The following is a 72,089-nucleotide window of genomic DNA, read 5'->3' on the forward strand; positions in this document are numbered from 1 at the left end:
AACATAGTGAATTTAGCCTTGAGGCACTCACGGGTTATTTATAATCCGTGAAAAAAGTATTCCTGTGTGTTTTTACTTTCCGCTGCATGTTGGTTATAATATTATTAACATTCTGTTGATAACATTGCATCCAACATTACTCTTTTCTTTACACGTTTTTACTTTGTTGGTAATTTGGGGCACTAAACTCTTTCATGTTGAATTGGAGATTTTTAAGTGTAGGTGGCAGCGTCTCCGCTTAATTGATGGCGGCGGTAGCTGAGATTAAAAAAGAGACGAGAGGGAGGAGCGAGACAGTTGGGCGACATCGTCGGAGGTCGAAAACTTGGAAGGGAGGAGCCTGTAGCAGTGTTGTCATTGGGATTCAGAGAAGAGGGTTGAGGGCGGCGAGCCTGACGAGCAATTACGGCGGCGTTTGCTGCTGCTCGATCGAGAATGAGAGAAAGAGAGGGTCCTTAGGTAAAAGCGACGGTCGTGGCTGCGATTTGCGGCTGTCGTCGGAATACCGTTGTTGATTGGTGAGGTGAGAGAGACGAGTTGGGAGAGTATTCATATTTGAGGAACATGACTGCATAGCCTTAGATCTTCAAGCCCATTGGCTTTCTGCCGAAAACTTTAGAGGCGGCGGCAGAGGCCCCATTAGGTGGGTTCGTTGAATTCCTAATGATGTGTTTGCATTGAACCCACGCCGGTGTTGAGAACTGTCTGGGTTTTATCGTTGGATTGAATTAATACAACTATATGCGGTTCGAAATTTTTTATATTTGTTCGATTGAAATCCATTCCAGCTTGTCGACGCTGCCGCATCTCCTACGGTGTTCTCGAAACTGAGTAGAGTAATTGTTTAAAATTTGAATTGTGTTGTCGATGGCATACTTGACAATTGTGTAGCAGCTGAAATTGTTTATTTCTAAATGAGTAGAATTGCAGCTATTTTTTCCTCTTTTGCTGGTGATGAAGTACGATTCTTTATGTAGAGAAATGAAGTGGACTAGTAGAATAGTCTGTTTTGAGTCTCTGCAGTTTGAGAGTCTGCTTAAACTTAGTAAATATGCAATCTTTTCATATCTCCACTTTTTTAGGCTGCTGGTGGTTGAGTGCCTTTGCTGGTATTATATTTCAGGAGGTCATTTGATTTTGTCTTGTGTGAGTGGCAATAAGAGTAGTAATAGCCTCTACTTCGTTCTTCATTTCTTAATTTTTCATTTCAGTTAGTAGGCTGTGAGAAAGGGAGCTCTGCAGCAGGAGAAGAGCCTAGAAGGGAGGAAGCAAGAATAAGATCTTTTCATTGGTTAGTGGCTTTTTTTTGTATATGAAGGTGGAGGGGATAGTTCACCGTTTGGCATTTTATTGACTGTTTTTTCTTGTTTGTTTTTGGAGGTCTTGAGCTTCTCTACGGGAGGGATTGGCTTAGGGACGGAGGACCGTGACGGAACGAGATCTTGAGAGAAGGCTATAGGCTCTTTTTTTTTGCACATATATACGTATATATAACTTGACTTGCCAACCTGGAATGTATTGCACATATAGATGGTGTGAACTGGTTTAGAATTAAGTGACAATCCGTATATGTGAGTCGGACGGGATCTATTTGTCAACATAGATTTTGAAGTTTTACAAACTTGAAAATTTTCAAAGAAAGAGTATGGCTCATAGCCGTTTTGCCAACATGGGTCATGGTGTTTTATCAGCTTGGTACTTTTTAAAGAAATAATACAGCTTGTATAGTTGTTTGCCAACATGGATCGTGGTATTTTACCAACTTGGAGTTGTTCCAAAGAAAAATAACAGGTTGTAGGAATTTTATTTCCACAAGTTTGAAATTTTCTCCCACTCCCTTTTCGATTCCCTTTTTTTGGCATTGTGCTTAGCACATATATGCATATATATATATATATATATATATATATATATATATATATATGAATTGGCTTGCCAGCCTGGAGATTATCGCGAAGGAAGATGGCGTGGACCAATTTAGAATTAAACATCAGCCTGTAAATATGTGAGCCACACTGAACCCGTTTGTCAACATGGAAAAATGTCAGCTTATAAATAAGTAAGTCAGGCTGGACCTGTCTGTCAGCTTAGGATCAAAGTATCAGCTTATACATAAGTGAGTCAGGCTGGACCTGTTTGCCAATATGAAATTTGATGTTTTTTCAGCTTGGAACTATTCAAAAAAAGAGTATAGCATGTAGCCATTTGCCAATATGAATAGTGGTGTTTTACCAGCTTGGAATTATTCAAATAAGAAATACAACTTGTATCTGTCTTCACAAGTTGGTGCCACCGATATATAGTATTATTTGTAGATGTGTGAACCAAGAATTAAATACTAGCCTGTAGTTAAGTGAGTCGAGCTGAGTCTATTTAATTGTACGAAATTTGCGCCGTATACCAACGTGGAATTATCGAAATAGGGACACCAACTTGTTGCACTTTTATGTTTGCTGTAAAGTATGCAGAAAGCTGCTTTCCTTAAGGAAAGAACTCTTGCGATGGTGGCGGAGCTAATGAGTTAAGGGCTGAACGAGCAAGTTGGCAAGACAAGATGGTAGCCGTCAAGAAGGCGTGTGATAAGGCCAATAAGATTGTCAAGAAATTGGAGTCTGCCAAGTTGTAAGACGCTCGTCGGCTGGAACGAGCTGCAACGGACTACAAGGATCTCAAAGATAAGGTTGTTGCATTGAAGCAACAAATCCTTTATGCAAGCTGTGAGACGGAGATTCGAGTTCGGGGTGAGATGGCCTTGGCGTATCTCGAGAATCAGCCCCCTAGGACTTGGGATGTCCATCAATATATAGATGAATTTAATGAGTGGAAGGCTAACAAGGAGGAGCAGGAGCAGCTTGCTAGCAACTTTGCCGGGATGACCACCTGAGATGGCCGACCTCAGACGGGGGAGTGACTTTCCTAGATTGGCATGTGCTTGTTTTATCTCCATCTTGAGCTTTAGACCATTGGGTCAGTTTGAGCTATTTATCTTATTAGGATGTTTCATTTGTGAATTTTTGGAAAGTCGACATTGCTAGATATTTGAGAGATTTGCCTTATTTTATAGATTGATGTGGTTTGTTGATATCTTGTATCACCATTTTACATATGAATTTGTTTAGACCATAAATGTACACATGTTTGAATATCCCATTTGATGAAGTAAATACCTTGATTATCATGGTTTCGATAACGTATGGATTGGTGCAATATATTGCAGCTTGTATATCGAAAGAACAACAATATATGTTAAAGAGATGCATAGACACAACTTGTCATTTTATTTTCATTTCGAATTTTCCATCCTGGAATTGATGTTGGAGAATTTTATTGCATCTAGACAGGACCAGGCTGAATTCATATGTGTCGTCTTGTATGTGATTTTGATATGTATACTTGTATTTATTTTGCCGAGCCGGGATGAGTTATTGTTGCGTTTGACTTTGGCGGCTTGTGCCCCACTTTGGCGTGCGGGCTAATCAGATAATTTCATGCAACATGCCGGCTTGGAACTATTTTTTTAATCAAATTTTGAAATTGTAGAGTTGTCGACTCTGAATCGCCTAAGTCAAATACTTGAAATTAAAGCAAGCTGGTTTTCATTAGATGAGATCGTACTGACTTCGACCAATGGTGGCTAGTACAATATGACGAACATGTGGCATATTCAAATTTATAAAAGATAAATGTGTACAAACTTCTTGACTATAACCGTCGATTGCTCCAAGCTGGGTAGTCCATCCAATTTAATGATTAAAGATGATTTTATTGACATAGGTTAATATTGTCGTCGCAGACGGATCATCATTGGCGACTTGTATTTCGCAACGGGTTAACATCGTAGGGCAGGTTGAGACATTGTTATTTGAGGTTGGTGGCTGCACTCCGGAGAGTTTCCTATAGACCTCTCGCAGGGATCAAGACAAATATAGTTCTTAGGCCGCTTGTGGTTGGTTGGGTGAATTTATTGGCAAACAGTTGGTACTGGGTGAACCCAATCGGATCGTGTCCGTCCGCCTGTTGGTTAACTTAGGTTTGTGTGATCGTTTGATTGGGCCTCTAAGTATGAGGGGGGTGTATGCCTTCTACGACGGCATTGCTCATTGCTACGCCCATGGTGGTAAAGTTGGTTCGGGCAGGTTGTCCCCTAATGATGGTTGTTCTATCTTGTCGAAGTATTCCAGTCGGTCTGGCCTCTAAGTTGAATTGGCCAAGTTCATGTGCTTGCTCCAATGCGGGCGTTGTGAAAGTGCGTTGATTTCGCTTGATTGCTAGGGCCCCACGGTGGGAGCCAAATTGTAGAGGCTAAAATCTACAATTGAGGTTGACGTCTGCACGTCTGAATGAATTGGGCACTAGCAACCTATCAACACAAGAACACGTAAGAACCCTAGGTTGAGCACCGGGAGGGGGTGTCGACCGTAGAGCCTCCGACGCTCAAGTCAGTAACGGAATAGCAAGATAGAATGAAAAATAGAATGGACTAAGAGAGAAAGACAGGTTGGAATGCGTGGTTATTCCAAGGTGTCGGCGGCGTCGGAGGGTGGAAATGGTGACAGCCAGTTGTGATGGTAGAAGATGGGAGGCAGAGATAGGCCAAGTTGGCTATTTCCGACTTGACAGAGCCAATCAGCATGGTGACGGAATAGAGAGAATTCAAGAAGTAGAGAGAGCAAGTAAGATTTTTCGTCCTTCTTTGATGACCTAGTCGGGCTATTTATATAGTGGACATCCAGCCGCTAGGGTTTCTGCAGTTTGGCCTCGTCAAGGCCCTTATCTCTCGGGTTGTTGCGATTTGGACGGGATCACAAAGATTTACCCGTCTGATCGTGTCAGCTTGGTGGGAAACGTGTTTTAGGGTTTGACGATTGGGCCTTGTAACTTTGTCTTTCTAGGTTGTCAATAACCATTGGGCCGCATGCAAATATATCCAGCTTGGTTGTGGACTCAAGTCGGTCTATAGCTTTCCGGGCTAGATGGACCAATCTGTTGGGCCAATATGACTTTTTAGGGTCATGCCAGGTTGGCGAACTAACTTGATGGGTTTGGGCTAAGTGTGAATTATTCAGCCGGACTGTTGAGACAAGTTGGACTTGAAGTGGGATAGTCATCCTGGGTCGGTCTAGGTTGATCTCGAGATAAGTATAACTTGACTTATTAGGCTGGGCGAACAAGTTTTTTTAAGTAATTGAGTCAGCCTCGTTATTGATCCAAGTTGGTTCGAAGTTTGTTGGGCTGGACTGACCGGGTTGTTTAGCTCATTGGTCCAACTTGGAAGGTTAATTGGGCTTGAGCCAAGTTGACGAATTTTGCCCACTACAATTATTATTTTAAATAAGAGGTTATATTGAGTAAAACAGGGGCTTTGAATAGAATTAACCTAACAATAATTAATGTTAATCTTGTTATACAATTGCTACTAACAAGAATTGATCATTGGTCAAGTGAACTCGGGACCCTTCACCGTTACACTACAATAAACAATAGAATAATTATTTAGATTTTAATTATTATATATGTATATCTATTTATTATATGAAAATACAGTTGATAGCTAATTTGTGGCAAAATAGTAATAAATGAATCAACTAAGGATATACATTAAGTTATACAACTCAGCAAGTTGGCAGTTTCATAGCATACGGCAGTTTTCAATTTAATTACACAGATGTTTTCAAAATATACTACCCACTATCTAAATACATATAAATATATACTAATAAATGAAATATAATTAATATTATATTCGATTATATTGCACCACTATCTATTCTATACATATCCACTAACTTCGTAACTATCCACTATCAAAAACTGTAACAATTCACAAGATATAGAAACGCAAGTATGCAAAAAATATAAATACACAATTGTCTCTTCTTTCTTAATGATTCTGGCTCTGTATTTTTTTGTCTTATGCATTTATAAAAAATGGCTTCTCTTTTCAGTGTTCTCAAGGAATTGCAACTAGGAAAGGGCAAAATTGCATTGTAGCTATATCTCATTATCGGTTCTATCTTCTGCACACTACTGCATTTATCAAATATGGCTTCTCTTTGCGATGTTCTCAAGGTCGTGATGCCTCGGACCCGTTTTGAGAAAATTGGACATTGATTCGCTTCCAGCCATCGTTGGTTGGCTGTCGAATGGGGAGAAAGAAATTCTCAAGTATGGTATATCTGTAAAAGACCTGAAATCTTCAATTCAAAAGCTCAGTGGCTTGCTTGAAAATTTCGAGAAAAAGAATAAGAATGTTTCTGTCCGAAAGATCCTAGCGAATCAGGCATACCGTTGCTTACCACTTCAAATTTTGATAACATCTATGGCGAGAAAGTTCCCGTCTGCTTGATCGGTGTTTTTAAGTCATCAACAACTCGAGACAAGTTGCTAAGAGTCTTGCAATCTGTGAGTTACTTTGTTTCCTGTTACATTCATACATAGATTTACTTTTTGTAGATTTAACTTCAATTGTTAGTAGTCTTAACTTCCATTAGAACAAAATTCCCTTTCATTTCTCTTGCCCTTTACCAAACCTACTATGCTTGCTTCTTCTTCTACGTGCCCTTGCAGCAACGTAGAACTTACACGTACGTTTATGAATTCCGTCTTCTTGGGGTATGACTGAACATTTGATTTCTTGTACAGATATCCCAAAAAATCATTTTCCAGATGACAAAGATCAACATGTGACCCGAGGGACTCGGTCTCATACGCTCTATTGGATGCATCAAAGCAGCAATTGTTCTTAACTGCCCTCGACAAGTCAGGGTTCAAGTCATCAGATGAGCTCCTGTTGGCGTACAAACCCAAGCGAGGCCGCCACGTCTCTGGGCGAAATAACTGAAGAAGCAGCCGAGAGTTTCGTAAGCTCGGTATTGAATGGAGATGTACAATTCTCCAAGGCAAGACCCTACTCTAAAATGATCTGAGGTGACAAGCAAAATTGGTTAGAGTACTAAAACCTTGCATATTATACCTTAGCCCTCAATTGATAGAATAGTGAATTATGGCCCTCAAGTGTAAGTAGAACTTTTGCTTAGGTTTAGATAGAATGGGAGAACATTACTTACGTATGCGGTACATTTGTATATAGTAGAACGTTGAGTTAATTTCTTTACAATTTCGAGTTTACTTCCTCTCTCCTGCTATCCTTTATTTTCTAAATTAATGTTTAATTAGTCTGTTTAGCTTTTTTGGAAACTATGTAATTTATGGTTTCACTAGGAATCAAGTGTATCCCAAAGGCCCCAAACATCAGTAATAATTCCTTCAAATCTATTATATAATAGGATTAAGCCTTAACCTATGTGGCATATCTAAAATCTCACCATTTCAAAATTTACCATATATAATCTTCATCATTTATTAATTAATTAACTATTACATTCTATATAAAGATTCATTAATCATAATAAATATAATTAATAATAAATGTATATATATAATAATATTAACATTACATATAATCTAAATTAATAAATTTTACAAATTCTATAAACTAAATACTTTAAAACAAAATCTTATTTTATGTCTATCAAAATAATTAAAATTTTATTTGTATTTTTTATAAAATAAATCCATACATGTTACTTATATAGGGAAGAAAAATATATTTTTCATTTCTGCAAACTTTATTTGTTTCTGTTCGTCCATTACTATAATAATAATAATAATAATAATAATAATAATAATAATAATAATAATAATAATAATAATAACCATTACTATAATAATAATAATAATAATAATAATAATAATAATAATAATAATAATAATAATAATAATAATAATAATAAGCTCTTGCTCTCCAAATTAAAAATCTACATTTAATTGGCAGAATGATTGAGACTAATACAATTTGAATTGTTTTGTCAATTTAATTTGACCAAATTTATTTAATTAAATACATGGTCTAATTAATTTAATTTGAAAAAATAAATTGGTTTGATTAAGTAAATTATTTCTTCAATTTAATTTGATTATAAAATAATATATTTTGTATAAAATTTTTAAAATAAAATTTGGATTCAACATAGATTTTTTATGAAAATTTATCAATTAAATTACTAAATAAATTAATACAATTTGAATCTCGTGTCAACTTTCTTAAGCTACACACGAGATGATTTTCAAAACTTAGTTATGGTATTTCAAACTTCAAACGAGATAATGTTCACGAGTCAATTTTATTCTTTCAATTTTCAGACGGAATGATGCTCGAAATTCAAGATTTGAAGATAATTAATGTTCACGAGTCCATTTTATTCTTTCAAATTTCAAACGAAATGATGCTCAAAACTCAATTATGATATTTCAAGCTCCACATGAAATAATGCACACAAAATTCTCAAGATTTTTCAAGCTGCATACAAGATGATGTTTAGAAGTTAGTTATGATCTTACAAGCTAAAGATGATAATGATCTTTAAAGCTACACACAAGATAATTCTTGTAACTTAATTGTGGTCATTCAAAGTTCAAATGAGATCATACTCACAAGTTAAATTTGTTTTTTTTAAACTCCAAACGAGATTATTCTTGGAACCCAATTATAATATTTAGAACTAATAATGCATAAAAGTTTGTCAAGATTTTTTCAAGTTCCATACAAAATGATGTTTACAAGTTAGTTATGATGTTAGAAGCTCCAAATCATACAATCTCACAAGTCAACTTTGATTTTTAAAGCTCCAGATAGTGATGTTAAAAAAACTTGACGCATAAAAGTTTATTTTTTGTATTTTAAGGCCTAGACGAGATGATACTCAAAAGTCTGATGTTCAAACGTTAGTTGTCATCTTCCGAAATTTAGATTATGATATGATCCTACAAGGTTCAGACGAGATGATGCTCAGATAAAATAAAATTTTCAATATCGATACATTTTTCAAAATATTATTAAATAAAAATCTACATAAAAAGAATATTTATTATTCTAACAAAAGGTTAACATTTAATTGAGAAATATGATTCAAATTAATATAATTTCAACTATATTACCTTAAATTAAATAAATTTAAAAATAATTTATATAATAAGTTAAAATAATTTCCCGTCGAATTTCGACGGGTTGCGCACTAGTAAACTTAATAAGTTGTAATTAGTTAGTGAAGTGACAAGAAAAAAAATATTCATCTACAAGTGCTCTCCCATAATCACCTACACTAATACACACACAGAGGTCCATATACGCGTAAAAAGTCATTTTTATATGTAAACATGTTTTAATAATATTTATTATACAATATTTTAAATCAAAAATTAATATTTACACTCATATTTTGTCATTGTTACCAATTAATCTAATTCATAAATAATGATATTTTGACACTTTTATATAATTTAAAATTTTAAAAATAATAAAATATATCGTGACCCGTGCATCGCACTGGACAACATACTAGCTAGTTATCTATATGAATCCGTATATTTTTGGAGCCCCTATTTTTTCAGGGACCTGTGCAGTTGACCATTGTATGCAACCTTGCTTTATAAAATGTGAGTGACTTATCTATAACAAAAAAGAATATATCTTCCCAACAAAGGGAAAACAGAAATGAATGAATTCGTTAATGAAACTAATTTTGTATAAGCGTTTACTTTGGTGGATAAATTTATCCATGGAAAATGATGGATAACAAAAATTTATGTCTTTAAATGTCTTTTTTTCTAATATTTAAGGTATAAATTTTTGTTATCCTTCCTTGTCCATGGATAAATTTACCAACGTGGCCTAACGAGTATAAAATAATGAATAAAGAAAAGGAAAAACAAAAAATAAAATGGATTTGTAGAAACACGCATTTTCGAATTGTTAGAGGCGATGCTCTGCTCGGCTGCTCCCATCTCCACCCGCCTCTATATAAACTCCCAAAATCACTGCCGCAGATACTTATTCAAAAAATTTGTCACTGCAAAATCCCCTAAATTCAATTTATCTTCACTCTCAATCTCTCTCTCGTCGCGTCCGCGAGCAATGGCGGTCGGAAGCTGCGTTCTCTCCTCCGACGACGTCATCGTGAAGTCCCCAACTGACCGGCGCCTCTACAGATTCATACAGCTGCCAAACGGTCTCTGCGCGCTGCTCGTCCACGACCCGGAGATTTACTCAGGTGAGCCTTCTGGAGACGGAAAAACGGAAGATGAAGATGAAGAGGAGGACGAAGATGAAGATGAAGATGAGGAGGACTCCGAAGAAGGAGAAGGCAGCGAAGAGGATGATGACGAGGACGATGAAACTGAGGAAGTGAATGAGATGAAAGGCTCAGCGCAGAAAAAGGTCAGTTGTGTTATGTATGGTTTCGAATTGGAATCTGAAATGTTGCAGTTTTACTTATCCTACTTCTGCTGAGTTATCGAACAGTTCCGTTTCTGGTGTCAATGGCGGTTTAATTGTCTTTTGATTGTTTATTTGCAGGCAGCGGCGGCAATGTGTGTAGGAATTGGGAGTTTTGCGGATCCTTATGAAGCACAGGGGCTGGCGCACTTTCTAGGTTTCTAGATTACTTTCCGCAACTGTTCCGTGCATTTTAATAGATACTTAGGAGCGATATTTAAGCGAAGAATAAATTGGTTTTGACATGATAAATAATTGTGAGATTCGCAGCTTAGCCTTTTAAACCTTTAACTTATTCAGAAGATGCTATGAAGTAGCTGTAGGGAAAGCGGTAGTAACTGAAAAGATAATTTGGTAGTAACTAAGTTAGGAAAATGCTTGATAATACAGCAATAACTATCTGTATTGATCTGGTCACCTCCCTTACTGTAATTGAATTGAATGGTTTGTTAGTTGATTATGGGCTGATCTAAGTATGGATCTCTTTGTTTATATATTCTGTCCTAATTTAGATAGGTAATTTCGTATTCATTCGTTCTTTCTAACTGTTTTTTTTTTTTTTTTTACTGATAATGGAATACCTAATAAATTGTACTTTTTAGCCCACGTTTGGTTGGGTGTTTTTAGAGGTTGGAAAGGGAATGAAGTAATTGAATCCATTACTTATTGTTTGGTTTTGGTAATGAGATAATCATTACCCTTACTTGAGGGTAATCCAATCACCCAATTTGTTACCCCTTAAAAAAGACGGGAATCAAAAGAAAGGGAATCCCTTACTAATGATTCCTTTCCATTGTTAAATCAAACACTCAATAAAAGCAATGATTATTGTTACCATTCCACTCCTTTATTTGATTCCATTCCCTTTCCATTCCTCTACTTGAACCAAACGAGCACTTAATCTAATTGCATGGAGTAACATTGGTTGTTTAAACGGTGCTTTTTGAGCGCAAAGAAGAACAAATTCTTGTCTCGGCATAACTAGAGCGGAAAATAGCAGAAAACTTATTTCTCATATTTTATTGCAGAGCACATGCTTTTCATGGGGAGTGCCGATTTTCCAGATGAAAATGAGGTTTGTGAGTTGATTTTACCCTTCAAGTGACTTCACCTACACGATTAAAAGTTTTTCGCTTTGTAGTTCTTGAACCTCCCACATACCTCTCAATTAGGCAAAGAAATCCTAAAACCTTATGCATGCATTTTGAGGACCATTTTCCAGTAATTTGTTATGCCTTTTAACAGAGCATTTGGGATCCAGGTCTTCCTCATTTGCTAATTCATTTGGTTAGGTAACTTATTAAAACTGGTCATGCTATTGCCAACTGGGGTTGTGCTTGACCCTAGCCACATCATATTCTGTATCCTAAAACAAAATCTGTTCCGCATGCCCTTCTCACTTCCGTTTAAATTACTGCCCTTTTCTTTGTGAAAATATCCTCTTGAAATGCTGTATATGGATCGACCTTCCTCTTGAGAATAGGAATAAGTGTTGGTTGGTTACTAGTTAAAAACATAGGTAAACTTGATAATGGTACACAGAAGACTGGTTTCTCCTTATAGTTTGGTTCACCAAATAGTACAATGTAACTGTTATTAGCAAAAACTGAAGTGACTGCATTTCGTAATGAATTTTAAAGACATGATATGGTACTATACCAACTTAGGGGCCTACCACTAAATCACTATACTAAACTATTTTAAATCATCATGAACATACAAATTAATGATGTAACCAAAGAACTAAGTGAAAATGAGCTGAAGATAATGATTCATTGAATAGCATGGCACATTTTGTTTTGTGATTTTTTCTGCTTAGTACACATACCTTTTTACTATCAAATCGGATCTGAGGTATCTTTTTATGTGCTCAAGACAACACATTGGATTCTGGATTGACTCTTCTCTTGTCTAGTATGATAGTTACTTGTCTAAGCACGGAGGCTCATCAAATGCATACACAGAAACTGAGCATACCTGCTATCATTTTGAGGTTAAGAGGGAGTACCTTAAGGGTGCTTTGACAAGGTAAAATCCAAGGGCTCTTGCACTATTACTAGTTTCTTGGTTTGCCTTTGAACTAGACACATTAGGCTTCTTTTATGTAGTAGATTGGATGAATCATCAATTGTTTCCCATTGTTTTGGTTATCTCTCCAGGTTTACATTCATTGTAGCACTAGATATTTCTAAAACAGTGCAATTTATTTGCTTAAAGTTTCTCTTTTATGCTGCAATCTACTGCACATTTAATAGCCTATTAGAGGGTTTGTGTAGCCCACATCTATGAGGTACAGTTGAGTTTCTCCTGTGGTGTGTTGGTTAATGAAAGAGTAAGATTGCAAGTGTTCTTGTTTTGTTGGTTTTTCAGGTTTGCTCAATTCTTTTCTTCTCCTCTGGTAAAAGCTGAAGCTATGGAAAGAGAAGTATTAGCTGTAGATTCAGGTTGTTCCATATTTTGTATCCTGAAAATAATTTTTACTCCCCATTCCATTGATTTCTTCCTCTTCCTTTTTGAAGCTCATTTTTTTTTGTTCTAATCAGTTAATTTGTTGCAGAATTTAATCAAGTTTTACAAAATGATTCTTGCCGCCTGCAACAACTGCAATGCCATACATCAGCCCCTGGTCATCCTTTCAACCGGTTCTTTTGGGGTATGTTCACATGCTATCAGTTGGCATTCTAAATCTGCACTAAGTTTTTTTGTGGCTTATACATTGGTTACTAGAATTTCCAGTTCAATCTTTTCAGGGAGTAAGAAGAGCTTGGCTGATGCTGTGGAGAAAGGTGTTGATTTAAGAGATCATATTCTGAAACTATACCATGATAGTTACTATGGTGGATCGATGAAACTAGTAGTCATTGGTGGAGGTAAGTTTTTTTGTTTCTCATTAACTATAATTTTTATGGCTTATATATTGTTTCTCATGGTGTTGACAATATACTGTTGCAATGTTGACATGCACTTTCCTTTTACTTGAATGGTTTTGTATTTTCTTTGTGAAAATAATCTCATGTAACATTTTTTCAAATGGTTAAAACTTGGTATATCTAAGAATAAGTTGAGAAATGCTAACTAACAGTACGGGAGGCCTGAATCCTCAGTTTGAACCAAATACGATCAGCACATGATCTTTGCTTTATTCTGATGAGAATGATGTGATAGTGAAAATTGTTAAAGATTTTTAAATCATTGAGGCTTTATTTTGAGTGCTTACTAGCATGACTGAATTTACGGGGGTCCTTGAGTATGTCGGCACTTGGCTATGGAATACAAATACAATAATTGACGATGTATTTTCTATATGGCAACAAAAAAGCAGTTTCATTTGCTATTATGGAAACAGAATCTGGAGTGGAAATTAATAGTGTCTATTATCTTCTTTTAACGTTGAATTTATTTCCTGCAGAGCCCCTTGAAGTACTTGAAAGTTGGGTTGTTGAATTATTTAGCAATGTCAGGAAAGGCCTTCAGGTTAAGCCAGAGATTGGGTTGGACATTCCTATATGGAGAACTGGCAAACTTTACTGGTTGGAGGCAGTTAAAGATGTTCATGTCCTTGATTTGTCCTGGACATTGCCTTCATTGAGGAAAGATTACATGAAGAAAGCTGAAGATTACCTAGCTCATCTTCTTGGCCACGGTAAGATGGTCTTCTGCAGTTTACCTTATTATGGTCGATTTTGCTCTTTAAGAGTAAGAAATGGTGACTTTGCCATGTTTCCACGTCTCCCCTAAGTTCATGACCTTTGTTTTGTTTATTCCAGTTTGTGCCCCTTGAATTCTTGATATGTATAAATTATAAAATGTTTGTAATTGCAGGCTCTTCAAAATTTTGATTATGCATATTGCTCTTTCCAACATTAGTTACTTTTTGTCACTGATTCTTTCCTTTTTCAGTTGCACCATGCCTGTCAAGTTTGAATTAACCAATCTGTCTCAAACTCATTCATTGCTTGACCTTGAAATTTTATTTAAATGCTGGATAAAATTGATGAGATTGACATATTAGAGCTTCAAATAGGCCACTACATGAGTAGTAATTGAATTGACAACTGAATTTACTACCTTGTCATTAAAAGAAAGTAGAGATGTTGGTTAGGATTGGACTTAATGAAACAGAATAACCTGAAGATGTGAGAAGAGATGGGGAGAAAAGTTTGTGCACGACACATGGAGTCTCAAGGAATCTCCAGCATGGCTTGCATAAGTTTAGTCGACGTAAATCATGATTGGAATAGTAATTTGCTCTCTATTGAAGATGTCTTTCCCTGATCTTTCTAACTACATGGATCACCTTATCTAGCCCCATGAAATCCTAAGTATTGGTTTGACTGCCTTGACATGTGTTGAATTGTCATCTTCTCCTCTCTCATTGACCTTATCTTCTGCCTCTCAGCCAATAGGATGGTCTTACCTTTGGATGGACTTAAGTAGATCGGGTGGTAGATAAGTTGTTAGCTTTTTATTATTACAGATTTTTCTTGATATGCAAAGATCAAGAGACCGTGATCTGCTGAGGCTTGTTATTTTGTGCTCATAGATTTGTTCTTAACCTAGTTTGTGAGTGCACCTTATTGCTTATGAATGCATGGATGTGCTTATGATTGGGCATTATGTTCTGACATGTTGCAGAGGGCAGAGGAAGCATACATTTTTTCTTGAAAGCTAGAGGGTGGGTAACTTCTATATCTGCCGGTGTTAGTGATGAAGGGATGAGTCGCTCCTCCATAGCCTACATCTTTGGCATGTCTATACACCTCACAGACGATGGCCTAGAAAAGGTACATTTATCTTTTTCCTACTTTTTAACAATTGAAAATGATTCAGAAAAATACAAGTTAACAATTATGTTTTCATGAAACATGAAATGGCATAGTTTTGAATTATATCCATGACTTTATTTGTTTCTTCTTTTGAGAATTGCAATAAGAAAGGATAAAAGTAAGAAAGAACCTCCTTTAAAATGTAGTCATGTTTTCTTTCACAAAAGTGCCCTTTTTAAGTGCAGCACACGCTTGCAACACTTCCTCACTGTCAGTTTCTGGTTAAAAGTAGTAAGTGACACTAATAACCACTCTTGCATCTCCATTTTAAATATTGACTCAGTTCAAATTTAACATTCTAATGTAAAATAGAATAGGTATTCTATGAAAATTTAGTTGTAATTGGAACTTTAATTGGAACTTTTTATCACATATTTCAACTGGGACACCTCCCGTAGAGACTACGGACCACACTTCTTTGTACATACAATAATGATTCTTTAATGTCAATGCTTCTTTGTACATACAAAAATGCTTCTTTTATGTTAATGCTTTTTATATATTACAATGCTTCTTTTTATGACAACTTTAGGTAACACAAAGACAATGGTCCAAATTGGGTTTAAGTACAGAGAAAAGTTTTTATTTGCTTATTTCCCTATATGTATATATTTATATATTAACAAAGAACTTATTTATTTCTAGTTATTAACCTGTAGCATCTCATGGTGTTCTTATGCTTTTTGGTTTTTCGTCATCTGTTTTAATCTTGGAAACTGCCTGTCCTTAGTATTTTCTTTTAATGTTTATGATGTAGATCTTTGAAATCATTGGGTTTATCCATCAATATATCAAACTTTTGCGTCAAGATTCTCCTCAAGAATGGATTTTTAAAGAACTCCAGGATATTGGACATATGGAGTTTAGATTTGCAGAGGAGCAACCTCAAGATGATTATGCTGCAGAACTTGCGGGTATTTCTAATCTGTGTTGTTATTAGAGTTCTAAGTTCACATTATCCATCTATCTGCTATTTGATGGTATACTCATGAAACTCTCAGCAATCAGCTGCTAATCAGTAATCACAAAATAATTCTCATAGGCTACCATCAATCAACGAGGACTATGAATACTATGCTTTATTCTTAAGGTTGGCCCACGAGCCAAGGCACAACCAAGCCTAGCTAACAATAATGACAACGATAAAACTGAAATGGCAGCCTTCTTTGCCTTCCTCTAGGTACACGCATAAGAGTCGTTGGGTATCAAGTACACTTTAGTATATAATACTGAATAATAAAGTTTATTTTATTAGGAAAAAGTGTCGTTTATATTATGTCCTCCATAGAAGCTGATGCTGAATACTTAAGTTATTAGTTTATTTGTTTTGTTCATTTGAGTTGAAATGCTTGTAATTTGTCAACTGGATACTTGAGTGGGAGTTGAATTTCGGAAACGATGTCATGCCAAGAGAACATGAGTGGTATCAGTTCTCATTGAAATTGTTTATTTATTTCTTCAGGTTTTCCAAAAAAATTATTTTTGGCTTCTTTGATTGTTTAAAACAAAGTATGTTAAATTAATAGCATCTACTATTGCAGAGAATTTGCTTGTCTTTCCTCCTGAGCATGTTATCTATGGTGACTATGCATATGAAGTCTGGGATGCCGAGATGATAAAATATCTTTTGGAATTCTTCAATCCTGGAAACATGAGAGTTGATATTCTGACAAAGTCTTTTAAGAAGTCACACGGTAATCCCATACCCATTATTGTTACTGTATAAATTTGATATTTGATTATGTGCTCCATTGCCTGCAAATTAGTTGTGTATATAAACACACACGCATAGTAGAAAAGTTTATGGCTATTCTATGAAGTTGATGGATAAGGCATGGATGGGGTGGAGTAAGGTGGTTGATTGACCATGTGAAATTGAATTCATCACTCTAAATCTCCAGTGGTTTGATATCAGAGCCTTATCGGGCTCAAAAGCTCCTTGATTGTTGATTTAAGTAGATTTTATCAAAATAGATGAATATGGAAGCTGCTTCTGTCATGATTAAAACTGATTGGTTTCAAATTGTGGATGCCTTTAAAATTTCCAGTAAGTGACCAACTTGTATTTTTCATGAGAAAGAAATGTTTACAACTAAGCCATGATATAGGAGAGAATGGATGGATTACTTCTGTAAATCATGCAATATCAGATCTTTCTGTGATGGTGATGCTGGATAGGTGAAGATCAATGTTGTTAGTTAACCTTATGCATGAGTACTACAATATCATGGATATCCCTGAAAGAAAAGTGAAATGCTGGTCTAGTTCACATCAATTATCTTGTCATAAGCTTTACGAATGAGATGTGCTTCTTCATATCTTTGTAATAGATCCTCATCAGTTAATTGACCTAGGGGTTAGACTTTTGCATGTGACTTTATGTGTTTGAGATTATGATCAAAATTGGATCATCTATTTCTACGTTCTGCTTCTATTTTTCGTCCACACTATAAATATCATGGCATCCATGTCAATTCAAAAATTGCTAAAAGGGTATATCTTTGATAAATCGTATATGTTTTCTTCATGACACGTATGGATCAAGTATCAGTTTGTCAATGTCAATGGTTGACTGATATAGGTGTCCTCAATTTTTTGCTGGATTTCAGATATCCAACAAGAGCCGTGGTTTGGATCCCAATATCTCGAGGAAGATATTCCACTTCATCTGATGGAGCTATGGAAGGATCCTCCAAAAATAGATTCCTCCTTGCATCTACCCTCGAAGAATGACTTCATTCCATGTGATTTTTCCCTACGTGTTGAGAAGGCATCTTGCCAATTAACAGATGCAACATCTCCAAGATGTATACTTGACGAACCTTATATGAAGTTGTGGTATAAGCTTGACAAGACTTTTAAACTTCCTCGTGCTAATACATATTTCCGCATTACCTTAAAAGGAGGATACAGTAATATGAGGAACGCTTTATTGACAGAGTTATTTATATTGCTCCTTAAAGATGAGCTTAATGAGATTATATACCAGGTCCGTTCTTTTGCTCTTTATGATGATATGTTCTAGTTGTTTTGGTTTCTCTGCTGTTTGTTGTTTTAATAAATAATTAGAACGCTTAATAATTACTTTATTTCAGGCCAGTGTTGCAAAATTAGAGAGCTCTGTTTCTCTTTATGGCGATAAGCTAGAGCTGAAGCTTTATGGTTTTAATGACAAGCTTTCAGTTCTCTTGTCGAAAGTTCTGGCAACAGCTAAGTCATTCTTGCCAAAGGATGATCGCTTCAGGGTACGTACTATATTTACTTTTTGAAGAAAGGTCAACCAGTAAGAAAGAAACACCCTACTCTTGTACTTGAATTGCTGAGTTAAAACTTAGACTTTTTACTTTTCTTTAATTGAAAAGAAGTATGATCTTGGCTAAAAAGAATGGACATTTTTGGTGAATATGTACTCTCTCATGTTTCTCATTCTTCTTCTTTTGAAAACCATGAAAAGTGGATGTTGTTATAATACGTCCTTTATGAACAACATCCATCCTCTTTTGATTTTGAATTTTTAAATTAAAGTTTTGGGGAGTGGAGGGCGGTGGAGACTGAATGTGAGACCTCTCTCCCTTTTACAAAGGAAGGTCCATTGCTTGGATATCCAAAAGGGACATAATTTCATCCTCGTTACATAAGTGATATATATTCACTCTTTAGAACACTGATTTTAGTTTGTAAATTTTCTATATCACCTTAAGATTTATGCAAGCTTACATCAGCTTTGTAACAGGTTGTCAAAGAAGATATGGAGAGAACTTTGAGAAACACCAACATGAAGCCTCTAAATCATGCTTCCTATTTAAGATTGCAAGTTTTATGTCAAAGTTTCTGGGATGCAGAGGAAAAGTTATGCTTGTTAAATGACTTGTCTATAGCAGATTTGAGGGCTTTTGTTCCTGAACTTCTTTCCCAGGTTGGAAACTGGTTATGATAGTTGCATCATTCTATCTGAGTAAATGACTTGGGTTTGGTCCCATGGATGTATATGAAGCTTTTATTATCCAGAAGGATCTAAATGATAAAAATTGGGGGGAAATTTGGGACCTTATGCAACCCTACTGAGGTTTAGAAGCATTTTGAATGACTTAGGTTTTTATATTTTCCACACTATAGGAAGACTACAATTAATAATTTGAGCATTTCATTGAGAATCATCATTTCATAACAACATTGGACATGTATATCACAACAATAATGAGGGCGGTGTTAAGAGTGTCATAGTTTAAATCCTCATGAAGCTTGATCCTTTTGTATGCTTCTCTAGAAACCCATCGGTGTTAACATGAGGCGGGGGGGCGGGGGGGGGGGAGGGGAGGTTCACTTAATGCAAATCCAACAGCTGAAATGTTTACTTCAAATTTGTATAGTTTGTGATTTTTCAGAGGGCGAACCAGGGAAGAAGGAACATAATCCTAATAAACAAGTATGAAAAATTCAAGTCCAGAATTCTTGGATCTGATTGTTAAAGATATGATAATCAAATTTATACATATATATATGTGTGTGTGTGTGTGTGTGAGTTTCAAATGTATGTCTAGCACACTGATAATGGTAAAAAGTAATTTACTCCTGGTGCTCGGACATTTTGGCTTGACAGTGCTTGTTAAGTTGACTGTTTTTATGCAAATCATGCCTCATCATACCCTTTCCCCAGTTTTACTCAACGATATTCTAGCATTATGATAACTCTGCGAGGTGAAGAGAATATCACCAATTATCTCGAAGCACAAAGTGCATTCTGCTTGCATTCTAAAGCCACTTAGATTTGATCTATCACTTATATCTGCAAAAACGTTAGTGAGCTGACTCGGAGTGTATGTTAAGTCGAAAAAGCACATGTTATAGGTGCTGTCTTTAAAGCAACTGTTGGCCTGTAATTAGATATTTGGAGAGAAAATCTGTATTATATAAGTGTAGTAGAAAGGAAATAAGGCTTTTAATTTAGCAGGCAGTTGAAAAACATGTTGCTCCATTCACTTGTGACTACCAGCATCACAAGGAACCTAAATTACCCTCACTGAAAATTAAAACTTGGTGGGTGTGGCAATTATATTTCTCTTTATTGTTAATAGAAATTAGAATATCTCGTACGAGTTCAGCTTGCCTCTCGGGTTACATGGAACAAATGCACTGATTTAAAAGCTATAAACTTCTTCCTTCTTCCTCCAAGATATAGATGATTAAATGTTACGACCGTGATTGGCATTCTGACCGGATTAAACTGGAATTGGAGTACTGACACAATGAGAAACAAAAGTGTGAAGTATTATGAGTCAATGTAACTCCTTAGATACTTATGAAGCATACCAAAAACTTGAGGGCTGAGAATTTAGGAGAATTTTGAGATTGAGAACACTGTAGCATTTCATGTAATTTGTGTATGCAATTGTTTTTTTCTTAGAGTGGTTATCCCCTAAAGTAGTCCATGCTCACTTCTATAATTCTGTTTACTTTTTTGCAGCTATATATCGAGGGTCTTTGCCACGGGAATATGCTCGAAGAGGAAGCTATTCGAATATCAGAGATATTCAAAAGTAATTTCTTTGTGCAGCCACTTCCATCTGATTTGAGGCATAAGGAGATTGTGATGTGCCTTCCTTCAAGTGCCGACCTTGTTAGAGACGTCAAAGTGAAAAATAAGCTTGAAACAAACTCTGTGGTCGAGGTAACATAAAAGCAACTTGAGTAAGCTTTGGTATATCTTGTTACTGTCTGCTTAATTTTACTTATGGGTATGGGTTCTCTCTTTCTTTCCTTCCTTTCTTTTGTATTTTCCAGCTGTATTTTCAGATTGAGCCAGAAGAAGGAACAACATTGACTAAATTAAAAGCACTGACAGACCTTTTTGATGAAATAGTTGAAGAACCACTTTTTAATCAACTCAGGTATGTAATGTAAAGTTTGATTGAAGATATCACAAGTAGGAATGTGATCATTGCTTCACCGTTATTGGTAATTTTTTAAAGTAAGATACCACTGCCCCACCCCCAACTCCAGCACCTGCACACACCAACAGTTCTTGCACTTGTCAATCACGAAGAAATACGCTTGCAAAAGAATTCACTAGCACCGTGCTGACAGTCTCAGCTGCCTCAGGCAATAACTCAATTTATTATTGTTCATACAGGACGAAGGAACAACTTGGTTATGTTGTTGACTGTAGCCCTCGAGTAACATACCGCATACTAGGGTTTTGTTTTCGTGTTCAGTCTTCAGAGTATGATCCTGTCCACTTGCAAGGGAGGATCGAGAATTTCATAAACGGCTTAGAAGAGATGTTGGTAAGTAACCAGCCATAGATTCTCAGTGTAACACTGATTTAGCTTTTAGGTGTGCAGTCAACAAAACACTTGACTTCAATTACGTTCTTGAGAGGAGCATCTTTTCTATTCAACTATCATTTCCACGTCTCCTAAAGAAATTAAAATAAGCATCTAATATCTTTTACTCTAAGGGTGCGTTCTCTTTGGTTGTAAATTTATCATGGAAAAATGAGGGATAGACAAAATTTCACCCTTTAAATCCTTCCTTTTCTTTTCCCTCATTTCCTATAAAATAGAATTTGACCATTACTCATTCCTCATTTTCACTACAAAGGAGGGATAATACGATCACACCAAAAATGGTGTGATGGTGTGATCGTATTATCCCTCCTTTGTAGTAAAAAGGAGGAATGAGTAAGGGTCAACAAATTCTATTTTGCAGGAAATGAGGGAAAAGAAAGGAAAAATTTTAAGGGTGATACTTTGTTTATCCCTCCTTTTCCCATAATAAATTTATCATAAGGGTGCGTTCTCTTTGATTGATAAATTTATTATGGGAAAATGAGGGATAACAAAACATTTCCCCTTTAAATGCCTCCTTTCTTTTCCCTCATTTCCTACAAAAAGAGAATTTCATCATTTCTCATTCACTCTTTTCACTTCAAGGAGGGATAATATTATTTTGGTGTGATAATATTATCCCTCCTTGGAGTGAAATGATGAAATTCTCTTTTTGTAGGAAATGAGCTATCTCTCATTTTTCCATGATAAATTTATCAATCAAAGAGAACACACCCTAAAGGCTTACTTATTGAAAATATGTTTCCTTTAATGTTGCTTATATTGCAGAATGGACTTGACCACGGATCCTTCGAGAATTACAGAAATGGTTTAATGGGGAAGCTTCTTGAGAAGGATCCATCTCTTTCATATGAAACAAACCGTTATTGGGGTCAAATAGTCGATAAAAGGTAATCCATTACATCCTGCATAAATTTATTTGCATCTTGTTAACCACCCTTTCTGTCCCACATCGACTTGGTAATGATCCTATCTCCAATATATAAGTTTAGAGTACCCTCTCCCCTTACGAGGCCCTTTAAGAGGATGATGAGCCCAATTCTAATTTGGTATCAGAGCAGGTCCAAGTTTGATGTGGTTTGTGTATTTTGCACGTTGCGTTTCTGTCCCACATCGACTTGGTAATGATCCCGTCTCCAAGTCCAGTATATAAATTTGGAGTACCCTCTCCCCTGGCCTTTTAAGGGGATGATGGGTCCAATTCTAATACATCTCATGATAGTGAAAATGCTTGTGGGTGACTAGTTGAATCTTGAACATAGTGTAGCACTGTTTTTAGTATAACACCCAGTCCCCAATTTGAACGTACCTTTAAAGCCTATAGACTAGAGATGTCTAATGTTACCTATATTTTCGTTATTCGCATCGGAGACAGGTTGAAATTGGCCAGAAAAGCCACATACAAATGTGTGCATCAGTGCGTGACATTTACCGCCAGTGAGGATATCAAGAAATATGGTACAATTGGAAAACCCTCGCCATGGGGGGCCTTCGATTGATACCTTGGCCTTGACGATTGATTGTTGGAGGAAAAAGTTGGTGTCAGGGTTTTTGTGGCGTTTGCCCTTGCGTGATTTGAAGTTAGGATTTCGACATTGTGTAATTGACCTAGGGTTTTGAAAGCACAAAATGTGGCTATCCGACCAAGAGGTCTTTTTAACCTATTGACGTGCATCTGCGGCCTGAATGTGGTAATAGAAATCCTAGATACTTCAGACGGATTAAGTGTCAGGTTGAGATGTAGGTTTAATTGCGAAGTCAATTTGTGCTTATTTTGCACCAAACTTTTAGAGGGCGTGGATAGATTGATAAAAATAATTCAAACTAAGCTAACAATTATGAATTGATTAATTCTGCACTTGTTTGACCATCTGATCCTTCAAATACTCAATCCTATGTTTTATCAATCTATCCTATCACTCAGTAAATGGTAGGTGTTTCACATATTCTGTTCATACTTGAGTTTATATACCGAATACCCATTTCTGCATGTCATATTTGATAATATCAAAATTTCGATCAAGACACAAGCTGGAGCATCACTGGTAGCTTCATTACTAGGATGCATGAACATCATACATGCTATCAACTGAATACATGAGCAAAAGTCATCTGCTTTAACATCCTCTGACATTGGTTCTCAGGTATATGTTTGACTTGTCCGAAAAGGAAGCTGAGGAACTGAAAGATATCAAAAAGGAAGATATCATCGAGTGGTATCGCACTTATTTAAGGCAGCCCTCGCCAAAGTGTCGGAGGCTTGCGATCCACGTGTGGGGTTGCAACACTGACCGGAAGGATGCAGTTGCACAAGATGGACCTCAGTTGATTAAAAACCTCGCAGAGTTTAAGAAGTTGTCTCAATTCTATCCGAGCCTCTGCTGAAGAATACATCATTGTTGAACATTTGACAATTTTTGTCTCAACCAGTAGGGATTACTAATTTCACACCATAAATATCCAAAACCAATAAAAAAGATTACTATATGTGGTGATTGTTGATCATTAAACAAAGGTGAGTTACATGTAGTTTTACCATACAGAGTTTGTCTTGTTTATATTGGGGAAGTTAGGTGTATACCAAACTAAGTAGAAGATTGAAATTTTGTGGTATGATGACTGGATTTTGTCATTGTTAGGTTATGATTACAGTTCCATGTTTAGAATTTGTTGCCAAAAAGAAGAGACTATTTATATGCTATACTTCTTATTGTGTTCAAAGACTAACTTGTTGATGTCCATTGCCGGGGATCTGTTCAATGCCATGGTGCCATATATTATTAATATAATATTGACATTTTTATTTACGCAAAAATTTGGGTGAGACCAACCTCACCCAAGAGATGGGTCGAATCAGGGCTGAAGCGTGGATCTGGGCACAGGCTGGGCCTGACCCGGCACCCCTCCCCAACATGAACTCTAATCTCCTTTTTTCTCTCTCACAAAAATCCTTAAATTTCTTCTCTCCCTCTCTCCCTACACACCAGCTACCTTCCCTCCTATTCGTCGTGAACGATCACAACGATCGCCTCCCGCCCAAGTGCCGTCTCCTCCGGCAAGCTTTCCCTCTCATGCCCCTTGTGTTCTCTCTCTCTTTTCCTTAGTCGAAGTCGAATGGTCGACGGCGAAGAGCTGCCGCAGCTGCTCCTTCCTACAAGTGCAAATATAATGAAAAATTGAGTGTTGGTTGGCATTTAGGTAGAGTTGAGTGCTTACAATTCGAACAAACTGGATGAATAGATTCCGTGAACGGAGACTAAGGACTTAGATGATGTGTATCACGCGATTAGGATGGTAAGTAACATTAAGCTAAACGCGGATGCCTTCGACGGTGATAAGAACCATGGATGCCTCGTGGCTTTGTTAACCAAAACAAAATTTGGGAACTGTTACCCCCCTCCCCACTCTAGAGAGAGAATTGACATTGGTGATTGAGTGTCTTGGCAATTCGTCTACTGCAATTGTTTAGGAATTTGCTTGAAGGAAATTAATTGTTAGGCTGAGTTTACTTTTATGGATAAATTTATTCACAATATGTTGGTGAAGTAATTATAATCGTAATAAAAATTAATTATTGATATGAAAAAATGTAATGTTTCAATAAAATTTGTTTACAATAATTGTTATTTTTATTTATGATAACTTGTACTTTTATTTACTTGGTCAAGTAATTATTGTCGCAAAAAAAAAACTATTCATATGAAGAAAAGTAAGTTAATTACGAGAATTTGTACTTTTAGTTATTTAGTCAAATATATATAAAAAAATAACTATTGATATAAAGAATGTAATGTTTCAAAAATATTATATTTCTTCATGTTGATTATTGCTTTTCATCATAACAATAATTACTTTGAAATAATGCAGAAATAAATAAAATACAGAAAAGAACACTGAAACAAAGCAGAACGCTAAAAAAAACTCGAAAATAGAAACAAAATAGAAATAAACATATTACAAAAAAAATGCTAAAAAAAATATCGATTACTACTTTTCATCATAACAATAATTACTTTGAAATAATGCAAAACTAAATAAAATACAATTTTTTTTAAAATATTGAAAAAGAGGAGAACGCTAAAACCCAAAGAAATAGAAAAGAAGAAGAAAAAACAAGAAAAAAAAAACTCTTATTCAGAAACAACATAAATAAATAAGGGTCAAAATTTAAAATACCCACCTCTATAACTTATCTATCAAAAATACACACTTTCATAATACATATATCAAACCTACTCAACTCACAATTAATGACAAAACTACCCTTTAATAAATCCTCTAGTAATTCATCATAATACAATTACATGTTCAAATCGGAAATAGTCGGTGAAGACTTATCAGACCCAACATGCTTCTGTAACAATTCAAAATTATTCTAAACATAAACCAACAATTATACCTTTAGTCGAATGGTCTTCTTCAAGAGTTAGTACTTGTTGCGTTTTACGGACCGTCTGCCCCCAAGGCTCCGTCCAACCACGCGCTCGCAAGGGATGGTTGCAACCTTCCTCCTTCACTATATTCCGACGTATAATATTTTGTTGGAAAATGAAAGAAAATTTTTACTAAACCGGAAAGTTGAGCAAAACAAAGCATTTAAAGAGGAATTATAAAATATTTAATTTATTTCATAAAATCTCCCTAAGGGAGGAGACAAACTTGTTTAGCTACTCATTAGTAGCTTAACACTTGTGTACATAAAATAAAAGAACTAAAACTTTAAAACTAAAATTTTGAAAACTAAAATTTAAATATTACAAAGATAGAATTCTAGAGAGAGAATGTGTTGTGTGAAGTTGTGTTGATTTTTCGATGATCTTCTTCCTCTCCAGAGCTTGGTTTATATAGAGGTCTGATACCCTCTATTTTCCCTGGTGATTGGCTTTGGATTCTTTTTCCGAGTGGCCAGCTTGTGTTAAATGTGATAGCCATTTTCTTTTGTCGGCCATGATTGCCGACACTTGTTAGTGCCCTCACATGAGGCTGGACCCTTTCTATGTTATCTTGTGATAATGCTGGTAGGGGCCGGCTACTTCTATCCTCTACTCACTTCTATCGTCTGCTTTTGGTGAGTTGTCCGCCTGTATGATGACCCACTCACTTTTGTCGTTTTCTTTTTGGTGAGTGGGATTCCTGTTGTGAGTCACATGACTCCATTTTCTCTGTCGGGCATCCTACTTTTTTGGTGCCCGAGGTGCTCGTCCACGTGGATTTTTATGCTCCTCGTGTTCATCAGATCGGAATCTTCTTTGGTCCGATTTTGGGAGGAAACCCTTTCCGAACTCTGGTTCCTTCTGCGTTGACATTCCGCGCAGATATGCTCGATCCAATGACCCAAGTGAGCCATGTTACAGAATTTGCGACGAGTCTCCTTGCTCCCCTCGATCTTATTTTGCCAAAGTGTTAGCCTTTTTTCTTCAAAGGCCTTTTCGGCAAATTTGGTGGTGGTTCCGGTCATAGTGTTTAACAGGAACGATCCCAGACTTGAATTCTGGAAGAACTTAAATCTGGACTTGACCTTGTCCATCTGTGTGAGACAAACCCATAATCCCCATGCTCGTCTGGTGGAGATTTGATCCTCCTTGTATGTAGCGACGATTGATGACTGATAATTAAGGGCCTTGATTCAGTTCAAGGCCTGGTTGTCGGGCCTTCGAAGCTTTATGAAATGGAAAGCTTCATGGTTCCCCTTCCCTGCAGGTTCTGGCGCTGCACTGATAAAGTATAGCTCCAAAACATCCCCTCGTTTGAGGGACTCGTTATTTGCCCAGGTGTCATACACCGTTTCTTGGATCCATCTTGGTAGACCCTTAATTTCGGTGAATGCTGGGAATATGGTATAAACCGAAGCCAGAGCTCCAAACTCATACCATTCTTTAACATCCTGTGGATGGGCGCCGGTAGTCATCCACACCCGAGGATATTTTCCTCCGACATCAACCTGGCAATTTCTCGGATTAATGCCCTTCCTTGTGTTGAGTTTCTCCCATGTGCTCTGGTATAACTGCCAAGAAGGAGACATTTCAATAAAATCAGTATCAACCTTAGATTTTCCAGTCACCGGCCTAAGGCTGATCTCTTCCTCTTTTTCCCCAGAGGTGGAGGGTTGACATGTTGGTTTAGGAAGTGATTCCTTAGCAACATCTTTTCCTTGAGGATCCGGTTTTGAAACCTTAGCCTCAGGACTTGTGCTAGGGGTACTTGAATCCCCTGCTACTGGTAATCTGGCTGGTACGGTAATGCCTGCTTTAATCAAGGGTTCCATGATTCCGCGCAGGAGCGGTCCTTGGGTTGCTTTATGAAGATTTGTCATCTTCTTAAGGCATTCTCGTATACGGTCAGACACTTTGGCTTCATCAGCCGACTGTATCCTTCCAACTTGTTTGGCATGGAGTACACACTCTTGCCATTCCTGTTGTAGCATCTCCATGTTATTCTGGAGTTATAATGATGGCGTCAACCTCAGTTGGCTTCCATCCCTTGTTAGGAAATCTGTAAGAACATTATCATCAGATTTCAAAATGACAATATCGAAATCATAATAATGACATTCAGCTTGCCATCTTAGTAATCTAGGCTTTTTAGGTTTAGATTCAATTTTTTTGGTTAAAAAATCCTTAACGTTAGTGTTATGGACTTTCAAGACAAATTTCTTAGCAAGTAGAAATAACGGCCATTTTTTAAACACCTTTCTAACTGCATAAAATTCTTTCTCGTTGATGTTGCAACGCACTGCTTCATTGTCGGAGAAGAGGCCACTACAGTTTCTGCATGGTTCCTCTCCATAGGGGGTGATTTTGGTAAGTACGGATGCCCACCAGAAATCACTCGCATCTGTGTAAAGAACCGGATCGTCCTTATCTTGTGGTATTGAAAGCTTTGGGAGATTCTTACAAATCTCTTTCAGCTTCTTAATACCCTCACGATGTTCCTCCTTCCATATGAATGGAACATCTTCTTTAGTAAATGACTAAAGATTTTCCTGTGTTCTGCAAGGTTTTTAATGAACATCCATGCAAAGTTGACAACTCCAAGAAAGCTTTGAAGCTGTTTCTTCTCCTTGAGATCTTCTGGAATTTTTTGGACTTTTTCCACAATATGATATTGCAGAATTATTCCAGTTTCATCGATCTCGATTCCCAGAAACTCCATCTTCTGGGTAGCAATGACTGCCTTTTTTTCAGACAACACTAATCCTTCTTGTTGACAAACATCCGCAAAGATCTCCAGATGCCTGACATGTTCATGAATATTTTTTGATGCAATAAGAATATTATCAATATAAACAAACATGAATGAAGAATAATCTTTAAAAAGATTATTCATCTTCCTTTGGAATATCTGAGGCGCATTGGCTAGCCCCATTGGCATGACATTCCAGACATAATGTCCTTGTGGAGTTGAGAAGGCTGTGAACTTCTTACTCCCTTCCTCCATGCGAATCTGGTAAAACCCTGATTTACAATCAAACTTTGAGAATACCTTTGCACTTCTGTGATGCAGTTGATAAGGTGTTCTCTGCTCGAGATGAAATATCCATCGAACTCAAGAATGCCATTAATCCCTTTGTAATTAATGACCAATCTCGGTTTTCCTCGTTTGATCTCCCCATGATTTCTCACCAGAAATCCAGGACTGCTGTAAGGCGAATTTCCTGGTTCGATCAACTTTAAATCAAGGTGTTCTTTGATTATGTTCCTCATATCCTGCTGATCTTAAGTATTCATCAGGATAGGTCTAAACCTCACGAGCTCATGCTCCTTTCCAGTTTTAACCTTTAAAGTAGCTTTGAGCCGGTTCTTGTCCCACCATGCCAAAGGATCATCGTGATAACACTTCTGGATTCCCTCCTTGACGTCGGCTATGGACACATGTTCTTCTTCCTTAATATCTTTGTTTGATATCAAAGAAACTTTGAGGATTTATGTTTCTTCCTCGGAGAGATCTGGAAATCCCTCGGCTCTGCATTTGAGCAGAACATCTCTGAATCTCCGTTGATCCTTCATTTGTGGTCTCCGGAGCCTGCCATCATCACCACGCTTGCTGCGGAAATTGACTGGCATCGAGCAATTAAAAGCTCATTCGAGCCTTTGCACAATGATTTTGTGGTCACAATTGGTTGTGAACACAAGCCTCCTGGCTTCATTGTCCCGTATATACCTTTTGAAGGTTTGTAGAAAATTGTTTCCGAACAAAATATCTGCTCCTGTATCATGGAAATAGATGGGTGGAGTCTTAACCTTGTACCAAGGTGTTTGTCCTGCTCCGCCGATCAATATTTCTGTCTATTTTACTCCTCTTGATAAGAGCAAAATCTTCTTTGAGAAGTCCCTTTCCGCAATTCGAGGCAGTTCTTCTTCAACTTCTGTTGGAAAGACTCCTCGTTTTGCTGTACAGATTCCTGCTCCTGAATCAATATAAGCAGCAAAATATTATGCCTTGAACTTCTCATATAACATCCCCACAGAGATGTAGATCGAGAATGGACTCTTCATTTGATCAGCAACCTCTTTTCGCTGATTGTGATCTCCACCCCACTTGCTTTCCTTGACCATGGTTGATAATTGTCAAGGAAATCTCGTCCTAAGATCAGGACGTCAGCTTCTTGTCCGACTTTGCCCTCGATCTGGATCTCAAAGCCTCCAATCTCCAGAAATCTGATGTATCGATTGCTTTCTGGATTTGCCAAATAGTACAACGTGTTGCAAGAAAACTGATTTTTCCTTTCGGTTGTATCAAACTTTGAGGAAACACTTCTCCATCCTTCGGGGCATTTGAGTTTCACCTCTTATGCCTTGAGCTGGCGTTTCTTAGATCGCCTTTCTCTCGTAAGAATGAGAGAAACTTCTTTCTAAAGGCCTTGAGGTTAGCCTATCTCCTAGGAATGATAGCCTCGATGTTCCCAATCTGAGACTTTGATTATGTTTCAGCACCTGCTTGTCTCCGACTTGGATGTCAATTTCCCTTATTTGTGGGATTTCGACTCGGTCAGGGCTAATTGCCTTGGCCACTTCCTTGAATATTTCTGGGATTTCAATAAAATTCTTTCCCATAAATAAATTCGTGTGGTGGGAATTTCATAGGGCATATGATACTTGATATGTAATCGAGTATGACCTATTTCCTCCCGTTAATAGATCCTTCCTCTTGTAGTCCTGATAGAGTGTCAGGGCTCGGCTGAAGGCTGAATCTTGAAGATTATAAGCGATCTGTGGGTACAATTCGGTTACAATCTGCTTGGCGTAGAGATTGCCTGAGAAAGCTCCCAACACTGCATCTCTCGAATTTGTAATCCTCTTGTCACAAATTACAATATCAATTGGTGTATCTGTCCCTGGTGAAAGTGAGGACTTGATCACCAACTGGATTGCTCCAATATGAATCCATTTCATCGCCTTAGCGGCTTCTAGCTTCATTTTTGAGAGATCCCTCGGCACATCTTCGGCTGGAATTAATTGGATCTCTACTTGGTTGTTCGTCATTTCTATTGGAAGCGCCAATTTCCGACTCGTTGTGCCGAAGAAGACATGATGCTTCCTTTTGAATGGACTCAAGCTTTGTAGAACTTGATCCAATCTTCCTCTTGAAAACCCTTGGAACGTTTTTATATCCATGATTTTGTTCTTGATTTTATCCACGAGTTTTTCCACTACCTTGTGCTGCGGGATCAAAGAATGGCTGGTATATCCATCCTGATCATCCTTTTGGAAGTGGATACCCTCGTCCTCCTTAGTCTGACTCGTCTCCGGATGATCCATCAGTCATGTTCGAATCTTCAGAACTAAAGACTTCTTCCTGCTCGTATATACTCTCATCAGAGGATATATCTTCGAATCAATACACAGGTATCAGTTCTTGGTTATAGATGGCATCTTCGATATCCAGTGTGGATTCGAATTTCTTCATCCCTCTTTTTTCGTTGTCGGGGCAGTTGGTAGAAATATGCCCCTTTGCACCGCACGTCCAACAGTTGCAATCTTTGAAACTTTCATTTGTTTTGGCTTGGGTACGCCTAAAAGTTTTTCTTGTCGGGGTTCATTTTTGAGATAAAAACCCACCCCTCGATAGTCCGCTCCGTTGGCCTGACTTGTAAGATCGGACTTTTTGCTTAGACCATATAGTTCTAGGTTTCAAAGAACCTCGCCTTGTTCTTGGTTCTCTTTCATAGGGTTGGTACCTATTTTTCTTCTTTTTCCTTCTTTGATACAATAATTCCCCACCAATTTCTGTTGGTAGGTCAATATTATCGCAAATAAAAGGAGTTCCTTTGTTGATTTTTCTCAATTTCTTGAGATTCCTCTGGACTTTAGCCTACTGACACCATTCTGACAGCTTCTTATGGACATAGGACATTATTCTTGTTGTACTAACGAGAGGAAATGCTCCAGGTGACTTGTAATCGTTGATGAACATTTCCCTCTATGGACTTGGAAACTTTAGAAAGAAGAGATCCATAGCGATCTGATCATCAACCAGCCCCATATGTGTATATAAGGCATATAAGCGTAGAAATTCATCGAGAGCTTTTGGCTCCAGCACAACCAATCTCAAGCTATAGAGTGCTTGTTGGTATTTGATACGCTTTTCTTCTCCCGCACCTTCAAAGAATGACATTCCAAGAAAGTGAACTTTGAGATATTCTGTTGCCTTTTCAAGAATTTGCCATGGAGATTCTTTGGCAAACAACTCATTCTTTTCGTGGGTTTTGATGTTGTCCCAAAACTATTTTGCCATTCTAGCAAAACTTGCCTCGAATATTTTGATAAATTCATCTTTATCATATTCTACTGTGGCAACCACGATCTTCATTGCTGATGCTCATTCATCAATGAGTGATTCCCAATTTTTGAAGCTTGCTTCATCAATATTGAGAACTAACCCATATGGATGGATTGGCTCGAGTTTGGCCTTTCCTACAGGGTTTTCTTGTAGTCTGTGCCGTCTTCTGGTCCGTTGGAGGCTGCTTGCTTCGTCACGAACTTCAGCCCTCCTAGAAGTAGTAGGTGGATCTTCTTGTGGTGGGATTTCGGCCTTGGGCTTGAAACTTCCTTGGTTCATCTTTAGATCCACCATATTCAAGTTAGCAAATGATTCAGCTAACCCTTGTAGATATTCTAGTCTGATTCTTTCGAGGTTATTCCTGATTTTTTTCCCTCAAGAACCGGGCTATTTCTTCTGTCTGCAACTTTTTGGGTGCTGCATCAAGTGGTAGAGGATACGTCTGATCTTTGGACCATGAATTCCAAATTTTTTCTGAACATGGTTTTTGCCTTTCGATCTCTTCTACTTTTTTCTTGATATCTCGCAAGAGGATCAAGATTTCCTCTTGTTTGATTGATATCCGGTTCATCTCAAGTGGTAGATCATATAGCTTATTGCTATAGTATTCCACCGTCTTTTGAATTTTCCGTAGTTCAATGTTTACGGAAGAATCCGGCATGATAGGCCGGTACTTTGGGTAGACAACTCTAGCTTTGTCCTTCTGTTCCACCAGTCGTGAGATGGATGGATATCGGCTCTGGTTTGTTCAATCGCCGCTCTGGTCTCGACAATTTCCATTAGGTGGTCATGATAAGTGTAGACAATTAAATTTATCGTCGAATTAAATCGTGCCACGTGTAAATTCATGAATTAAATATTCAATTATATTTTCTATTTTATTAAATGAGATTTTATTCCTAATTTACATAGATATATAATTAATATTTAATATAATGGGCCTATTAGCACTCAAAAGCCTTAAGGTCCATGCATGGAGGCCCAAAGCCCATAAAGTCCATGAGGCCCATCTCTAAAGTCTATTAATAGAAGTGTTGGGTGCTCATAAATGACATCTTGGAGGAGGGAAAGGTTGAAGAGCACAAGAATTCTCTCTAGTGTCACAAGTGGAAGAAGTGGAGGATTCAAGTATTCTTCAAGCATTCAAGCATTATTCAAATCTTCAAGAGTTCAAGAATTCAAGATCTTCAAAGCTTCAAGAGTTCAAGAATTCAAGATCTTCAAAGATTCAAGAGTTCAAGAATTCAAGATCTTCAAAGCTTCAAGTGATCAAGCATTCAAATCTTCAAGTGATCAAGATCTCAAATCTTCAAGTGATCAAACCTTCAAATCTTCAAGATCGAAAACTTCAAGGCGTTCTTACAAAATTCTAAGGACGTTCTTCTCCAAATCAAATCAACTTCGGCGTGCAATTCAAAATCATGGCTTGAAGCCCTTTGGATTTATCGTCATCAAATCAAATATTTCAAGAACCTTCAAGATTGTTCGAGAATCAAATGGAAGAGAAGAATAAGATGATCAACTAGAGATTGCAACCCGCAAAACTCTATCAAATTCTATCATATTATCTTTGTAACGCGCTTTTGTATTTTATTAGATTGAAATATAAAAATTTGTGTTTACAAATTTTGGCACGCCCAGTGGGACATCTCTACCTCTCATCTCTACTGTTCACCAAAAATCTTGAACAATGTCTACTCAACCAAATGCAACTGCTCCAGCGTCATCCAAAGCTTCTTCGGAAAGCATTGCTATGATCACGCGAAGCAAAGCGAAATCGATGCAATGAGTGTCTAAGTCGATCTTCCATCTTCCATCAATCCATGAAGAAGATGACAACTCTGAAAGAAGCTTCACATTCCCCACCGAAAATTATCAACTCCATGCAAGTGTCATGATGACAAAACACTTCCACTATGGAGGAACAACTCTTGAACTTGACAAAGATGGTTGAATCTCTAACCATGCACATCCAAGAGCAAGATGCCCAGATTGCAAAGCTCAAGGGAGAAAAGGGAGAAAAAGGAAATTCAAGCTACACCAACAATGATATAGAAGGCGAAGAAAGCGAAGAAGATGAAGAGTGTTAGGTCCGGGGGGTCTCGAATAGGTGTATGGGGGGGGGGGAATACACCTATAGGCTATTTTTAGCTATCTACCAAACTCAATCAGAGGGATCTCAGTCAGAGATTGAAAAGCAACTTTACATGCAAACCAGACACCTGTTTAACCGAAATTAGTTTTGACCAACAGGGTTGACGACTGATACTGAAAGCTCTTCAGTAAAGAGTTATCAGTTAAGTCACTAGAACTTAACTGATCCACGTAAGGGCTTCAGTCGTGTTTGCAATGATAGAGATGATATCTCTCTTCCTTACTATCAGAGGATAGTTCAGTCAGATTGATATCTCACGCAGCGGAAATTAAACTTAGTTTCGAATAGCCTCGGTGGAGCAGATAGTTGGATTAGGGTTTCTCTTGCTGTTAGTCAGTGTTCAGTTTTATCAATTGAAATAGCACAGTTATGAAAGTAAAACTGAAAGCTATAAATAACACAGAGACTTTTACGTGGTTCGGAAAAACTCTTTCCTACATCCACGGCTGGTTGATCAGACCAACAATCCACTCCGCAAGTGCTTGCCTGGTGCACTGCAAACCGTAAACTGAAGATAAACTCTCTTCAGCACCTACACACCTCGCGTAGGGTTTCCCCACCTACACACCTCGCGTAGGATTTCAGCACCTACACAACTCGCGTAGGATTTCCCTGCAAAGCACACCTCGTGCTCAGACTTCCCTTTCAGAGTTTAGAGTACCTTCCTGAACTCCGAGTCACTCAAACACTCTTATGGGGGAGAGGTTTAAACGAGTGCCAACTATTCTTACAAAGAACAAGTTCTTTGAAGCAAGTTTGACCTTTGGCTTCTGGGTACACATAATATATGGCTAGGGTCTAAGAGAATGTATGTAATCAGCAGTGACTGATTTTGGCTTTGGAATTCTCTTCTTCGATTCAAGCTTTGAGCGGTTAAGCTTTAGGCTGAGTAGCTATTTCGGCAGAGCTTCAGCTTATGTCATTGAATCGGTGAAGATTGAAGTGATCCTCGAGCGCTATTTGTAGGAGAACTCTTGAATAGATCCGTTGGCGTAAATCATCCTCAAGATTTCTTCCGTTGGAGAGCAATTCGAATTTGGGCTGAGGCTTCAATCTTCGAGGTTCCTTGTCTGTGTGGAAACGGCTCTCTTTGAAGGACATGAGATGTGACATCTCTGAAAAGTAGCCACCAGATAGGAATGACCTCTGCAGAGATAAGATATTGAGATATCTCTGCATTTAATGCGGCTGTACTTTGAGCGTACGTGGCTTCCTCTGAACGTTGGAAGATCAGTCCGAGGTGGAATGTTCAACTGATACTTGACTTTAGTATCAGTCTATGGCGCGCATTAAATAATCAGTCTTCAACTGATTCTTCAACTGACACTTCAGTTGGTAACTCCAGTCTTCAGTCTTCAGTCTTCATTCTTCAGTCTTCAGTCTTCGACACCGCAACTAAACTAGAAACGAACTCTAACACTTGAGTTCAAAACGATTCTAGTCTATTACATTTAAGTCCTATGAATTTTGGTATCATCAAAGCAAGGGTTAGGATATTCCACAAGGTTCCCAACAAAGAGAATAACGATGAAGAAATCTCGAAGGAAAAGCCAAAGAGTGATGGAAAAAAGCCTTCAGGAAATGACACTCCCTTCTCGTCTGGTGGCCTCATTCCCATCGACCAACTCAAAGAGTTCATCGAAGCAACAATAAAGAATAACTCCGGTGGAAGCTCCAAGTCATCATTGACTTGCTCCAAACCATATACTCGGCGAATTGACAGCATGAGGATGCCTCTTGGCTATCAACCACCAAAATTTCAACAATTTGACGGCAAAAAAAATCCAAGACAACATGTGGCTCACTTCATTGAGACATGCAACAACGCTGGTACTTATGGAGATCACCTAGCCAAGCAGTTTGTTCGCTCATTGAAAGGTAATGCTTTTGATTGGTACACCGACTTGGAGCCAAACTCAATTGATAGTTGGGAGCAACTGGAGCATGAATTCCTCAACCGTTTCTACAGCACTAGAAGAACTGTCAGCATGGTGGAGCTCACAAGTTTGCGCCAATTTAAAGAAGAGCCAATTATTGACTACATTAACCGGTGGAGAAACCTTTGCCTCAACTGCAAGGATCGGCTGGCTGAATCATCTGCCATCGAAATGTGTATCCAAAGAATACATTGGGGATTGCAATATATTTTGCGAGGAATCTAGCCAAAAATATTTGAGGAACTGGCCACTAGAGCTCATGACATGGAGTTGAGCATGATGGCAAGCGGGATCGAAGGACCACCAATCCAGGAGTCTCGCAAGTTCAAGCCAGAATTCAAGAAATGAGGAAAGCCAGCTGACAAAGCACCAAAGAAGGAGTCTGTGGCAGTGAAAGCAACTTCCGTGAAATTTCTAAAGAAAGAAACTAGTAAAAAAGGCAACCAGAACACTCCACGAGACAATCAGAACTCTGCCCGAGACGTGGGACAAATAAGACCTACCTTGAAAGAAATGCAACAAAAGCAATACCCTTTCTTAGACTCTGATGTCTCCGAGATATTTGATGATTTGCTTAAAGAGAGACTTATCGAGCTACCTGAAATGAAGCGACCAAATGAAGCAGGGAGGACAGACGATTCAAATTACTGCAAATACCATCGTCTGGTTGGGCACCCCATACATGATTGCTTCATCTTCAAGGACAGGGTTATGCGGCTAGCTCGAGAAGGGAAAATATCTCTTGAAGAAGACACTGCTGCTGTAAATATGGTCTCCTCCGACTTGAATGACATAATAGAAGGTATTGAAGCTCTGTATGATACATCCAACCAAGTAGATGAAGAACCTGAGCTAAATATGGATGAAGACGATGATGCATTGGCAATCACATTCTCCAATGAAGATTTGCAGCTTGGATCTGAACCTCATAACAGGCCATTGTTCGTGAGTTGTTATACACAGGAGTAGAAGGTCAATCGAATTCTCATCGATGGAGGCTCGGTGGTCAACATTTTGCCACTAAGGACTTTGAAGCAATTGGGAATCCAAGTAGATGAGCTGTCAAATAGCCGATTGATGATTCAAGGTTTCAATCATGAAGGCAAAGAGCTTTTGGCACTATAAGGCTGCGATTGCTGATGCAGGACATGGATTCAACGACGTTGCTTCACATTATCGATGCTAAGACATCCTACAATATGCTTCTGGGTCGACCATGGCTTCATGAAAATGGTGTTATTCCTTCTACATTGCACCAATGCTTCAAGTACTATCAAGGTGGTGCCGTGAGAAAAGTGGTTGGTGATCACAAACCTTTCACAGAAGCATAGTCACATTTCGCCAATGCTAAATTCTATTTGGAAAGAACTAAAGTGACAATGGTGGTGAAGGATATACCGCACAAGGAGTCGGAATCTCGCCAAAAGAAAGAATCTCATCCAAAGATGGAAGGTTTCACCATCCCTTTAACTAAGATTGAGGCCAAGAAGCCAATTCCCCAACTTCTCAAAGGTTTTGTCCGACCAAAGCAAAGTGACACCACAGAACATGGAGATATCTCAAACAAAGAACTCTCAAAATACTTTGGTCCGAAGGTATATAAACTCCTTATGATTGCTGGATACAATCCCCAAGAAAGCTCCACGTCAAAGTCTCATATGAGAAAAACTTGCTAACACAAGCCAAAACCCCAAGGCAGGTTTGGGATACATGGTGCAAAGCCCCATTCGTATCACCATAAAGAGAGCCACTGCTAACTATGCTAGCACCAAGCAAACCCCGGAATCTTCAAGCAATCGAAGAACTCAAAGAGTTTCTAGTTTTCAAAAGGTTGGGTAAAAAGAAAGCTCAACGAGTCTCTGTCTTTAAAACACTTGGCAAAGGCATCCATGGAAACAAGACAGGACGAAAGGGATTGATGAATTGAACATGACAGGAAAGCTAAGGAGCTCAATTCCTTCTCGTATGAGAAGGTGTACCACTTTGCTCATGTCGTACGGAAAAGAATTGAAGGCCAAGATGAAAATGGTCGTCTTTACACAGGATGCTGAATACGATGAAGATAGAGAAAGTGTGGGTTCATCTCACTATGTTACTAGTGGTGCTAGTAATCCAGTTTCCCACACTACTCGAAGTCAAGTGCGTCGTGAAATTGCGGATCTAGTTAGAGATGGTACTATCACAGAAAATATGGCACGCAGTCTTATCTTCATGCGTAAGAGAAATGGAAGCATTAAAGTATGTATTGATTTCAAGAGCCCTCGCCAGCAGGATGGAGATGTTGTCGCTATCAAACCATATCACCTCATGTGAGGAAGTGGCTGTTGAAGAAGAAGATGTTGAAATAGCTCCTCAACAATTTGAAGAGGGAGTCAAGGCTACTGTTGATGAATTAAAAGAAATTAACTTGGGCACTGTTGAAGATCCACGACCCACTTACATCAGCGCGTTGTTGACTGCTGATGAGGAATATTCATATATTAAATTGCTCAAGGAATTTAAAGACATTTTTGCATGGTCTTACAAGGAAATGCCAGGATTGAGCTCCAAGATAGCTGTTCACCATTTAGCCGTCAGAAATGATGCACGACCAGTCAAACAAGCTCAGCGCCGGTTCCGACCAGAGTTGGTTCCTCTAATCGAAGCTGAAGTGAACAAACTCATCGATGTGGGGTTTATTAGAGAAGTTAAATACCCGACATGGATTTCAAGCATTGTCCCGGTGAGAAAGAAAAACAGGGCAAATTCGTGTATGTGTCGACTTTAGGGACCTGAATGAAGCGTGTGCCCTAAGGATGACTTTCCATTACCAATTGCTAAATTGATGATCGATGTTACGACTTGGCATGAAGCTCTGACTTTTATGGATGGATCTTCGGTTACAATCAAATTCGTATGTCACCAAATAATAAAGAATTGACAGCATTTCGAACCTCAAAATGGATCTATTGCTACAAATTGATGCCTTTTTGGGGTTGAAGAATGCTGGTGCAACTTACCAGAGAGCCATGCAGAAGATATTTGATGATATTCGAAGGTGGTGGAGCTTCCAGCTCTGCACGATCCTCACTGATGATTCAAATCTGAAGTCGGGCTGGAGACTTTAACTCTAGCGCTTGGTGGGAGACAACCCACTGTTGGTTTGTTTATGTTTTTCTTGTTTTGTTTTTCTTGTTCTTTCCTTGTTTTTAGTTGTGTGTTTCGTGTTTTTCCTAAGTTTCGGTTGCTTTGCGGATACTATGATGCTTGGTGTGCATGTCTTGTTTTTAGCGATGCAATTCTCAATATGCCGCCGGCGCTGCTGCCACCACCGCTACTGCACGCCAGCGCTACACTTCTCCATGCTGCTCTGCCATCGCTACACTTCTCCGCGCTGCAATTCTCCGTGCTGCTCTGCCAGCGCTGACCTGATTCAGCGTGGCCACTTTCTACTCTGCATCGACCACAAACTCCACTCTTCACCGCCTCTTACGATGCTTCAGTTCCCCCATGCCAATAATCAGGGACGTTTTCTCCTCTATTCTTATTTCTTTTGTACCCTGAGGACATGGCATGCTTTAAGTGTGGGGGGGTGTTTTATTGTGTTTATGCTTTCAATTGGGCGAGATTAGTCTTTCTATGCTTAGTTTTTGGTCTCGAATCTTGCTAACTTTTATGAATTTGTGGAAGAGTAGATGGTTTTCGATGCGAATTTCGGGTTTGTGAATGAATGGTGGTTATTCTTATTTTACTCTTGATATATGTTTCTTGTTTATGCAAAGAATTTGAGTTTTGTTGCAACATGATTGTAAGTTAGTAAAACGTGATTTGTCCGGTAGATGCTAGAAGGAGTGTTGTCATTGTGATTGCCTACGATCGTATCTTATCTGTGAAATGTGAAAAATGTTGGACGAATTGCCAACCCTGAAAATGCCAGCTCTGAAACATCTGGCCTGTTCTGAAAACGTGACAGCTCTGAGTCTCTGCTCCTCTAGTCTAACTACGAGCATGGGAAACCACGTGAAAAGACTTTGGAGTACATCCAAATGGTTTTTATTTCATGAATTATGGCTCAACTGTCGAAATCTCAAGTACACAAAGTGTGAAAAATGGTGATATTGATTATAAAGGCGATCACATTAGGGAATTCACTTCTAGCGGAGAATTGGGTCTGATCGAATTGCTTACATTACTATTTTGTTGCTTCTTAAACTTTGAGTTACTTGCATGATCGAGAGATGTGTGTTGATTGTAAAATTTTGAATTGACTTTGAGAACGTTTGGATGGAAATTAGCATTGTTGAAATCAATCTCTTCCTAGGATTCATATGGATTTTGCTTGAGGACAAGCAAAAGGCTAAGTGTGGGGGGGGGGTTGATTTATGCTTAATTGTTCTAAATTTTGGGGTTTGCATGTGCATATTTTAAGTTAAATCTTCTGGAAATTGGTGCGTTTTATGGTGTATTTTATGCTTTGCAGGAGATTTAGGTTTTCGAGATGAAGAGTGCAAATTTTGGAGAGTTTGGGTTAAGAATTATGTTTTTGTGCATACTCTGGCATGTTAGAGAAGCGAAGCCCCAGTATGCCAGAGCAGTGAAATGGGAAGCCAGAGAAATGCTCCAGAGCCAGAGCAGCGGAACCAAGTCAGAGCAGAGAAATATGCTTTGTCGCTGCAGAGCAGAGAAATCCGCGGAATGCCAGAGGAGCGGAGCCGACATCTCCAGAGCAGAGCAGATGCACTCGCCAGAGAAATCAAATCCCAGAGCAGCGAAGTCAACTAGTCAGAGGGGAGAAAAGCCAGAGAAATCAAAAAGCCAGAGAAATCAAAAAGCTAGAGGAACCGAATGCCAGAGCAGAGAAATCAAGAAGCCAGAGAAACCGGGAGTCAGAGCGGACAAGTGCGCCAGAGCGGAAGCCGTTTCTCTGGTGAGAGCCGCGAATTCGGCCAGAATGGAGATGACTTGCAGCGCGCGTCACAGCTGGAGAGTTGCCTTATCTTGCATGATTCTATTGCCTTTAGAATTCTACTTTGCATGGCAACTTCCATGGTGATCTAAAGGGATTTGAAGTCTATAAATAGGGCCATACTTTTCATTGTAAAAATATACTTTGCCCTAGTTTTAGACGCCATCTTTGAGATCTGTTGGCATCCGAAACTTAGGATTTTACTTGCTTTCATAGTTCTTTCATAACTGTCGATTTTCATTGTTCTTAGTTAGTTTTCGATTTAGTTAAGTTTTTAGTTATTTCTTGGCTTGTGATTGCGTGACACAATTACACGTTCAAGACGTTTACGGTATTTCGTATTTCAATTCAATTTATTTTGTTTAATCATGTTTACGTTTTGTCTTTATGTTTATGCTTTCTTTTTAATTATGCAATTTAAATTATGTACTTTAGTTTCACGCCTAGATTAGAAGTCTTTAAATTTACAAGTATTTAATTTCATAAGTAGGTTTAATTTAAGTTGTTTAAATTCTTGCCTAGATTAAGTTTAAATTCAAGTCAAGTTTAATTCAAGTTTAAGTTTAAATTTAAGTTTAAGTTTCAGTTTTTAAAATCAAACTCTTTACTGCTTTCTTTACTGTTTTTCCTACGATACAATTAAAAGCCCTTAAAGACTTTCCTTGAGAGATGACACTGGGTCAACTTACCATCACTAGGATGTCCTTGTTCTATTGCAAGTCAACTTAGAGGTGTTTCTAGTTGAGTCAGTACCCAATCAATGTTTGGGTCCTTCAACGTTAGCTCGTGTTCGATCAGTGGAATGTTTGGAGTTGCTTTCTCTTTCTTTTCCTTTGTAGTGCTGCTTGTGGAATCTTCTGTACTTGCGGAATTTGGACTCCATCTTGTTGAATCTTTCAGTCAACAAAGCATATTGACTGAAGAAGTCCTCGAGCTTGAGTTCCACTGGTTCCTTCGTTTGTTTCTTGCTTTCTCTTGATGAAGCTTTCAGTGCCGCTCCTCTTAAGGTTGATGAACCATCTTCGTCTGATCCTCCAGCCTTTTTGATTCCAAGATTTCTCTGGATGTCAAACTCATTTGCCAAGAGATCAGGGAAGAGCTTGTTTGTCGGGAGCTAACTGAATCCAGGCTTGTTCTGATGAGCGACTGAATAGATCTGCCAATCTCCCCGCGGCAGTGCTCGAAGAATATATCTTCAAGTTGATTTCTCATTGAGTGTACTTGTCCTTCGAGATGGATTGAACTTTATTCAGGATCTGATTGAATCTGAGTTCCATCTCGTTGACAGATTCATTCTTGAGCATGAGAAATGAGTCGAACTTTTGGCAAGCTATCGACAGCTTATTCTCCTTGATTTCCTCGGATCATACGCACATTCTTTTAAGAATGTCCCACATCTTCTTTGCACTTTTGCACTTGATGATCTTGGTGACATGAACTGTGCCGGAGATGATGCTTTTGGCGAGGTTGTCTAGCTCATCTTGCTTCATTTCTTCTGTGGTGAAGTCAACCTTCTGCTTGATCTGGACCTCATCGTATGGATCCCGATTTGGGTCAACGGGAACTCTTTTGACGGTTTTGGTGATGATGATTGGTTCGTTGGTGATGACTCAACACATTCGGTAGTGTTGGGCGGTGAGGAAGCTTTCAAGCTGAAACTTCCATATGTCGTATTTTTCATTAGTAAACATAGGTAGAGAGGATAGTCTGCTGTGGTTAGTCTCCATAAAAAAAGAGAGAACATGTAACAACAAAATTTTATGGCTAAAATGAAGCATAAAACACAATTTATGGCCACACATTCAAAAAACACAAAATTTGGCCATTTTTATTGATTTGGACGTTTTTACCCTTAATGAGGCGGACCGGGTAGGATCAGGCACACGGGTCGCGTGCCGGGTCGGATTAGGCACTTATGGCACTATTAGTGCCATAAGTGCCAAGATTTTACTTTGGTTTTATTTGGATTTCCGTTGTCACTTATGGCACTATTAGCAGGGGCGGGGCTAACCCACGAAAGGCTCGGTGCAGAATTTAAAATTGGGCCCTTTTCTATAGCTAAAAATATATCAAAAATATAAAACAAAAATATATATTTGAACGATAGTTTTTTTTTTTAATCAAATTACACAATAAGCATGTAAAAACTAAGACATTCACTTGAAAAGTGCTGCCCTCCTTGTAAATTTTGAAACAAATCACTAATAACACTTTCATCATCAGTTTCTTCCAAAAGATCACATTCGATCGCCATCAAAGCAAGGCCATTTAGTCTTTCCTGCGACATAGTTGTCCGTAAGTGTGATTTAAGCAACTTCAACTTTGAAAAGCTTCTTTCTGCTGAAGCAACAGTAACAGGAATCGTAAGTAAGATTCTATAAGCAATCATTACATTTGGAAAACAATTAAATTGTTTCAAAAATATTGATAAATCCCTTGCTCCCATTTTTTCTTTAGGCAACATTTCTCTAAACAATTTTAACTCAATATATAGATCATGTCCATGAATATCTGATACCTCACCTTTTCTAAGTGCATCTTCAAAGTGACTACAACAAGATTGAAGCTTAATATCATCAAGTGATCGGAGCTTCTCAAAATTGAACAAAAAACCAAAAATATTCTCATATAACTCATATTGTTCAAACCTCTTATCTAATGATGCAATTGCTTGATCTACAATGTATAAAAAGTATTGAATTCTAAATTCTTCCTCTAAAGATAGTGATGTTTCCTCACCAACCATCTCATCAAATTGTCTTTTTCTACGTATTATACGCCTTTGAGGAAATATAGGGTCAGTTCCTAATTCATTTGCTAATTGTTTCGCAGTTTCCATAGCACTTGAAATCCCGGTTTCTCTATAACTTTTAAAAAAGAAGCCAAACCCTTTATCTCGCTCATGACAGTATCAATCAACATGTCTTTTGACTGTAAATGTTTGCTAACCAAGTTCACAGCATATAAAATTTCATACCAAATAGTTATAGCAAGCAAAAATTCAAAATTACCAAGCTCATTAACAGCTAGGGATTTCGCTTCACTTTGTATTTTAGTATCGTTATCAATAGCAGCTACTTCAAGTACGGCTTCTCGTATTTCAACAATTTGGAATCTAATAGCCTTAACACTTCAACACGGCTTTCCCATCAGTGTGGCCGACAATGATTTAAGAGTAAGACCTTTCACATGTTCTTTTAAAATATGCCATCACTTTGTAGAATTAGCAAATAAAGTATAAATATGTTGGACTATTCCAAAAAAATCTCTTGCTTTCGTACAAGTGTTTCCAATGTCACACAAAACTAAATTAAGACTATGACAACCACATGGAGTATAAAAAGCCCTAGGATTCAAATCTAATAGTCTTTTCTGCACACCTTGATTTTTACCTTTCGTGTTAGCTCCATTATCATATCCTTGACCTCTAACATTATTAATATCAAGATCATGAGATTTCAAAACATTTTCTAACACTTGAAAAAGCCCTTGACCAGTTGTATCATCAACTTGCAAGAATTCAACAAAATATTCTCTTATTTCAAAAGAGCTATCAACACACCTTAGAATTAAGGTCATCTGCTCATCATGACTAGCACCAGGCGTACAATCCAACATTAAAGAGAAATACTTTGCATCTTTTATGGTTTTTATAATAACAGATCTTATTCTAGAAGAAATTAAGAGTATCAATTCATTTTGAATATCATGGCTCAAATAATGATGATGAATCTTTCCACTTTCAATACGCTGAACATGCTCTTTCATCACAGGATCAATCTTGGCCAACATCTCAATTAAACCCAAAAAATTGCCATTCCTAGTTTTATATAGCTTTTCATTTTTTCCGCGAAATGCTAGGTTATGTTTTGCAAGATTCTTCACAATAATAATAATTCTAGTTATAACATCTTTCCAGTATTCCTTCTCTTTTTTAAGTAATTCTTGAGCAACTTTATCAATTGTTTCATTTTGTGGCAATCTATATCGAAGGTCACACCAAGTAGTCATATTCAATACATGATCAACACTTGTTTCATGTTCTTTAAGTCTAGTACTAAGGTGAGTCCAATCATTAAAGCCTTCATTTGTTAATTGACCTTTTCCATGACCTTTTTTGAATATTTTATAGCAAAAACAAAAAACTTTATCAAGCTCCTTTGAGTAAACAAGCCACTCTCTATCACAAGTTTCACCATTAGACAAATATCTAGTATAAAAAGTTGAAGAGAATCTTCTAGAATATTTATCTTTAGGGCCATTCACTATAGTTAAGTCTCTTTTTGGACCATTTTACTACCAAAACATCAATCAAATTTGAATCAAGACCATCCCATTTTCTTGGATCATATATGTCAACTAAAATAGAATCATTTTGTGTAACATTAGTATTGTCATTCTCACCACCAGAAATATCATCCAGATCATTTGAATTATTTGTAATATCCTTGTTAACATCAGCAATAGTATTTTTTAAAATTTCAGCATTCTCACAATCAACAACAATTTCATCTAACTCATTAGAAGTACCAGATTTTTCACCTACTTGAGGTTTTTTTGTCAAAAACTTATGAAAAGCACCCCTTTGAGATTCGATGAATTCAATTTCTTTCTTTTTTTTACAGCGCTTTTCATATCCTGATTTAGACTTTCGAGTCATATTAACTATTAAGCACAATCAAAGTAAGTAAAATTAACTATATAATGTAAAAAAAATAGAAAGGAATGATAGAACCAGGCTCCAATGATCTCGATGAATTGATGATTTCAGATTTATTCTCTAATCTCTTACTCTATAAATGAATTTGAATTTCCACTGAGTCATAGACTAACATCCCAACCTACATAAAATATAAAAATTATTGAAAATAATTATTAACTAAATTATTAAAATATACTCCCTCCGTCCATTAATTCAAGGCCTTCTTTTCTTTTTGGGACGTCCACCAACTCAAGGCCTATCCATTTTTAGTAAGTTTTTATTTATATTTAATTGGTGGGTCCCAAAACAATACACTTTTTCTCCACTCAACTAATAAACAATACATTAATTGTGGGTCCCTTTCTCCACTCAACTAATAAAAATACACTTTTTCTTAAAACCCGTGTTTTGCTCCTTAGGTCATGAATTAGTGGACGGAGGGAGTAATTACAAATTTCACACAAAAGATTTACCTAATTACCTTGCTTGTTGTATGTTGAATGTTGATTGTTATTTGTTAAACATTGCAGTATAGAGAATTGGAGAATGGAGATAATGAGTTTTAGACTTGAGAGAGATAGTAGAAGAGAAAATAGAATTGGAGAAAATTGAGAACTGAGAAAGAGACGTTTGGTTTGATCCTTCTTTATAATTTAGAGAGGTGGAATACCTAAAGTCTTCATTTATTTTTGGTAACAAATATATCTTATTTTTTGTTTTGCTTTCACACGCCACTTTACTTATGGAAAAGGGCCCCAAAGAATTCTGATACATGTCACTTAGTTAAGGAAAAAGGCCCAAAGGTCAAAGCAAAAAAAAAACGTAAAATGCCGCTCTCAAGATTCGAACCTGCGTCAACAAGCCGTGAAAGAAGCATACTTCCACTGAACTAGTTAATGAAGTTATTTATTTTTCAACTATATATGTATATAGTTGAAAAACCGCCCCTAACTATTAGTGCCATAAGTGCCATACGTGCAGCACAAATACAGACACAACAACATTATTTAAACCCTAAATGGAACATCTAAACCCTAAATGGATAATCTAAACCCTAAATGGAACATCTAAACCCCAAATGGATAATCTAAACTCCTAAATGGAATATCAAAACTCTAGGGGGAAGTGTGCACTTATGGCACTAATAGTGCCATAAGTGCCATACGTGCAGCACAGATCAGATCAGATCAGATCTGTCGATGGCTGAAATCGAAGGAGGCGGAGATCAAATCTGCCGATGGAGGAGGTGGACGCAACGATCAGATCAGATCCACCGCCTAGTCTCTTCGTCGGCGCCTGCGAGAGAGAGATAGAGGCGGAGAGGAATTGAGAGAGGTTGCAGATATGTCGATCGCGGTGAGATAGAGGAAGATGAGAGGATAATCGTCTCTCTAATCTCTTCGTCGGCGCCGGCGAGAGCGAGATACAGGCGGAGAGGAAAATTACAGCAAGAGAGCGAGATACAGGCGAAGAGGAGAATTGGCTTCATTCATCATCGTCGCAACTTATGAAATAGGCGGAGAGAAGAATTGGCCGAATGAAAGTTCACGTCGCGGGCGAGATAGAGAGAGAGAGATGATGAAAGCTGAATCATGTGTATGTGCTGCTGCATGGGTTAATCCCTAAATCTGGATCCGGGTCAAAGGAAGTTGTTGGATCTGTTGGATTAAAGGTTAGATTAGGTAGAGCACATAAAAGATGACCAAATATTGATATTTCAAATTTTGTGGACAAAATTTAAGTTTCAATCACCAATAGGGTCATCCGGCCCTATTGTTTCTTAAAATAAAGTACCAAAGTTCACCGAGGGACCAATATTTTCGGTCATTTCTTAAAACAGGAAATATAAACATTTAAACACAATTTCACTTACACACCCAAGATATTAGAATGTGGACACCATAAATTGAGCCATCGATAAGAACCGATTCATTGTGAGAGGACACATCACAAGTGCTCTTGCATGTAGTGGACACATACCCAACATCTCCTCAAAGAAATGGCTTATACAAGTTAATTCTTTTTTTTCCATGTATTAAGTCCAAGAATGAAAAACTTTCTGCAAATTAGTAATCCTACAAAAATTATAAAACCGAGATCCGAGATCCATGGTTATCGCTTTGAATACAAAAAGGAAAAATGGAGTCACCTCTAAAACAATTCAACAAACAAACGGGTATAGTGTGTGAACAAAATTTACGGAAAACAAAAGTGTAAGCATGTTTTCAAAGAACCTGTGCTGTTGAATTTGAATAACTCATCTAAATTGGAAAGAATATAAATAACCGTGAAGACCACGGTTCAAGCTTCGTCTGTCAACAACGGCTTCATTTGATTTAAGAGGTCGTTTGGAAGGAGGAAATGTGTAAACAAAAATTCATGTATAATGTGTCACCCCATAAATATATAATATAGGCTTTACAAAAATTTTCATTTTTTATTTGCATTGCTTTTCTATCCGCCCTATTGCTGAAACAAAGCTTCCATGTAATGGTAAAAGGGTAAAGGAGGAGGACGAAGTAAAAGGATAAATCTAACAAAGTACTACTACTATCTACCACCTATGACCTGTCTACGTATTTACTGGCTTAATTTTTTATTTTTTATTTGTACGGAAACAGCTTCTCAAAAGCAAAACAACAAACCAAAGAGTTAGACTTGTGTGCGGCTAACCGCATACCATGCGGTCACCTCACCCGGATCAAATATTATTCTCTGCGTCCCAACTTTTAGTATTCAACTTTCTTTTTTTGGCCCTTTCACATTTTGGTATCCATATCTACTTTTTGTAAAAGTAAGTGGAGCCCTTATTCCATTTTAATTATTTTAACTGTCACATAAATGTGGGACCCTTATTCCACTCACAACTGGCAACACATCAATCACTTTATTAAAACTCGTGCTGTTCTCAATTGGATACCAAAAGTCGGGACGAAGGGAGTATTATATAACTGATTTTAATAAATAAAACCAAAGGCACTCTTTGGTGTACTGGTAATCAACGCCAATCTTAATCCAAGGGACTAGTCCCATTTTCTTGGGTTTTTATGTTCCGTTTTTTCCTCTCTTTTTCTATTTTTCTTTTTCTTTTTACAGTTTTTTATCTTTTTCATTTTTTCTTTTGTTTTTTTGTTCCTTTTTTACTTTTTCTTTTAGTTTTTTGTCTTTTTCATTTTTTATTTTTTTTTTCAGTTTTTTATTTTATGCTTTTTTGTTTCATTTTTTTATTTTTAACTTTTTTTCTATTTTTTCCATTTATTTATGCTTTTTTTTAATATTACCTTTATTCACATCAATGATTATTTTTTCTTACGACTATAATTACTTATCCAAATAATTTAAATTACAAGTTTTCGTGAAAAAAGTACTAATTTTAAAATATTACTTCATATGCATAATTACTTTTTATTAAAATAATAGTTACTTTTAATAAATATAAAATACACATTTGTTAACACAAATATATATTTATGTTAATATAAGTATTTACTTTCATTCAATATAAAGTATTATATTTTCTAAAACCTAAACCCAAAATCCTAAAATCCTGAACACTAAACACTGGACACTAAATCACGAACCCTAATAGCTAGGAATATTTACTTTTAATTAAACATCATAAAGTATACATTTGTGCGCACAAATATATACTTATGTTAATATAAGTATTTACCTTCATTCGATATAAAGTATTATATTTTTTAAACCCTAAACCCTGAACATTTAATCCTAAATCCTAATAGGAATATTTACTTTTAATAAGTATAAAGTATACATTTGTTAGCACAAATGTATACTTATGTTAATATAAGTATTTTCTTTCATTCACTATAAGGTACTACTATATTTTCTAAAACCTGAACCATAAATACTAAATCTTGAACGCTAAACCCTAAACCTTGAACACCAAATCATAAACCCTAATAGGAATATTTAATTTTAATAATTATTATAACGAAAAATAATTATTGACATGAAGAAATGTAACATTTTTGAAACATTACTTTTCATCACATCAATAGATATTTTTTATTACGACAATGATTACTTGACCAAATATACAAAATTACAAGTTCTAACGAGTAAAAATAACATTACTTTTATACATATCAATGATTAATTTTTCTTACAATAATAATTATTTGATTAAATAACCAAAAGTATAAATTCTTATGAATAAAAGTAACAATTATCGTGAACAAATATTATAATTCAGAAACATTACATTTCATAGTAACAATAATTATTTTTTGTATGACAATAATTACTTGACCAAATAGTTAGGAATAAAAGTATTAATGAGTGAAAATAACATTACTTTTCTTCACATCAATAACTACTTTTTCTTGCAAAAATATTTATTTGAGCAAATAACTAAAAGTACAAATTCGCATAATAAAAGTAACATTTATCGTGAACAAATGTAATAATTTTGAAACATTACTTTTCATCAGATCAATAGTTACTTTGTATTATGACAATGATTACTTGGCCAAATATACAAAATTACAAGTTCTAACGAGTAATTAAAAATAACATTGCTTTTATATATATCAATGATTATTTTTTCTTACAATAATAATTATTTGATTAAATAACTAAAAGTATAAACTATTACTATGGATAATTATTTGTTGTGGATAATCGTATTACTATGAAAGTAATACAATTATTTTTATATTACTGTTCATACAGGAAATATGTACTTTAAGTAGGTCTAACATTTACATTTTTTTTCAATAATGTATACTGCTGAAATAGAAATTTTATTGAAGAAAAACAACAAAAAACCTTGAGAGCACATGCGCAAATAAGGAGAGTCCGGAAAAACCAAAACAAGAAGAAGACAAAAAACTCAAGCGTAAGGAGAAGGAAAACAACAAGAACGAACAAAAAAACGGGACCGCAGGCGCCAGAGGAGTCGAGGCGCCAGACGAGACAAGGCGCCAGATGAGACAAGGCGCCAGAGGAGACGAGGCGCCAGAGGAGTCGAGTCGCCAGAGGAGTCAGGGCTCCAGAGGAGTCGAGGCGCCAGAGGAGTCGAGGCGCCAGAGGAGGCGAGGCGCCAGCGTGGTCAAGGCGCCAGAGGAGTCGAGGCGCCAGAGGAGTCAAGACTCCAGAGGAGTCGAGGCGCCAGGGGGGTCAAGTCGCCAGAGGAGTCCAGGCGCCAGAGGAGTGGAGGCGCCAGAGGAGTGGAAGCGCCAGAGGAGTCTAGGTGCCAGAGGAGTCGAGGCGCCAGGGGAATCGAGGCGCCAGAGTAGTGAAGGCGCCAAAGGAGTCAAGGCGCCAGAGGAGTCAAGGCACCAGAGGATTCTAGGCGCCAGAGGAGTCGAGGCGCCAGAGGGGAGGAGACGCTAGAGGAGTCAGGCGCCAGAGGAGACAAGGCGCCAGATGAGTCAAAGTGCTAGAAGCGTGCCTGAACCAACCTGCCAAACAAGAAACAAAATAGCAGCAGGCCAAACCAACCAAAACACAACAGAGCAACGAAGAAAAGAAGAACGACAAAGCGAAAAACCAACCCTTCCCCCCAGGGACAAAGGTCAAGGGTGGATCAGCACCTCAAACGTTCCATCAAACCACCAAACCGGCCCCGGAAAACAAAGGCTTCACGAGGCTCTCCCACCAAAACAAGCCCGAAACAGACCTGCCTCAAGCACTGCAGACCGAGGATGAGAACGAAGTAAAGTCTGGGGAGGCAACATCAAGAAAAGCAACCAATCCGGTCAGACCCGATTCCCCGCAAGCAGTGAGTCTCCTAAAGCGAAGCCGTTAAGAAACTCAACCAATATTACCAACTAAAATTTAAACATTGAAGGCCAACTTCACGGGATGAAGTAGTTGGGGTAACCAAAGAAAACCCGCGAGGTTTCCCATGCTCATAACAATACCACCATCATAGGAGCAGAGGTCTGGAGGAGGCCAACTTCATGGGATGAAGTAGTTGGGATCACCAAAGACTTCCCGCGAGGTTTTCCATGCTCATAACGGTTCAATTGACATCGGAGCAGAGACCAAGAGAACAACCAACACAACCAGAGAAACCAGCTTGCCATGAAGACACTCCTGCAAACATCAACCGGACAAATCCCATCAAAGAAGCTCATCCATCCGTTGCCTCCCCAAGCCGTAAATTCCGGATCACACCCCAGGCATGCACCTAGCTTAAGGCCAAGAACAGCCACCAGAACCCAACACAAGCCAGAGCCTCGGAAGCCAGGGCAAAACTAAAGCAGTGAAGAAGCTCAGCGGGACGTAAAGAAGAGATCACCACCCAAGACCAGCGGACCCAGGGATCCCAGGAGCAAAGCCCGAAAGCGACAGCCCAAGAACCGAAAACAAAAAACAGCAAAAAATATGAAAAAGAAAGAAACTTCCTTGTACAACCCATCGCACTTAGGGGACGATACGAATGTAAGGAAGACCTCTTTTGTCATCTCTCACCAAATGAAGAATCTCTGGGATCGCAAACGGCCAAATCCCTCTCCTCCGTCACCGAAGAGGCCATGAAGTCAGCAACCCTGTTTCCTTCCCTGTAAATGTGAGTGATAATAATGTGCAAATCAGCAATGGAAGAAAGTACCTTCCGCCAACGACTGAAGAATCTCCACGGGACCGTGTGGGAGCACGAACGGAGGAGATCGACCATGTAAGTGCAGTCCGTCTCAATCCACACGAAATCCCAGTTCTGGGCGATGATCTGCTCCAGGGCAATGATGAGGGCAAGAAGCTCGGCTTCAAACGCCCAACCACGGCCAGCAGAGAAATGGAAGCAACCTAAGACAGACGAGGCGTCACGCATAACCCCACCATCGTGAATAAGGGGAGGGGAGCCATGCACCAAACCATCAATATTAATCTTCCGCCAAGGCTGAGGAGGAGGAAGCCAAAACACATAGATGTAGGAAGTAGGCCGACGAGGTCGACCCGGGACCCCAAGACCATGAAGAACAAGAAGATCGACCACAGAATTCGCCATCTCCCCCAGGCTAATGCGAGAGGCTTTGAAAATGAAAGCTTTGATATGCACAGCTAAGGCCATAGCAGACACCAGAGCGTCATCGAAAATAGCCCTGTTCCTCAGATTCCAAATACTCCAAATAGTAGACATAATACCCACCCGCCAGAGGTTATTCACCTGCCTGCTCATAGTCCTGTTCATGGCCCAAATGATGAAGCTTCCAATCTCCTGAGAACCAGAGCCATCCATCCTGAACCAGGAAAAGAGGAAACCCCAAACTTGTCTAGCAACCTCGCACTCCCAAAAAAGATGACAGATATCTTCGTTCGCATTCTTACGCAAAGGGCACCAACCCGGACCGCAGTAACCCGAATGACGCAAAGCGCTGGCAGTAGGGAGCCTGCCCAGAATAACCCTCCAGGTCACAATAGAGCGACGCACCGGAATAAACGAGGCCCAAATCCACTTGCCCCAGGTAACCTTCGGGAAGGAGGGACGAACATGATCTGTGGCTATCGCGGAGGAGACATCACCAAAGTGAGAATGAATCCAAGCACGACGATCCTCCCCCCCGCTGATGGGAGTTGACACAATGTCAACAGCAATATCCGGAAAAGCCTGCACGAAATCCAGAGTGAAGTGCCAAGTGTCATCAAAATAATAATCCGAAACTGACTGCATGAGAAGATGATAATCTGCCTCAGGAATCCCAATTCGATCAATCAGCCTGTAGCCAAGCCAATTATCAAACCAGAACATAACAGAGGAGCCAGGGCCAATAGAACAGTGCGTGTCTCTGATCAAAGTACGAATGGACTCCCTCGACCCAGCCAAATCGTGGAGGAAAACCAAGGCGACCGAGGCCGCAGACAGGAATCAAGATAACGCTCTCTGAAGAGGCGAAAGCCAAAGGAATCAGAAGTGAGCAGCAACCACCCCAACCTAAGCATGAAACCCTGACTGATGTGAGTGAACGACTTGACATTCAACCCTCCCTGTTCCTTCGGCGCACAAACTCTATTCCAAGCCACCGAAGACCTAGGCTTCGAAGAGGTGCTGCCCGTCCAAATAAAGGACCGACAAGCGCGATCCAAGTCATGAAGGAGCTTAGCCGGCCACTTATAAATTAACATGTTGTGCACTGCGGCACTCTGGATGACGGAAGTAACCAGACAGAGGCGACCGGCCATAGAAAGCTGCATGCCTTGCCACTTGAGAAAATGAGCAATAATGCGGTCCCGAATACCCGCTAGACGCACAGAAGAAGCCCGGCCCGCGAAAACAGGAACCCCTAAATAAGAAAAAGGCAAGGAGCCCGGGGAAAAGCCCAAATCACGTTGAAGCCGGCGGCGACACCGAAGAGAAACCCCTTTGCCGAAAAAAATGGTGGACTTGATCTTATTGCAGTGTTGCCCGAAGACGCTAGCATAAAGCTACAGGATAGAATCAATCATCCGACAACTGCGCTTGTCGGCTTTACAAAATAAGAGCATGTCATCAGCGTACAGGAGATGAGACGGAAAAAGCACCGAGCGGGACATCCTCATACGACTAATGAAGCCCCTATCTGCAGCGTCCAAAAGAAGGCGACTCAGAACCTCCTCCGCCAAAGCAAACAAAATCGGAGAGAAGGGGTCCCCCTGACGAACCCCCCGGGAACAACTGAAAAACCCATGCTGCTCACCGTTAAAAAGGACGGAAATCTTAGCCGACTGGAAGATAGCGCTGATCCAGTGGCGAAAAGTAAGAGGAAACCCAAAGCAATCCAAGACGACGTCGACGAACTCCCAGCTCAAGGTATCAAAAGCCTTCCGGATGTCCACTTTGAGTGCCAAATTCCTCCCCTGAATCGAACGTTCCATGCAGTTGACCCCTTCAGAAGCCAGCAGAATACACTCCTGAATAGAACGTCCTGAAATAAAACCGAACTGATTGGCCGAAACGATCTCAGCCGCCACCAAATTGAGACGAGAAGCCAGAATTTTGGTGATGACTTTGAAGAAGAAATTGCCAAGGACAATAGGTCGGTAATCCGAAACCAGAACCGCATGCACCTTCTTAGGAAGAAGGCAAAGAAAATTGGAGTTGAGACCATGAGGGATATACCAAGCGAGAAGAAGCGTCTAACTGCGCCGACCACATCTTCCCCCACCACCTCCCTAGAGTGTTGGAAGAAGGCACCATTGAAACCGTCCGGGCCAGGAGCGCTATTCCCATCCATCGAGAAGACCACCTCTCGAACATCCTTCGCAGAAGGAAGCGAGGTAAGCCGAGCAGCGTGAGCCGCAGTAACAGAATGGGGAATGTAACCAGAGATCCAGGATCTGTCCACTGCCCCAGAGCTCGGCTCCATGAAGAGATCCTCATAGAAGCTAACCACGTGAGCCGCCATAGCAGTCGGATCGTCAGAAGTGACGCCATCAATAATGAGCTTCTTGATGGATTGACTAGCCCGACGCCATTTCACCATAGAGTGGAAGAAGCGAGTATTATGATCACCATCGGAAAGCCACGAGACCCGACTTTGCTGTCGAAGGTGCTCAGATTTCCTCAGAAGAATAGTGCTAAGGCGCGCCTGCAAACTAACTTCCTGAACAAAGAGATCCTCCGTATAGCCTTGCTCATCAATATTCTCCTGAAGAAGGCCCAGATCCTGCTGTAGATCAGCAAAGGCAGTATTCTAGTTCCCAAAGGTCTCTTTGTTCCAGGCCTTGAGGATCGGACGAAGACGTTTCAGCTTTTTCATCACGCGGACTATAGGACAAGAACAATCAAGAGGCGAGGACCAAGAAGCACGAATCTGATCCAGAAAGCCCCCATGAGAGCACCACATATTCAAGCAGGGGGGAGGCCGTATCCTGGCACTTCAAAAGAATAGGAGAGTGATCGGACCCCAGCCTAGGGAGAACCAACGCAGAGGCAGAGTACCAAATATCAAAGAAATCCTGAGAGAAAAGGGCTCTATCCAGAACAGACTAAATCGGGAAGGGGAACCTACGCCGATCAGTCCAAGTGAAGAAAGGTCCAGACGAGTCCGATAATGTATACATTTGTTAAGTATAACTATTACATTTGAAAATAAGTATGACTCTACATATTAAGAAGTTAATATAAGTATTTCCTATCATTCTATATTTTGTAATTACCTAAACACTGAATACTAAACCTTAAATAGTGAATACTAAATCCTAAACCTTGAATACTAAACCCTAAATAATGAATACTAAACCCTAATCCTTGAATGCTAAACTCTAACAGAAATATTTACTTTTATTTAGCCTAATATATACATTTCTTTGTAAGCATGTATACTTATGTCCTATAAGTATTTTCTATCATTCTATATATTTTGTAATTACGTAAACACTGAATACTAAACCCTAAATAGTGAATACTAAACCCTAAACCTTGAATACTAAACCCTAAATAATGAATACTAAACCCTAACGGAAATATTTACTTTTATTTGGCCTAGTATATACATTTCTTTGTACAAATGTATACTTATGTTTCTATAAGTATTTCATGTCATTCTATATTTTGTAATTACCTAAACACTGAATACTAAACCCTAAATAGTGAATACTAAACCATAAACCTTGAATACTAATACCCTGATTATTTTTTCTTACAATAATAATTATTTGATTAAATAACTAAAAGTATAAATTATTAAGAATAAAAGTAACTATTATCGTGAACAAATGTGATAATCTCGAAACATTACATTTTATTGTTATAATAATTACTTTTTATTACAACAATAATTACTACAATAATAATTATTTTTTATTACAATAATAATTATTTGACCAAATAATTAAAAGTATAAGTTCTCATAAATAAAAGTAACAATTATCATAAATAAATGTGACAAGTTTAAAATATTACATTTGTTCAAATCAATAGTTACTTTTTATTATGATAATAATTACTTGACCAAATATTTCCTTAAAAAAAACTTGACCAAATAAATTAAAGAAGAAGCAGTGTAAAACTGAATAAAGAATTGATAAAAATTCCACAATTTAATTTTCATTGAGCAAATCCCCAAATCAATTTCGTCATTAAGATAATTACTTTTCATCATAACAATATTTACTTTGAAATAACTCATAAATAAATAGATAAACATAAAAAAGGTAAAGAATAATACATATTAAAAAAATTAGAAGATAAATACAAAAAAATAGTAAAAAAATTGAAAAATATATAAAAAAATACAAAAGAAAAACAATAAAACGAAATGATAAAAAGAAAATAATGAAAAGAAATATATATGTATATATATATATATATATATATATAAATGCAAAAAATAAAATACAAAAAAACTAAAGAAACAGGAAAAACAAAAAAAAAACGTAAAAAAAAAGAAAAGAAAAAAAATAACAAAATCGAAAAAAATGCAAAAAAGAAAAAAAAAGAACAAATGGATAAAAAAAAGAATAAAATCGCAAAGATGCAAGTAGTGATATGATAATGAGAACTGTAATAAAGATAAAGTGTGGATATCCCAAAAGATATCAGAGCGGAATGAACAAATAAAGATGCGCGGAAGACTTGAAATGAAAATTAATATAAAGATAAAGGGTGGAAGTTTGTCCCAAAACCCCTGAATCTATTCTACGTCGTTTCTAGAGAGCGGATCCCTAACCCCAACGTATGAATGATACAGCAACTCTGGAGACGTTGAATGACACACGACGAGGGATGATGAACCGATAAGTTGGATTTGCTTGAGCAAAAATCCAGGAAGAACTCGAAGTCCTCAAGAGAGAATAATCTCACAAATTTAATTGATATATCATAAAAAGTTGTTCTTTCGTTCCTTACAGCCGCCATATATATAGGCAAAAATAAAACCCTAATTTAAATAAGGAAATAACGAAAACAAAGGAAACCCTAATGTAAAGAAGGAAAATAACGAAAACAAAGGAAACAAATAAACTTGCTCAGCAAGTTTTGACAACTCGGGCGAGAACGCCAGCCTGGAAGACGCCCCTCTGGAAACGCCAGCTCTGTAAATGCCCGCTCTGCTTGGTTCTGAAAGTTCGCTCTGTCGGAATGATTTCTCTGCTCGGGACGATTCCTCTGGCAGGACGATTCCTCTGGCGGGAGGATTCCTCTGTCGGAACGATTCCTCTGGCACTCGACTTCGCTGCGCTGGCCTTCGACTCCGCTGCGCTGGCCTTTTGATTTCTCTAGCGAGTGCATGACTTCGCTGCTCTGGCGGAACGGCTTCAGCTCTAGCATCCTTGGCTCTGGTCTGGCGCGGAATTCAGCTCTGCTCTGGCGCGAGCTTGACTTTGTTCAGGCTGCATCATTCCCCTCTTCTTGAAGAGGATTTGTCCTCAAATCCAAGTCGTGAATGCCAATGCCGGGATCAAAAATCAGATCTTCGTTTAGTGCAAGGAACGATGGATGGACCCTATCTGTTCTCTCTTGTCCATCATTCATCTTGCCGGGATCAAAAACCAAATGCTTCGGCGCAAACACTGATTGTTCTGGGACCTTGAACATGACGAAGTTGTTGTTGTAAAGGCCGCCAGGCTTCACTTCTTGTTCAAACAGCCATGGTTGCTCCCACCATTCATACGTAATTTGCAACGGCGCTTCATCATAAAAGACTTCACATGCATACTTGTTGATCTGCGTCAAAACCTTTGCTTCCAAAGTAATTGGAACATATTCCTCAAGCAGCACATCCTCACATGGCTCCAATTTAGGAGTAGACTCATCAATGTTGATATCAACCGCTCGATCAACTACCACCAATTTGTTGGGAGGCAGGTATGCCTTATTGTTGGTATTCACCACGACTTCCACTTCCACCTTCTTCTCCACCGGCTGCTCCTTAGTGTTCACCTTCTCGGCCTGCTTGTCGTTGTCGGACCCCTCCAATTGTGGCCTATCGGGATCGGTCTCCTCATCTTTGAGAGCAACAACCTCTCTATCAATCTCCACTTCTACTTGCATCTCCTTGGTCTCTACCGGCTGCTTCCTAGACATCTCCTCATCCGCCTCCATGTGCAGTTGCTGCAGTTTCACGTGATCCTCATAAATTTGTTGAGGACTAAGGGAAACAAGTGCCAACTTCTTTTGCTTATACGTGAAGGAGTACTTATTGGTGACTCCATCCTGAGTAGCTTGTCTATCAAACTGCCACGGTCTACCCAACAAAATATGGGTCGCCTGCATGGGAACAACATCGCACAAAACCTCGTCTTCATACTTCCCCAAGCTAAAAGACACTTTCACTTGCTTGGTGACCTCGACGACGCCGGTCGCATTCAGCCATTGCAAACGATATGGTTTGGGGTGATTCAACTCGGGCAGCCCCAATCTCGTCACCATGAACCGACTCACCATATTCGTGCAACTTTCGCCATCAATGATCACACTGCACAACTTGTCTTGGACAAGAACTCTCGTGTGAAAGAGATTCTCCCATTGCTCGCTCTCATTGGATCCGAAACCTTGACATGTACGACACTTTGTATCTCGATTACAACCATCAAAAACTGCCGGATGGCTGTGATTTGCAGAACTGACACTCATACTCTCTCAAGAACGTAAAGACCCAAACAGAAAAACAAAACACTGGATAATGTCGACCCTTACGAAACCTGGAATACTGATACCAAATGATGTGATAAAGAGATCTGTAGATCTCTAGACCTTGAATTGCACGGCGATCTAATCGAATACGTAAGCGGAAGACTGAAGAAATGAACGAATAAACAAATTAAAGACTGTACGATAATGAGCTTCATATCTCACATCATTTGTTCATTCCGCTCTGATACCAACTGATATGATAATGAGAACTGTAATAAAGATAAAGTGTGGATATCCCAAAAGATATCAGAGCGGAATGAACAAATAAAGATGCGCGGAAGACTTGAAATGAAAATTAATATAAAGATAAAGGGTGGAAGTTTGTCCCAAAACCCCTGAATCTATTCTACGTCGTTTCTAGAGAGCGGATCCCTAACCCCAACGTATGAATGATACAGCAACTCTGGAGACGTTGAATGACACACGACGAGGGATGATGAACCGATAAGTTGGATTTGCTTGAGCAAAAATCCAGGAAGAACTCGAAGTCCTCAAGAGAGAATAATCTCACAAAGTTAATTGATATATCATAAAAAGTTGTTCTTTCGTTCCTTACAGCCGCCATATATATAGGCAAAAATAAAACCCTAATTTAAATAAGGAAATAACGAAAACAAAGGAAACCCTAATGTAAAGAAGGAAAATAACGAAAACAAAGGAAACAAATAAACTTGCTCAGCAAGTTTTGACAACTTGGGCGAGAACGCCAGCCTGGAAGACGCCTCTCTGGAAACGCCAGCTCTGTAAACGCCCGCTCTGCTTTGTTCTGAAAGTTCGCTCTGTCGGAATGATTCCTCTGCTCGGGACGATTCCTCTGGCGGGAGGATTCCTCTGTCGGAACGATTCCTCTGGCACTCGACTTCGCTGCGCTGGCCTTTGACTCCGCTGCGCTGGCCTTCGACTCCGCTGCGCTGGCCTTTTGATTTCTCTGACGAGTGCATGACTTCGCTGCTCTGGCAGAACAGCTTCAGCTCTGGCATCCTTGGCTCTGGTCTGGCGCGGAATTCAGCTCTGCTCTGGCGCGAGCTTGGCTTTGTTCGGGCTGCATAAAGTAGTGGGTTTCGAACACCCTACCTCATGGAATAACGATAGTGGACTGCTGTTGCCATCATCATGTGATGGTATTGTGTCTATTCATTATAAAAATTATAATATCGTGTATAAGGAACGCGGGCCGCATAGCATGCGGTGGTCCGCATGCAAGTTTTTGCGCAAACGAAAACACTAAGCAAAGAAACCGGATGTATTACTCTTCCTATTTAAAACAGAGGTACACGTGTAATGATCCTAGCGTGAAGGCGTTTTACGCAGGTTGAGTCAATGTTGAACCCTTTTCATGAGAACACTGTCGTTAAGATGGCGACACGTAGATCGTACTTTATGAAGAAGCCCAGACCGATTTTTTTTAACAAGCCCAGACCCAGACCGGTTCAGAGTAGCCGTTCTTTTTCCTTTTTTTTTAGCTCAGCTTTTCCTTCTACCGCTCAATTCAAAGAATTTGTCTTCTTCCTCAATCTCTGACCTTATACCTTTTTTCTTAGGTAAATCTCGTACCTTATACGTTTATTTTTCAGCTGACATTTTGAATTTTTTGAACCCTAAGCTCTTCCTAAACTTGTATGAATTTGTGTCAGCGGGTTTTTGGTACTAATTTGTAACCCAAAACTCCCCCAAAAAGTTTTCCATTTGTACTCTGTGGCTGCTGGTTTTATGCGATTCTGGCCATGTATTTTGCCGAAACGAGAAAATGTGTCAGTTCTACACTCGCCGGTCTCGATTTTCCGACGAAAGCGGCTGACGGGGTGTTGAATTGGTGAAGTCTTTATTGATTTATCGGCGAAAGCGACGGACAGGGTGTCGAATTGGTGAAGGGAATTGCCACGCCATCTCAGGTACTCTTCCATTTAATTAATTCGAACCGTTGTTTGCAGATTTGTGCTATGCTAGATTCGACCAATTGTTTCTCTTTCCAATTTCATGGTTTATATTTTTATGGTCGTTTGGGAATGTCGATTTTGAATTTATGGTCTTTATCTATGCAAACATCAATTTTGAGTAGATGATTGTACTAATTAATTATTCGAATTTTGTGGATATGTTGGCTTTTTATGTAATTGTAATTGTAGTATTAATCTTAGATGATATTGATGTTCTTTTATTCTTTTGAAACCGTAGACTTATATATTAATTTCATTACAGATACATATTCATTTAGGTGAAGTTTCGAAATGAGAATAGATCTCAATATATCCTACGGGAGTCAAGATGGTGTCCCTAGTTCTATGCGGAGCGATAATGCAGGAGTATTTCGTGATAGCGATTTTGGAGGTGAGACGAAGTTGTCGTCTGAAGAAACTGTTAATTTCGATAGCAGTGTTGATGCAAGTTTATCAAACGAAGAACTGGACGTTGATACATGTAACATAAGCAATCATAATGAATGTCAACCAACCGGTGATGCAGCAGCCATTTCCCTTGAAGAAATGAGGAATAACGCTGAATCTATTATTAAAGTGAGCTGTTTGTTTGATAGTTTGGTTGGTGTTTACAAGGCTTATAATAAGTATGCTAAATTGATGGGGTTTTCTATCAGAAAAGGAAGTCAAGGCTACTGCAAAGGCACGTCAGATGTATGTTCAAAGGCAATTTTGTGTTCGTGTACGGGAGCAACTGATAATAAGCGCTCAAGAGGTAGACTTGCCGCCTTCAAGAAACAAAAGTATAGGTGCAACTGCGGGGCAAGGTTACGTGTTGGTAGACCTGATGTTGAGTCTCCATGGACAGTAACATTATTTGTGAAGCAACACAACCACGATTTGCTTAATCCGAGTCAGATTTATCTTCTGCGCTCGTGTAATACCCGAGCTTTTGATGGCGTGTTTAATTACTTGAGTTTGAGTGATTAGGGTTTAGATCCCTTGTTTGTTTTACTTTGTATAGAGATGTTGAGTTATGTGAAGTTTCCTGTTATTTTTGATAAAGTGATGTTGAGATGTTCGTTTGATGATGTGAGAATGATGTGAGATTTTATATCCGTATTTAAGTTTGAGTAACGGTGAACTCGGAAGTGAAATCTGAGTCCGTTATGACGTTTTTGAAATTTTTGACTTTTGACGATGAATAGTGAAATACTGCTATTTCGTCCTTTTGTCGACTTTCAAAAATCTTACGTGCACGTCGTCGGGAAAAATTCTTAGTTTTTCGATACGAGTCCAATGACGAAAGTTTTTATTTTTGGACGCCGAGTGAATAGTAAATCAGAATTTTCTCGATAAGCGAATCGAGCTCGTTTATCAGAATTTCGAGAACGAACTTACGTTTTCTATATTTATATAGAATTACGAGTGTGATGAAAGTGAGTGGGAGTCGAGAGGGCGAGTAACGAAGAGTACAAGTACTTAGTCGTTAAAACTAGATATTTAACGACTAAGTGAGATTAATATCCTAAATATCTAGGCCTACCCTACCATCATCAACCACCCCCAACCGCCAAAGCTCCCCCCCCCCCTATAAATAGGCGGCTGTGGCAGCCCACAGCCCACCTTTCTCACGCAAAACACACACACAACACCAAGAACACACACTACCTCCATTAAAGCTTCTTCAAGCTTTTGAGCTCCGATTTGAGCCCCAAGACGAGCGCCGATCATCTTTTCGATCACGTTTTTACGTAGGTAACATCTCTACCTATGTTTTGATGGTTTGATTTTCGTTTTTAGTCGACGTCGAAAAACGTCGATTCTCGACTTTATTTTGAAACGACGTCGGATCGTCGTGACTTTTTAGCATGTTATTCTTGGGTAAATATCGAGCATGTTTAATGAATGAGTTAAGGATGGTTCGAACCCTAGCCATGGAATCCATGAGGGCAGCCATCCGTGTTCTTCGTCGTTGATCACTATTTTTATAGCAACAATAACTGCAACTAAACAGTGCAATTGTAGTACGCAAATAGCAAGCAGAGTATCGTATCCACAGAGACTGTAAAACGAAATTGCACTATCTATTTCCTAAACAGACTCTAACAGTAGACAAGTAAAACAATAATGAAGGTGAATTATGAACTAAGATTAACTAAATTAAAACTAAAGAGCATATAAATAACGATTACTTAACTCAAATATATGGAAAACTCTGACCCTAGGGATGTACTTTCACTAATCAACTACATGCATTTAACCTATTGATTCAATTACCAATTTTAATACAACCCTGATGAAAGATCACTATATTATTCACAAGCGTCTCTAACGACCACCTATGAACGTAGATTAATTAATCCCTTTTCACATTCAAGACTCCAAGGAATAAATTAACTCCAAATAGCACATAAAGAAAAACTTCCTATAGCCTCACCTATCGCATTCAAGACTCAAGGCTAACACTATATCATGCATTCCTGAATCGGCTGAACAATTATCGCATTCAAGACTCAAACTGAACAGCTAGACATGTAAATCATTGATCAGATAATTCACAAGAGAACAGGCACCAGGAATCATGAATCACAAGTTGGAAGGCAAATTGATATCAATAAATCAAAAACACATAATCAATCAGCTATGTACAAACCCTAGGTTCAGATTAAAAGACTAGCCAGACATAATAAAATCAAACATAAACATAATTAAATTGAACGCAATTGTAAAAACAAATTGTATAAAAATCGAATTAAAACGATTGTAGCGGCTTGAATCTTCAATCTTGATTCAAGCCTTGAAAAACTGGAAAGCTAAAATATTCTAAAGCTATAAAACTGAAATATGAATGTTAAGAACTGAAAAACTAAAGCTGGGAACCCTAGATAGGTCAAAAGAGAACCTATTTATAGTTTTAGGGTAAAACAGAGAGTTCTAATTCGAAAATAATACTGAAAAACGGAAATTTCCGCAAAACCGGACGTCCGGCGACCGGCCCGGCGATCTATCCGGCGGTCGCCGGCTGTAGCATGAAAATCCTACACTCAGCGGCGATCGCCGCTCACATTCCAACGTCCCAGAAGTCTCGGCGACCGGCCCGGCGATCGCCGGTCAGGTCGCCGGCTTCAGTGCAAAAATTACTCTTCGGGCGGCGATCATTGCCCAGGTCGCCGGCTAGGTCGCCGCCCACCCGCTGTATGATCTGTTGCCTCGTTTTTCGCGCCCTTCGAGCTTGATTCTTCAATTCTTTCACCCGGTGCACTCCTAACTCAACTTTTGGATCTTCATTGTCTAACTTTAACTTTCAACAACTCTCAAACCTATCAAAATAAAGCCAAAACCATACCCAAGCGTAATATCCCAAAAGAATATGAAACTTAAACAAAAGATATCACAATCGAGCATAATTCTAACACTTTTAACACTTAAACACTCTTAAAAACAATGCAAAATGAGTGTTTATCAGTCGTCGTCACTCGTTCTTCAATTTTTGTTAATCGTTGTAACTTGTGATTGTGTTTTAGGAGCATGCTAGGTTTGTTCTTTGTTAATATTGTATTTACCAAGCATGTTAAGTTGTAGGTTGTAGAGATGGTTGTACTTTGCGTGTTAAGGGTTTTCCTTTGAGTTTATGTGTTCTAAAGTTGGAGTTGAGCATGTTAGATTTATTTTGATGTCTAGAGAAATGGTAGAAAATGTGTAGGATGTTTGCATGAGTTTGCAGAGCATGCGTGAGTTTGAACTTGGTGAGTTTGCTGCGTGAATTCCAGCTCTGCCGAGCATAGTCAGCTCTGGCAACGTGAAATCCAGCTCTGACGGGTGGTCAGCTCTGCAGTTCAGCTCTGCCGGGTTGGTCAGCTCTGACGTGTGGATTTCAACTCTGCCGGGCGAGTCAGCTCTGGCTGCCAAAGTCAGCTCTGGCGAGTTAGCTCTGGCTGTTGAGTCAGCTCTGCCGGGCGAGTCAGCTCTGGTTGCCAAAGTCAGCTCTGGCGAGTTAGCTCTGGCTATTGAGTCAGCTCTGGTAAGTCAGCTCTTGCTGCCAAAGTCAGCTCTGGCGAGTTAGCTCTGGCTGTTGAGTCAGCTCTGGCTGCCAAAATCAGCTCTGGCGAGTTAGCTATGGCTGTTGAGTCATCTCTGGCAAGTCAGCTCTGGCTGTCAAAGTCAGCTCTGGCGAGTTAGCTCTGGCTGTTGAGTCAGCTCTGGCTGCCAAAGTCAGGTCTGGCGAGTTAGCTCTGGCTGTTGAGTTTCAGCTCTGGCAAGTTAGCTCTGCCGAGAGGTCATCTCTGACTGCCAAGTCAGCGCTGGCAGGGCAGTAGAGTTAAAGTGTTAAGTTTTATTTTTTTTACCTATGTGAGTTTAAGTTAGTGAGTTTTCTGTTATGATGATCCTTCTTCTTATCGATTCTTCATAAATGAAGGTCCGTTTGGGAAGTGACGACTTAAGAGAGAGAGAGTGACGTTACCTGTTTGCAGAGATGCAACGACGTGGGCTTTTCTACGCTAAAATCAAGATGTTTACGCGTTTAAATTATTGATGAATGATGAACTGAGAAACTATTTTCAAGATGTTTACGTGTTTAAATTATTGATGATGATGAACTGTAAACCTATTTTGAAGTTATTGCATTGCCAAATATTTGAGATTTTTGTATGTTATCTATCTGTATGAGAAATGATATCGGTTCTACGCGAGGTAGAATTAGTGTACACAGTGATCGTGAGTCAGCTTTCAGGTTGGTCGATTGCAGTGCTGCTGATATGATCCTGGCCGATCAAATCGAATACGCAAGCGGAAGACTGAAAAACGAACTAATAAAATTAAAGACTGATAAAAATATGGAATCCCAAAACCTCTGAATCTAACCCACGGAATGATTTAGGCGAACGGATCCCTAAACCCCAACGTGAAGTTGACGTAGCAACTCGGGGACGATGAATGACACGCGACGAGGGATGGTTGACTCGCCGTTACGCCGGATAAATGAACTCTCTTGGAATATACAAGAGAAAATTCGAAACTCTCAAGGAGAAGTGATAACTCACGAAATTTGATATAAAATTGGTTGATAATTCATTCATAACAAGAGGCCTATATATAGGCAACAATAAAGAGACCTAGTCTAATAAGGAAACAACTAAACTTAATCTAAACCCTAATTTTCGTCCATCATAAAGACTACAAATAAGGTATGCGAAAACCTAACCAAACTAGGAGAATAAACATGGAAAATAACTCCTAATCTAATAAGGAAACATATCCTTAGTCAAAACAAGGTATAAAACTCAAAATTGACTCAACTAAGGCCTAATTTCAGCCACCCTAACATAACCCACGAAAATTATAAGATAAAACAAAATAAAAGACTCTATTAAATCAGCCCACATATGCAACGTAACTTGGGCCTCCATGGCATGCATCATTCCCCTCCTCTTGAAAGGGATTTGTCCTCAAATCCAAGTCGTCAATCCAAATGCCGGGATCAAAAATCAAATTTTCGTTCCTTGCATTAATTGACTATTGGACCATAGCTTTTCTCCCTTGTGCATTATTCTTCTTCTTCGGCTCTAACTCTGACTTCTCTTGAACCTTGAACATGAAGAACTTGTTGTTGAAAATACTGCCATGCTTCACTTTTCTTCCGAACAGCCATGTAACATGCATCGGCGCTTTATCACAAAAGAATTCACTTGCAGACGTGATCAGCAAAATCGTTGCTTCCAAAGGAATTGGAACATATTCCTCAAGCACTTTCTCACGTGAATCCTGCAATTTCAGCAACGTAAGATTGGGCTCCTCTTCTTCAACAGCAACAACCTCTCGATCGATGCCCACCACAACTGCCTTTGCTTCATCGGTCTCCTCCAATTGTGGCCTATCGGGATCGGTCTCCTCACCTTGGAGAGTAACAACCTCTCTATCAATCTCCACTTCAACCTGCATCTCCTTTTTCTCTACCGGCTGCTCCCTAGACATCTTCTCATCCGCCTCCATGTGCAGTTGCTGCAGTTTCACGTGATCCTCATAAATTTGTTGAGGACTAAGGGAAACAAGTGCCAACTTCTTTTGCTTATACGCGAAGGAGTACTTATTGGTGACTCCATCCTGAGTAGCTTGTCTATCAAACTGCCACGGTCTACCCAACAAAATATGGGTCGCCTGCATGGGAACAACATCGCACAAAACCTCATCTTCATACCTCCCCAAGCTAAAAGACACTTTCACTTGTTTGGTGACCTCGACGACGCCGGGCGCATTCAGCCATTGCAAACGATATGGTTTGGGGTGATTCAACTCGGGCAGCCCCAATCTCGTCACCATGAACTGACTCACCATATTCGTGCAACTTTCGCCATCAATGATCACACTGCACAACTTGTCTTGGACAAGAACTCTCGTGTGAAAGAGATTCTCCCATTGCTCGCTCTCATTGGATCCGAAACCTTGACATGTACGACACTTTGTATCTCGATTGCAACCATCAAAAACTGCCGGATGGCTGTGATTTGCAGAACTGACACTCATACTCTCTCAAGAACGTAAAGACCCAAACAGAAAAACAAAACACTGGATAATTTCGACCCTTACGAAACCTGGAAAACTGATACCAGATGATATAACCTTGGCCGGAAGATGTTAAGATCTTACCGAGAATTATGGAGTTTCACCAGAAAACACAATAATAACGTGAAAGGTATGGGATTCACCGATCTAATTGATTTGTACGCGGAAGACTGAAATTGAACGGAACAAATTGAAATTACAGATAACAGATGGAATGCCTCAAAACCCCTAAATCTCAACCACGAAATGATCTAGGCAAATAATTCCCTAAACCCCAACGTGCATTTGACGCAGGAACTCGGAGACGCTGAATGACACACGGCGAGGGATGGAGATCTCGTCGATTCGTCGATATGTTGAATCCTTGTTTATCAAGAAGAATTCGAAACTTGAGAGAGAATTAAACTCACTGTTTTTAATATCAAAATTGTCTGCCTTTTCCAACACATAACAACCCTATTTATAGGGAACGAAAAACCCTACGTAAAAAGGAAATAAACATGAATTAAAGAAATAACGGAACTTGTTCAGCAAGTCAAAAGAAACCCCAGCGAGGCCTCCTCTGAAAAGCGCATTGGATTCAAGTCTGCTCTGGCAAAGCCAGAGGAATCAAGTCTTCTCTGGCGGGTTGAATCTACTCGGGCAGACTCCACTTGAATTCTCTGCTCGGACAGGCTCCACTTGATTTCTCTGCTCGGGCAGACTCCACTTGATTTCTCTGCTCAGGCAGGCTCGACGTGAATTCTCTGCTCGGGTAGAATTGAGAAAACACCACGGGGTAAGAGACCAGAAAATCCGATATGGTTCAGAGTAGAGGCCAGGATGCAGAGCAGAGCCGAATTTCAGAGGCTGCACAGAGTGAAGATCCGGTGCACGTGCCCGTTGGTCCAGTGACGAGATCTAGGGCCAGGACGTTCAAGGATAATTTAATGACATTGGTGGTGGAAATCTGGAGGCAAGAGCTGAAAAGGCCAATTGGAGAAGGACCGACGGATCAGAGCTCAAAGGTGGTAAACCTTATTGCTTACCGAGTTGAACCACCAGAGAAGTCTCGATTCCTCTGGCTTTGCCAGAACAGCGGAATCATGCCGCCCAAAGAAGACTCGATTTCTCTGGCCTTACCAGAGCAGCGGAATCGTTATCCCCGGGAAGAATCGACTGGGCAGAGAATTCACGGAGAGTCTGCCCGAGCAGAGAATTCACGTCGAGTCTACTCGAGCAGAGAATTCATGTCGAGCCTGCCTGAGCAGAGAAATCAAGTGGAGTCTGCCCGAGCAGAGAAATCAAGTGGAGCCTGTCCGAGCAGAGAATTCAAGTGGAGTCTGCCCGAGTAGATTCAACCCGCCAGAGAAGACTTGATTCCTCTGGCTTTGCCAGAGCAGACTTGAATCCAATGCGCTTTTCAGAGGATACCTCGCTGGGGTTTCTTTTGACTTGCTGAACAAGTTCCGTTATTTCTTTAATTCATGTTTATTTCCTTTTTACGTAGGGTTTTCCGTTCCCTATAAATAGGGCTGTTATGTGTTGGAAAAGGCAGACAATTTTGATATTAAAAACAGTGAGTTTAATTCTCTCTCAAGTTTCGAATTCTTCTTGATAAACAAGGATTCAACCTATCGACGAATCGACGAGATCTCCATCCCTCGCCGTGTGTCATTCAGCGTCTCCGAGTTCCTGCGTCAAATGCACTTTGGGGTTTAAGGAATTATTCGCCTAGATCATTTCGTGGTTTAGATTCAGGGGTTTTGAGGCATTCCATCTCTTATCTGTAATTTCAATTTGTTCCGTTCAATTTCAGTCTTCCACGTACAAATCAATTAGATCGGTGAATCCCATACCTTTCACGTTATTATTGTGTTTTCCGGTGAAACTCCATAATTCTCGGTAAGATCTTAACATCTTCCGGCTAAGGTTATATCAGCTGCAAAGGGGGGCCTCCCTCTCAGTACATGAGTTAACAGATATGGTACTTACTTGGGAACATAGACTGGCCAGTCAACTTTGAGAAACGAAAATGAGTTTGCAAACATAAGGCTTTAGATAAATCCCTTATGCTTTGTTTAAAGTATGGCAATGACAATATTTATAGCTTTATAAAGCATGAGATGAGATCTTTAGGCATGTGTTCACTGGGTGCTTTTGTACTCAGCCCTGCATATGTTTTTCAAAAATGTGCAGGTTGAGCCGGTGTGATGATGGTGCTGCATTGAGCGGAGTCACAGGGTTGTTAATAAATGTGTAACCTGTCTAGAATATGTCTTCATACATATGTCTAGCTACATTTCCGCTGCAGAGTACTTTTGGTACCATGTTATGACATGTCGTACTTTAAGTTTAAGAGGATGGTTCCTATTGATGTAATAACTTGATTAACGTCTTATTAAGTTTTATGTCTTCTTTCTTTAATGCTTTAATTGAGTTTTACGTGTCTTTCATTAGACTGTTTTATTAAGCATTAATGAGTAATAATGATTCTAAAAATGAGTAAGTTTTTACGGTTATAAATGATGCTTTTTTCTTCCCCTTCTTCTTTAACCCCATCCCTAGTCGTGGATCACTCGGCCTAGCTATCCCTAGCTAGGGCGGGCTGCGACAGAGTGGTATCAGAGCTTTGGCATGTAGGTTAAAGCTCTGAATTAGAAGTCTTGAGTTTAGTCTAGAATGAGTCACTAGGCTAATAGTTATTAACTACCGTGAGCTCAGCGTACCATCACACCAAGCTCAACGAGGTATGTAAAATTTCAAAGTTTAATTGTTACTCCCTCCGTCCACGAAAAAGTGCCCCATTTGGGTGCCGGCACGGATACTAAGAAAGCTGAAAAAGTTGTTTTGAGTGGGGTAAAAATTACAATAGGGGTAGTTCTAATGACATTGATTAGTTTGTTAATATTTCTTGTCTTTTAGTTGTTAAGAGTTTAAACAATCCTACTCTTTATTGAGTTCGATTTTAATGTTAAAGACTAGCATTTAATTTTTATGCCTATTTTAATTGTTGTGTTTTTTTAACATATTCATTCTTGTTTTTTTTATGCCTATTTTAATGTTAAAGACTATTTAATTTTTATTTTATTGTACAATTGTAGAGAAATTAATTGATTAGTTGGCACTAATATATAAAAATAAAATTAAATTTACTTTAATTTGTCAAAATATAAATATAAAAATTATTATCCACACATATATTATGTGTGGTTTAAAAAAATTAATAGAGGCTGCACACCAAATATAAAAATAAACTTCATTAAATAAAATAAAACTTAAAAAAGAATTACCGCCGTATAATAAATGTTACAAATAAATTTTCTACTACACATTTTAAATGTCAATAATAATTGAAAGTTTCAAATTGTTTCACCTACACATTTTTCAAAATATGTGTGAATAATTATGTGTGGATAAAACATCAATTAAGATTTGCATAAATAATTAATTAAAGCCAAAATATAAATGTAGCTAAAAATATTTTCCCACGTTTCTTACATGTCAAGAATAAATAATGATAAAAATTCATTACCCACACATAGATAATTTTGAATTATGTGTGGTTAATAACTTTTATTAGTTTGCCACATTGGCGCAACAAATTCAAAAATAAATTATATTATCCATAAATAAAACTTAAAAATAACCGTAAAATAATAAATATCACGAAAATATTTTTGCCACACATTTTAAAAGTCAATAACTAATGAATTGTTTTTTGTGAATTACCTATACATTTTGAAACTATGTGTGGCTAAACTACCACACATTATTATGTGTGGGTAAAAACTCAATTTCTTGTAGTGCGGAATTCACACGTGAAGTCGAGTTAATTTTCAGAACATATTTATTATTCCATTGAGCTAATCAACAAACACATATAGCCCAAAAGCCATTAAATCAGGCTGTAGATACAATTTGGAGGGTTTGTGTGTATTTCTTCCACTTGTTTGAGTTTAGAGAAAGAGTAATTTAATTTTGGGGGAAATGAGATTGATTAGGCGTGGGGGAGTTGGTTTCGTAG

The 72,089-nt window shown here is 38.5% G+C and overlaps 2 protein-coding genes and 1 long non-coding RNA gene across 4 annotated transcripts; 1 reads left to right on the top strand and 2 right to left on the bottom strand.

Annotated features, from left to right (window-relative positions):
* The first annotated feature begins 9,777 nt into the window (after positions 1–9,777).
* On the top strand, positions 9,778–24,227 carry LOC131006666 (nardilysin-like). Of its 2 annotated transcripts, XM_057933826.1 has the most exons (19): positions 9,778–10,276; positions 10,415–10,490; positions 11,362–11,408; positions 12,249–12,361; positions 12,704–12,777; positions 12,891–12,986; positions 13,084–13,203; positions 13,743–13,976; positions 14,969–15,117; positions 15,917–16,073; positions 16,701–16,853; positions 17,769–18,148; positions 18,255–18,404; positions 18,893–19,075; positions 20,624–20,827; positions 20,941–21,047; positions 21,290–21,443; positions 22,275–22,396; positions 23,651–24,227. In XM_057933826.1, the coding sequence occupies exons 1-19, from the start codon at positions 9,821–9,823 to the stop codon at positions 23,889–23,891; spliced, it is 3,216 nt and encodes a 1,071-aa protein (XP_057789809.1). In that variant the 5' UTR covers positions 9,778–9,820; the 3' UTR covers positions 23,892–24,227. The 2 variants fall into 2 exon arrangements, with proteins under 2 accessions (XP_057789809.1, XP_057789810.1); XM_057933827.1 differs by lacking the exon at positions 9,778–10,276 and having other exon boundaries at positions 12,257–12,361.
* LOC131006705 (uncharacterized) lies at positions 23,649–25,000 on the bottom strand. Its single transcript, XR_009095720.1, has 2 exons — positions 24,723–25,000; positions 23,649–24,657 (listed from the first exon to the last, which is right to left on the bottom strand). It is a non-coding gene; the product is annotated as an uncharacterized LOC131006705 (long non-coding RNA).
* A 5,095-nt stretch (positions 25,001–30,095) lies between these two features.
* On the bottom strand, positions 30,096–31,264 carry LOC131025358 (uncharacterized). The gene is made up of 2 exons (XM_057955126.1): positions 30,737–31,264; positions 30,096–30,182 (listed from the first exon to the last, which is right to left on the bottom strand). Exons 1-2 carry the CDS (start codon positions 31,262–31,264, stop codon positions 30,096–30,098), a joined length of 615 nt encoding a protein of 204 aa, XP_057811109.1.
* Between the last annotated feature and the right edge of the window lie 40,825 nt (positions 31,265–72,089).

This window comes from Salvia miltiorrhiza, chromosome 1, assembly GCF_028751815.1.
Source record: "Salvia miltiorrhiza cultivar Shanhuang (shh) chromosome 1, IMPLAD_Smil_shh, whole genome shotgun sequence".
Taxonomy (NCBI): domain Eukaryota; kingdom Viridiplantae; phylum Streptophyta; class Magnoliopsida; order Lamiales; family Lamiaceae; genus Salvia; species Salvia miltiorrhiza.

Excerpts from the sequence above, each read along its gene's own strand:
- LOC131025358 (XM_057955126.1), bottom strand. The coding sequence starts at position 31,264 with ATGGATCATCCGGAGACGAGTCAGACTAAGGAGGACGAGGGTATCCAC. Across the intron at positions 30,183-30,736 it reads ATCTCTACGCCAAGCAGATT|AAAGCAATCGATACATCAGA; the intron begins GTAACCGAATTG and ends TGGCAAATCCAG.
- LOC131006666 (XM_057933826.1), top strand. The coding sequence starts at position 9,821 with ATGCTCTGCTCGGCTGCTCCCATCTCCACCCGCCTCTATATAAACTCC. Across the intron at positions 13,977-14,968 it reads AGCTCATCTTCTTGGCCACG|AGGGCAGAGGAAGCATACAT; the intron begins GTAAGATGGTCT and ends GACATGTTGCAG. Across the intron at positions 19,076-20,623 it reads TTCCTGAACTTCTTTCCCAG|CTATATATCGAGGGTCTTTG; the intron begins GTTGGAAACTGG and ends ACTTTTTTGCAG.